Source organism: Arachis stenosperma, chromosome 6 (assembly GCF_014773155.1).
Source record: "Arachis stenosperma cultivar V10309 chromosome 6, arast.V10309.gnm1.PFL2, whole genome shotgun sequence".
Classification (NCBI taxonomy): Eukaryota; Viridiplantae; Streptophyta; class Magnoliopsida; order Fabales; family Fabaceae; genus Arachis; species Arachis stenosperma.
In genome coordinates this window covers 79611218-79683306 of record NC_080382.1, presented here as the reverse complement: position 1 = coordinate 79683306, position 72089 = coordinate 79611218, and the positions used below count along the sequence as shown (strand labels likewise).

The following is a 72089-nucleotide window of genomic DNA, read 5'->3' as shown; positions in this document are numbered from 1 at the left end:
CCAAAACATAAACTAAAATAAAAAAAGCAATAAAATCAATCCATACAAATAGACAGAGCTCCTAACCTTAACAATGAAGGATTAGTTGCTCATAGTTCAGAGAAGAAAACTAGGATTGTAAATTTGTATAGAATTCCCTAATGGAATCCCCCTAATGGAATCTGGTGGAACCTCCTTTTAGAAGAGAAGTCTCCCCTATTTATAACTAATCCTAATTAATTTAAAAACTAATTTTTAAAATTGAAATAATATCTTTTCCTATTTTAAAATCAAATTTGAATTTAAATAAGAATTAACTAACTACTCCGTGTCTTATAATGTGGGGACCACTTGGCTTCACTGGATCAACGCCTAACTTGGGTGCTAAAATGGGGCCCAGAAATCACCCCCAGCGGTTTCTACATTTTCTGCACGTGGCGCATATCACGCGTACACGTCAATCACATGTACACGTCGATAGTCTCTTCCGCAAGTCACACGGACGCGTCGGTCATGCGTCCGCGTCGCTGAGCAAATCTTTTGATTCTTGAGCTGCAGAAACTCCATCAAATCCAGTCGAATGCTACCTAAAATAAACAAAATTGCAAAAGACTCAAAGTAGCATCCATATTGGCTAAAAGATAATTAATTCTTTATTAAACTCAACAATTTAGATGCAAATTCACTAGGAAAAGATAGGAAAGATGCTCACGCGTCACAACACCAAACTTAAACTGTTGCTTGTCCTCAAGCAACCAAAACTAATATAAGCTTAGGATGTGAATTTGCATGAGAATGAGAGTTCGATTAAGCTCATGTCTCTTCTTATAGTGGGGTTTACAACTGCAATCCTGAATAGTTTTGGCATCTCACTCTCCTTTGAATCAGAAGAATGTTAATTTTATTCGGATTTAGAATCCGGATAATATTATGAATTCTCTGATCTTTTATATTTCAATTTAATCCTTGAACACAGCAAAATTTACTTTAATTTTTATTTATTTATTTATTTATTCATTTTTTTTCTTTGGTGCTTTACACCTTGAACCTAGCCGTGACTTTAAATGTTTTGTCTCAAGAGTTACTTGACACCGAAATACCTGACAAACCCCAATTTGATGGTTCATCTTGTATTGAATTTAGGGGATTTTATCACCTTTTACCCACATTTATTCAATGAAATAGCATGGTTTTGTATATTCTCCTTTAATTGTGCTTAAGAGTGAAAACATGCTTTTTAGGTCTTGAAATAGCTAAATCTAATTCTCCTTGATTCCATTAGATGCCTTGATATGTTTTTTAAGTGATTTAAGGTTTAGGAGGCAAAGATTGGATCAAGGGAATAAAGAAAGAAGCATGAAAAGTTGGAGAACTCATGAAGAAATGAAAGAACCAGAAAGCTGTCAAGCCGACCTCTTCGCACTTAAATGACCATAACGTGAGCTACAGAGGTCCAAATGATGCGGTTCTAGTTGGGTTAGAAAGCTAACATCCGGGGCTTCGAAACGATATAAGATTTGCCATAGTTGCTACACGTATGGTGGCGCGCACGCGCCGTTGCTGCCACCTAGTCCACTTAAAGCAAAACGTGGCCAGCGATTTCAGAAGCCTTGTGGGCCCAATCCAACTCATTTTTGATGCTATTTAAGCCAAGGATTGAAGGGGAATCAACATACTTTTCATACTTTTCACACTTTAGAACTTTTAACCATTAGTTTAGTTTAGTTTAGAAGTTAGTTTCTAGAGAGAGAAGCTCTCACTTCTCTCTAGAATTAGGATTAGGATTAGGATTAGTTCTTAGATCTAGGTTTTAATCTTTGCTTTCTTCTACTTCTACCTTTCAATTCTTTGTTGTTAGATTCATCTTCCTCTATTCTTTTGTTGTAATTTCCTTTATGTTGCTCTTATGCTTTGTTGTAGATCTACTATTGTTCCTTCCATTTTCTTTCAATTCAATAAGAGGTAATTCATAATAATTGTTCTTCTTTGCTTTTCCATTGTTAATCTCTTGCCTTTGTAGTTAGATCTCTCTTTAATTCTTGCAATTTATGTTGTTTACTTTTATTGCACTCTATGTGTTTGTTAAAATGTCTCTTTTAGTTTTAGTGTAGATTTTGTTCCTCTTGGCCTAGGTAGAGTAATTAGTGACACTTGAGTTATCTAATTCCTTTGTTGATTGGTAATTGGAGAGATTGCTAATTGGTTTGGAGTGCACTAAAGCTAGTCTTTCCTTGGGAGTTGGCTAGAACTTGTGGCTCAAGTCAATTCATCCAGTTGACTTTCCTTTCTTTAGTAAGGGTTAACTAAGTGGTAGCAATGAACAATTCTCATCACAATTGAGAAGGATAACTAGGATAGAACTTCTAATTTTCATACCTTGCCAAGAGCCTTTTATAGTTGTTAGTTTACTTTCTTGCCATTTACTTCCATGCCTCTTATCCAAAACCCCAAAACAACTCAAACCAATAACAAGACACTTTATTGTAATTCCTAGGGAGAACGACCCGAGGTTTGAATACTTCGGTTTATAAATTTTAGGGGTTTGTTTTAGTGACAAACAACTTTTTGTATGAAAGGATTAGTGATTGGTTTAGAAACTATACTTGCAACGAGAATTCATTTGTGAATTTCTAAACCGTCAAAAATCCATTCGTCAATACCACAAGCACTTAACTGGGGAACTCTCTTTGAGTTCTGATTTTTCTTTCAATTACTACCAGACAGTGGTGCTCAAAGCCTTTGGCATACTCTGTTAAACGCACTTGGTCTCGACTCTAAGTGTTCTGTCTCAAGGATTACTTGACACAATCACACCACAAGCATATGACTAGGGAAACAACTCTTTGAGCTTTTAATCATGTCCGACCTCCCTAGTCATTAATGTTCAGAGCCTTGGACCTTGCTTTTATTTTTTATTTTTTATTTCTTTTGCTGTTTCTTTTGCTTCAAGGATTAAATTTTTATTTATTTCAGAGAAGTCATAATAATTCTCTAAATTCATGTTCCTTATACATCAACATCCCTTTATTCAAATTCAAATATACACTATTCATATCATGCATTCAAAAATCACAGAAAATACCACCACTTTTAAGTAAATGAGACTATTTTTAAAATTAGACTCAATTTCTCATGCAATACATCACTTCTTTTTCTTTTCTTTTTAGATTCAACTTCAGTGAGTGGTACATGAAACATCTTTTCAGCATTAAAGCAATTTAAAAGAAAACTAATCTTAGGATTCTAACTAATAAAGGATCATGCAACAAACAAAACAAAATATCAGAAAACCGGAACATAACATAGAGAAAGAGGGGAGGAATAAAAGTGAAAGAAACTCAACCACCTTAGTTATCCTAGCGGTCGCTTTATTCTTCAGGTTGTGCTCCTCAGTGAAGATGATTCGCCTCCCTTTTGTGCCAGAAAACCAATAAGCGCAGCGTCAACACCAAACTTAAAGGTTTGCTTATTCTCAAGCAAAGAAGAACTGAAAATAGAAGAGAAAAATATTATGAGGACAAAATAAAAGGATAAAAGAATAAGAGAGAGTTAGGATTGGGAGAGAGAGAGAAAGAAAACTGGGCGGCGCAAGCGACACGTACGCATATGGCACGCGTACGCGTGGGTCGCGAATTCTTCATAATGACGCGTTAGCGTCAGGCACGCGTCCGCGTGCCCTGGATTTTGTGCGATTCGCGCGAAGCTAGTCGCGCGCCCGCGCGACTTTCTGTGTGCATGGCTTAGGAACCAATATTTCATACGACGCGTTCGCGTCATGCACGCGAACGCGTGGATGGCCATATGTGCAATTGACGCGGACGCATCAGTCACGTGTCCGCGTGGATGGCGAAAATCACAAACGACGCGAACGCGTGGGGTACGCGATCGCGTGGGCTTGTTTGTGCGAAAGGCTCCATTCTTACACCACTCCCGTGCAACTCTCTGTTCATTTTTATTTTTCACGCACACCCCTCTGACGCGTACGCGTCATCGATGCTTGCGCGTCGTGTGCACGTTTTTTTTTATAGATTGAGGTGTTCGGTTCCTATGATAAAAATAGCTGCATGATCAGAAAATTAGTAAGAACTCAATAAAACAAATGAGAAAATAACTAAGGATACGAAAAAGAACGATCATACCACGGTGGGTTGTCTCCTACCAAGCACTTTTAGTTAAAGTCCTTAAGTTGGACATGTGGTGAGCTCCTTGTCATGGTGGCTTGTGCTTGTTCTGATCCAGGAATCTCCACCAATATTTGTAATTCCAATGGTCACCGGGATCCCAAACTAGGCGCTTAACACCTTTGAGCAAGTTGAAGCAAGTGACAAGGCCCAATGGGTGTTGGTTGTGGGAATGAATTCCACGGTCCCAAATCTTGCTTTTACACCCGTCTTCTTGTGTATCACCATTGTTCTCGCCGGGTAGCAAGCGGTCGAAATTCTCACAGAGGCATTCAAACAACCTTCTAGATCCATTCAATTGAGCTCTACACCAATCATTGCACTTCAATTTGGAGCATGCAACCATATTGAACCTTGCTTGACAACTCTTGCCACTAACCATCTTCCTCTTACTCTTAATGCCACAAAGAGCTTTAAGTTGACCATCCGTCTCTAGTAGCCCATATTCAAGTGGGAAAGTAAAGGTTAAGGGTAGGAATTTTATCCACTTGAATGTTGTATTGGATGGTGATGGCTTTGGGAGAGGTCTTGCAAGCTCCACTTCCTTGTGTTCTTCTTTGAATTCTTCCACTTCTTTGTAAGCTTCCTCAATTTCAACATCTTCCTCTTGGTAGCTTTCTTCTAATTCAATCTCTTCTTCATTTCTTACCAAGGGCATGGGAGGTTGTGCATCTTCCTCCTTCGTGGGTGCATCTTCCTCTTTTGTTTTTGCATCTTCCTTTTCTTCCATGTGTGAGGATGGAAAGTTCTCTAGTTCATTGGAGTATAAACTCCTTTGATTGATTTCCTCACTTTCTTCCATAAGATCTTGCATTATATCTCTTGGGAAAGAATTTGCTTGCTCCTCTTCCTGTGACTTGATAATTGACTGCACATGTTTCTCTATATTTTTGACACTTGTCTTTATATCATGTAGGCATTCTTTCATGAGGAGCTCAAGATATGATGGTATTTTAGATGAATAAGGAGATGGTGGCTCTTGATATGCATAAGAAGGAGGTGAGGGTTCTTGATAAGTGTAAAAAGAGGATCGTTCTTGGTATGAATAGGGAGATGGTGGCTCTTGATATGGGTAGAAAGGTGGTGGTTCTTGGTACGGATATGAAGATGGTGGTTCTTGATATGAATATGGAGATGGTGGTTCTTGATAGTTGGAATATGGAGCATTGAAGTTTCTTTGGTTTTGACTTTGCCAACCAAAATTTGGATAGTTCCTCCATCCACCATAATATGAATCACTACTCGGATGTGAATAGTAACCCATGTGATCTCTTTCCATTATTTTTTTCTTAGCACAAAACACCAAAAAGGATTAAACGCACCATGTGATAAACAGGAAAGCAAAGAAGAAAGAATAGAATTCAAAGAATTAAAATAAAACTACTAGGAAACACCAAACTTAATTTCAGAAATTAAGAAAAATATTGGTACTATTTATTTATTAAATTTTTTTTATAAAATAAATCAAAATATTTTTTTCGCAAATTTAAATTTAATTAAAATAATTTTTTTAAATCAAGTAATAAAAGAAAAAAAATTTAAAACGAAACAGGGGAAGGGGGGAGTAAACAAAAAGGAAAAGTAAAGAGAAAAAAAAATATAACGTAAAGGACAAAAGGAAAAAAAATTAACGTAAAGAAAAAAAAGTATGATGAAAGAATGAATGTTAAAGGAGACGTGTTACTGAAAAAGTGCATATGTCTTTTGAATTTGTTGTTCATGAATGTTAAAATTGTTGGCTCTTGAAAGAATGATGAAAAAGGAGACGTGTTACTGAGATTTAAAAAAAATCATAAAAATGATTCTTGAAGCAAGAAAAAGCAGTGAATTCAAAAAAAAAAGAGCAAGCAGAAAAAAACCAATAGCCCTTTAAACCAAAAGGCAAGGATAATAAAAAGGATCCAAGGCTTTGAGCATCAGTGGATAGGAGGGCCTACAGGAATAGCATCCTGGCCTAAGCGGCTAAACCAAGCTGTCCCTAACCATGTGCTTGTGGCATGAAGGTGTCAAGTGAAAACTTGAGACTGAGCAGTTAAAGTCGTGATCCAAAGCAAAAAGAGTGTGCTTAAGAATCCTGGACACCTCTAATTGGAGACTCTAGCAAAGCTGCGTCACAATCTGAAAAGGTTCACCCAGTTATGTGTCTATGGCATGGATGTATCCGGTGGTAATACTGGAAAACAGAGTGCTTTGGGCCACGGCCAAGACTCATAAAGTAGCTATGTTCAAGAATCATCATACTTAACTAGGAGAATCAATAACACTATCCGGATTCTGAGTTCCTATAGAAGCCAATCATTCTAAATTTCAAAGGATAAAATGAGATGCCAAAACTGTTCAGAGGCAAAAAGCTAAAAGCCCCGCTCATCTAATTAATACTGATCTTTATAGATGTTTTTGGAATTCATTGTATATTCTCTTCTTTTTATTCTATTTATTTTCAGTTGCTTGGGGACAAGCAACAATTTAAGTTTGGTTTTGTGATGAGCGGATAATTTATACACTTTTTGGCATTGTTTTTAGTATGCTTTTAGTATGTTTTAGTTAGTTTTTATTATATTTTTATTAGTTTTATTTAAAATTCACTTTTCAGGACTTTACTATGAGTTTGTGTGTTTTTCTATGATTTCAGGTATTTTCTGGCTGAAATTGAGGGACCTGAGCAAAAATTTGATTCAGAGGCTGAAAAGGGCTGCAAATGCTGTTGGATTCTGACCTCCCTGCACTCGAAGTGGATTTTCTGGAGCTACAAAAGCCCAATTGGTACATTCTTAATTGCGTTGGAAAGTAGACATCCAGGGCTTTCCATCAATATTGAATAGTTTATGCTTTTTCTGAGATTTGATGGCCTAAACAGGCGTTCCAAGTCAGCTTCATAATTCCCAGCGTTAAACGCCTGAACTGGCACAAAAGTGGGAGTTAAACGCCCAAACTGGCACAAAAGCTGGCGTTTAACTCCAAGAAACGTTTCTACACATGGAAGCTTCAATGCTCAGCCCAAGCACACACCAAGTGGGCCCAGAAGTGGATTTTTACGTCATTTACTCATTTTTGTAAACCCTAAGCTACTAGTTCTCTATAAATAGGACCTTTTGCTATTGTATTTGGGGAATCTTTCAATCTTCGGATCATCTTTTGATCATGTTTTTATGATTGAACCCTCTTTGGGAGGCTGGCCATTCGGCCATGCCTAGACCTTGTTCTTATGTATTGTCAACGGTAGAGTTTCTACACACCATAGATTAAGGTGTGGAGCTTTGTTGTACCTCGAGTATTAATGCAATTAATATTGTTCTTCTATTCAATTTAGCTTATTCTTGTGGTAATATATCACTTGTTCCTCAACTTGATGAATGTGATGATCCGTGACACTCATCATCATTCTCACCTATGAACATGTGCCTGACAACCATCTCCGTTCTACCTTAGATTGAGTGAATATCTCTTGGATTCCTTAATCAGAATCTTCGTGGTATAAGCTAGAATCCATTGGCGGCCATTCTTGAGAATCCGGAAGGTCTAAACCTTGTCTGTGGTATTCTGAGTAGGATTCAGGGATTGAATGACTGTGACGAGCTTCAAACTCGCGATTGTGGGGCGTTAGTAACAGACGCAAAAGAATCGCTGGATTCTATTCTGACATGATCGAGAACCGACAGATGAATAGCCGTGCTGTGACAGAGCGCGTTGAACATTTTCACTGAGAGGACGGGATTGTAGCCATTGACAATGGTGATGGCCAACATACAGCTTGCCATGGAATGGAGTAAGAAGGATTGGATGAAGACAGTAGGAAAGCAGAGAGACGGAAGGGACAAAGCATCTCCATACGTTTATCTGAAATTCTCACCAATGAATTACATAAGTATCTCTATCTTTATTTTATGTTATATTTATCTTTTAATCATTAATCCTCCATAACCATTTGAATCCGCCTGACTGAGATTTACAAAATGACCATAGCTTGCTTCATACCAACAATCTCCGTGGGATCGACCCTTACTCGTGTAAGGTTTATTACTTGGACGACCCAGTGCACTTGCTGGTTAGTTGTGCGAAGTTGTGATAAAGAGTTGAGATTGCAATTGAGCGTACCATGTTGATGGCGCCATTGATGATCACAATTTCGTGCACCAAGTTTTTGGCGCCGTTGCCGGGGATTGTTTGAGTTTGAACAACTGACGGTTCATCTTGTTGCTTAGATTAGGTAATTTTATTTTATGTTTAAGCTTTTTACTTTTCAAAAATTTTTCAAAAATACAAAAAATTAGTTCTATTTTGTTCTTCAGGGTTTTTAAGAATGGATTCTAGAGTTTCATGATGATTTGTTGAAGTATGGCTGGCTGTGAAGCCATGTCTAATCTTTTGGACCGAGGTTTCAACTTATCATCACAAGAGCTTGTTGATTTCTATCAATTTTGCTGTTGTGAGCAATGATCTGCTAAAGCTTGGCTGGCCATTGGCCATGTCTAGTATTTTAGACCAGAGCTTTCACTAAAAGCTTGGCTGGCTGTGAAGCCATGTCTAATTCCTGGACCGGAGTCTTCGACTAGCATTGCAATGATTCGTGGAATTCTCGTTAAGAATTTTGAACCCTTGTTTTTCTTTTCCACTCAATTTTCGAAAAAGCACAAAAAAATTTATAAAATCTTAAAATCAAAAATATTTTTATGTTTCTTGTTTGAGTCTAGTGTCTAATTTTAAGTTTGGTGTCAATTGCATGTCTTTATTCTTCTAATTTTCGAAAATTACATGCATTATGTTCTTCATTGATCTTCAAGTTGTTCTTGATGATTTCCTCACTCTGATCTTTAAATTCTCTTGTCTTGAGTGTTTTGTTGTTTCTCATATGCATTCTCAATTTGTTAGTATCAATAATATACAAACTTCTAAGTTTGGTGTCTTGCATGCATTGTTTATTTGATCTTAGTGACATTTTGATTATTCCTTATCATTAAAAAATCAAAAAAAAATTTTAATTTATGTCTTTTCAAGTCAATAATACAGAGAATTAAAGATTCAGAACATGCAGCAGAAGAATTACACAAAAAAAGCTGGGCGTTCAAAACGCCCAGTGAAGAAGGAAAACTGGCGTTTAAATGCCAGCCAGGGTACCTGGTTGGGCATTTAACGCCCAAAAAGGTAGCATTTTGGGCGTTAAACGCCAGAATGGATACCATTCTGGGCGTTTAACGCCAGGATGATACAAGAGGGAATATTTTGTTTTTAATTCAAATTTTTTTTTTTCAAGTTTTCATAATTTTTCAAAATCAAATCTTTTTCAAACCATATCTTTTCAATCATATATTTTCAAAATCAATTTCTTTCCATTCTCAAAAATACTTGCCTACAATTAATGGTTTGATTCAACATTTCAAGTATGTTGCCTTTTCTGTTAAGAAAGGTTTAATGTTTGAATCATATCCTTTAAATTTCTTGATAGCCAAGTCATTAATTTTAAAAATCAAATCTTTTTAAATTGTTTCTCAATCATCTCTTTTCAATCATATCTTTTTAAAACCATAACTCTTCAACCATATCTTCTTAATCACATCTTTTTCCAAATAATTTTCAATCTTTTTTATTTCTAATTTCAAAATCTTTTTCAAAAATTACTTTATTTCTTTCCCAACTTTAATTTTCGAAAATCATTCTTCAAATTTTCAAAATTTCTTCAAAATCTTTTAATTTATTTTCGAAAATTCTTCCCCTCCTCTCACATCCTTCTATTTAAGGACTAACACTCCTCCACTATCAACAATTCGAACTCTATCTCTCTTGATAAGTTCGAATTCTTCTTCTTCTACCTCCTCCTTCTATCCTTCTTTTCCTCTGACATCTCAAGGAATCTTTATACTGTGACATAGAGGATTCCATATTTTCTTGTTCTCTTCTCTTTCATATGAGCAGGAGCAAAGACAAAAGCATTCTTGTTGAGGCTGACCCTGAACCTGAAAGGACCTTGAAGCGAAAGCTAAGAGAAGCTAAAGCACTACTCTCTGTATAAGACCTAACAGAAATCTTCAAACAAGAAAAAGACATGGCAGCCGAAAACAACAACAATGCCAACAATGCAAGGAAGGTGTTGGGTGACTTTACTGCACCTACTCCCGACTTCTATGGGAGAAGCATCTCTATCCCTGCCATTGAAGCAAACAACTTTGAGCTTAAGCCTCAATTAGTTTCTCTAATGCAACAGAATTGCAAGTTCCATGGACTTCTATTGGAAGATCCTCATCAGTTTTTAGCTGAATTCTTGCAAATCTGTGACACTGTCAAGACCAATGGGGTTGACCCTGAGGTCTACAGACTTATGCTATTCCCTTTTGCTGTAAGAGACAGAGCTAGGATATGGTTGGACTCACAACCTAAGGAAAGCCTGAACTCTTGGGAAAAGCTAGTCAATGCCTTCTTGGCAAAGTTCTTTCCACCTCAAAAATTGAGTAAGCTTAGAGTGGAAGTCCAAACCTTCAGACAAAAGGAAGGTGAATCCCTCTATAAAGCTTGGGAAAGATACAAACAATTGATCAGAAGGTTTCCTTTTGACATGCTTTCTGAATGGAGCATCATAGGTATCTTCTATGATGGTCTGTCCGAACTGTCCAAGATGTCATTGGACAGCTCTGCTGGAGGATCTTTTCATCTGAAGAAGACGCCTGCAGAAGCTCAAGAACTCATTGAAAAGGTTGCAAATAACCAATTCATGTACACTTCTGAAAGGAATCCTGTGAATAATGGGATGAATCAGAAGAAAGGAGTTCTTGAGATTGATACTCTGAATGCCATATTGGCTCAGAACAAAATATTGACTCAGCAAGTCAATATGATTTCTCAAAGTCTGTCTGGAATGCAAGCTGCACCAGGCAGTACTAAGGACGCTTCATCTGAAGAAGAAGCTTATGATCCTGAGAACCCATCAATGGAAGAGGTGAATTACATTCGAGAACCCTATGGAAACACCTATAATCCTTCATGGAGAAATCATCCAAATCTCTCATGGAAGGATCAACAGAGACCTCAACAAGGTTTCAACAACAATAATGGTGGAAGAAACAGGTTTAGCAATGGCAAGCCTTTTTCATCATCTTCTCAGCAACAGACAGAGAATTCTAAGCAGAGCCACTCTGACTTAGCAACCATGGTCTCTGATCTAATCAAAACCACTCAAAGTTTCATGACTGAAACAAGGTCCTCCATCAGAAACTTGGAGACACAAGTGGGTCAGCTGAGTAAGAAAGTTACTGAACTCCCTCCTAGTACTCTTCCAAGCAATACAGAAGAGAATCCAAAAGGAGAGTGTAAGGCCATCAACATGGCCGAATTTGGAGAAGAGGAAGAGGCAGTGATCGCCACTGAGGAAGACCTCAATGGACGTCCACTGGCCTCCAATGAGTTCCCTAATGAGGAACCATTGGAATCTGAGGCTCACACTGAGACCATAGAGATTTCATTGGATTACGTCTGCCATTCATGAGCTCTGATGAGTATTCTTCCTCTGAAGAGGATGAAGATGTCATTGAAGAGCAAGTTAATAAGTACCTTGGAGCAATCATGAAGCTAAATGACAAGTTATTTGGTAATGAGACATGGGAGGACGAACCCCCTTTACTCACCAAAGAACTGGATGACTTGACTAGGCAGAGATTACCTCAAAAGAGACATGACCCTGGGAAGTTCTCAACACCTTGTACATTAGGCACCATGACCTTCGAGAAGGCTCTATGTGACCTAGGGTCAAGCATTAACCTCATGCCTCTCTATGTAATGGAGAAGATAGGGATCTTTGAGGTACAAGCTGCAAGAATCTCACTAGAGATGGCAGACAATTCAAGAAAGCAAGCTTATGGACTTGTAGACGATGTTCTGGTAAAGGTTGAAGACCATTACATCCCTGCTGATTTCATAGTCCTAGAGACTGGGAAGTGCATGGATGAATCCATCATCCTTGGCAGACCCTTCCTAGCCACAGCAAAGGCTGTGATTGATGTTGACAAAGGAGAATTGATCGTTTAAGTGAATGAAGAATCCTTTATGTTTAAGGCTCAAGGATATCCCTCTGTAACCATGGAGAGGAAGCATGAAGAGCTTCTCTCAAAACAGAGTCAAACAGAGCCCCCACAGTCAAACTCTAAGTTTGGTGTTGGGAGGCCACAACCAAATTCTAAGTTTGGTGTTGAACCCCCACATTCAAACTCTAAGTTTGGTGTTGGGAGGTTCCAACATTACTCTGAACATCTGTGAGGCTCCATGAGGGCCCACTGTCAAGCTACTGACATTAAAGAAGTGCTTGTTGGGAAGCAACCCAATGTTATATTTATCTATTTTCCATTGTTATTTTATGTTTTCTATAGGTTGATGATCATGTGAAGTCACAAAAACAATTGAAAAAGCAAAAACAGAATGAAAAACAGAAAGAAAAATAGCACACCCTGGAGGAAAAGCTTGCTGGCGTTTAAACGCCAGTTAGGGCAGCAAATGGGCGTTTAACGCCCAGTCTGGCACCATTCTGGGCGTTTAACGCCAGAAAAGGGCACCAGACTGGCGTTTAACGCCAGAAAGGGGCACCAGACTGGCGTTTAACGCCAGAAAAGGGCAGCAGCCCGGCGTTTAACGCCAGGATTGGCAGAAAGAGCGTTTTACTCGCCACTTGGTACAGGGATGAGCTATCCTTGACACCTCAGGATTTGTGGACCCCACAGGATCCCCACCTACCCCACCACTCTCTCTCTTCTTCACCTATTCACCAATCACCTCAATACCTCTTCCCCAAAAAAACCCCTCACCTATCAAATCCCACCATTCTCTTCACCACTCACATCTATCCTTCATAAAACCCCACCTACCCCACCATCCAAATTCAAACCACTTTTCCTCCCAAACCCACCCATAATGGCCGAACCCTACCCCTCTCTCCACCCCTATATAAACCCTACTTCACTCCTTCATTTTCACACAACCTAAACACTACTTCTCCCCCTCAGCCGAACCACAAAAGCCCCCTCCATCTCCTCTATTTCCTCTTCTTCAACTCTTTTCTTTCCTCTTTTGCTTGAGGACGAGCAAACCTTCTAAGTTTGGTGTGGTAAAAGCGTTGTTTTTTGTTTTTTCATAACCATTTATGGCACCTAAAGCCGGAGAAACCTCTAGAAAGAGGAAAGGGAAGGCAAAAGCTTCCACCTCCGAGTCATGGGAGATGGAGAGATTCATCTCAAGGGTGCATCAAGACCACTTCTATGAAGTTATGGTCATGAAGAAGGTGATCCCCGAGGTCCCTTTCAAACTCAAAAAGAGTGAATATCCGGAGATCTGACATGAGATCCGAAGAAGAGGTTGGGAAGTTCTTACCAACCCCATTCAACAAGTTGGAATCTTAATTGTTCAAGAGTTCTATGCCAATGCATGGATCACCAAGAACCATGATCAAAGTGTGAAACCAGACCCAAAGAATTGGCTTACAATGGTTCGGGGGAAATGCTTAAATTTTAGTCTGGAAAATGTAAGGTTGGCATTCAACTTGCCCATGATGCAAGGAGATGAACACTCCTACACTAGAAGGGTCAACTTTGATCAAAGGTTTGACCAAGTCCTCATAGACATTTGTGAAGAGGGCGCTCAATGGAAGAGAGATTCAAGAGGGAAGCCGGTTCAACTGAGAAGGCATGACCTCAAGCCCGTGGCTAGGGGATGGTTGGAGTTTATCCAACGCTCAATTATTCCTACTAGCAACCGGTCCGAAGCTACTATAGACCGGGCTATCATGATTCATAACATCATGATTGGAGAGGAAGTATAAGTTCATGAGGTTATATCCCAAGAACTTTATAAGGTGGCGGGCAAGTCCTCTATCTTGGTGATGAGCGGATAATTTATACGCTTTTTGGCACTGTTTTTAGTATATTTTTAGTACATTTTAGTTAGTTTTTAGTATGTTTTTATTAGTTTTTATTTAAAATTCACTTTTCTGGGCTTTACTATGAGTTTGTGTGTTTTTTTGTGATTTCAGATAATTTCTGGTTGAATTTGAGGGACCTGAGCAAAAATCTGATTCAGAGGCTGAAAAAGGACTGCAGATGCTGTTGGATTCTGACCTCCCTGCACTCGAAGTAGATTTTCTGGAGCTACAGAAGCCCAATTGGTGCGATCTTAATTGAGTTGGAAAGTAGACATTCTGGGCTTTTCATCAATGTATAATAGTCCATACTTTGCCCGAGATTTGATGGCCCAAACCGGAGTTGCAAATCAGCTTCAGAATTCCCGGCGTTTAATGCCGGAACTGGCACAAAAATTGGAGTTAAACGCCCAAACTGGCACAAAAGCTGCCGTTTAACTCCATAAAAAGTCTTTACATATGAAAGCTTCAATGCTCAGCCCAAGCACACACCAAGTAGACCCCGGAAGTGGATTTTTACGTCATTTACTCATTTCTGTATATCCTAGGTTACTAGTTCACTATTAATAGGACCTTTTGACATTGTATCTTTACCTCATGACACTTTACACGTTTTTTTTTTTTTGTATCTTCTACGGCATGAGTCTCTAAACCCCATGGTTGGGGGTGAGGAGCTCTGCTGTGTCTTGATGGATTAAAGCAATTACTATTGTTTTTCATTCAATCACGCTTGCTTCTAATCTAAGATATCACTTGTTCCTAAACTTGATGAATGTGATGATCCGTGACACTCATCATCATTCTCACCTATGAACGTGTGCCTGAAAACCACCTCCGTTCTACCTTAGATTGAGTAGATATCTCTTGGATTCCTTAATCAGAATCTTCGTGGTATAAGCTAGAATTGATGGTGGCATTCAAGAGAATCTGGAAGGTCTAAACCTTGTCTGTGGTATTCTGAGTAGGATTCAAGGATTGAATGACTGTGACGAGCTTCAAACTCCTGAAGGCTGGGCATTAGTGACAGACGCAAAAGAATCACTGGATTTTATTCCAACCTGATTGAGAACCGACAGATGAATAGCCGTGCTGTGACAGAGCGCGTTGAACATTTTCACTGAGAGGATGGAAGGTAGCCATTGACAACGGTGAAACCTTACATACAGCTTGCCATGGAAGGAGCCTTGCGTGCTTGAAGAAGAAGACAGTAGGAAAGCAGAGATTCAGAAGATAGAGCATCTCCAAAACCTCAACATGTTCTCCATTACTGCAAAACAAGTATTTATTTCATGTTCTTCTACTTTTCACAATTAAACCTGAGAATTACTGATATCCTGACTAAAAGTTACAAGATAATCATAGCTTGCTTCAAATCGACAATCTCCGTGGGATCGACCCTTACTCACGTAAGGTATTACTTGGACAACACAGTACACTTGCTGGTTAGTTGTGCGGAATTGCAAAAGTGTGATTGCAATTTCGTGCACCACTTGGCAAGGTTTGCCTTCCCTCATCTCATTTGTCACCTCTGTAATTCAGTTGGAATTAACATAGAGGGAGACATCCTCATTGATGAGGACAAGCCCATCACTAAGAAGAGGATGGAGCAAACAAGAGATCCCACTCATGGACATGAGGAAATTCCTCATCATGAAATCCCTGAGATGCCTCAAGGGATGCACTTTCCTCCACAAAACTATTGGGAGCAAATCAACACCTCCCTAGGAGAATTGAGTTCCAACATGGGACAACTAAGGGTGGAGCACCAAGAACATTCCATCCTCCTCGATGAAATTAGAGAAGATCAAAGAATCATGAGAGAGGAGCAACAAAGGCAAGGAAGAGACATTGAAGAGCTCAAGCACTCCATAAGATCTTCAAGAGGAAGAACAAGCCGCCATCACTAAGGTGGACCCGTTCTTTAATCTCCTTGTTCTTTATTTTTCTGTTTTTCGAAAATTATGCTTTATGTTTTATTTATGCATGTTTGTGTCTTATGATCATTAGTGTCTTAGTGTCTATGCCTTAAAGTTATGAATGTCCTATGAATCCATCACCTTTCTTAAATGAAAAATGTTCTTAATTGAAAAAGAGAACAATTGCATGAATTTCGAATTTTATAACAGATTAATTATTTTGATGTGGTGGCAATACTTTTGATTTATGAATGTATGCTTGAACAGTGCATATGTCTTTTGAATTTGTTGTTCATGAATGTTAAAATTGTTGGCTCTTGAAAGAATGATGAAAAAGGAGACGTGTTACTGAGGATTTAAAAAAAATCATAAAAATGTTTCTTGAAGCAAGAAAAAGCAGTGAATTCAAAAAAAGAAAGAGCAAGCAGAAAAAAACCAATAGTCCTTTAAACCAAAAGGCAAGAATAATAAAAAGGATCCAAGGCTTTGAGCATCAGTGGATAGGAGGGCCTACAGGAATAACATCCTGGCCTAAGCGGCTAAACCAAGCTGTCCCTAACCATGTGCTTGTGGCGTGAAGGTGTCAAGTGAAAACTTGAGACTGAGCGGTTAAAGTCGTGATCCAAAGCAAAAAGAGTGTGCTTAAGAACCCTGGACACCTCTAATTGGGGACTCTAGCAAAGCTGAGTTACAATCTGAAAAGGTTCACCCAGTTATGTGTCTGTGGCATGGATGTATCCGGTGGTAATACTGGAAAACAGAGTGCTTTGGGCCACGACAAAGACTCATAAAGTAGCTGTGTTCAAGAATCATCATACTTAACTAGGAAAATCAATAACACTATCCGGATTCTGAGTTCCTATAGAAGCCAATCATTCTGAACTTCAAAGGATAAAGTGAGATGCCAAAACTGTTTAGAGGCAAAAAGCTAAAAGCCCCGCTCATCTAATTAATACTGATCTTCATAGATGTTTTTGGAATTCATTTTATATTCTCTTCTTTTTATCCTATTGATTTTCAGTTGCTTGGGGACAAGCAACAATTTAAGTTTGGTATTGTGATGAGCGGATAATTTATACGCTTTTTGGCATTGTTTTTAATATGCTTTTAGTATGTTTTAGTTAGTTTTTATTATATTTTTATTAGTTTTTATTTAAAATTCACTTTTCTGGACTTTACTATGAGTTTTTGTGTTTTTCTGTGATTTCAGATATTTTCTGGCTGAAATTGAGGGACCTGAGCAAAAATCTGATTCAGAGGCTGAAAAGGGCTGCAGATGATGTTGGATTCTGACCTCCCTGCACTCGAAGTGAATTTTCTGGAGCTACAGAAACCCAATTGGTGGGCTTTCAATTGCGTTGGAAAGTAGACATCCAGGGCTTTCCAGCAATATTTAATATTTCATACTTTGCCCGAGATTTGATGGCCCAAACAGGCGTTCTAAGTCAGCTTCAGAATTCCCAGCGTTAAACGACAGAACTGGCACAAAAGTGGGAGTTAAACGCCCAAACTAGCACAAAAGCTGGCGTTTAACTCCAAGAAAAGTTTCTACACATGGAAGCTTCAATGTTCAGCCCAAGCACACACCAAGTGGGCCTGGAAGTGGATTTTTACGTCATTTACTCATTTCTGTAAACCCTAGGCTACTAGTTCTCTATAAATAGGACCTTTTGCTATTGTATTTGGGGAATCTTTCAATCTTTGGATCATCTTTTGATCATGTTTTTATGATTGAACCCTCTTTGGGAGGCTGGCCATTCGGCCTTGTCTAGACCTTGTTCTTATGTATTTTCAACAGTAGAGTTTCTACACACCATAGATTAAGGTGTGGAGCTCTGCTGTACCTCGAGTATTAATGCAATTACTATTGTTCTTCTATTCAATTCAGCTTATTCTAGTTCTAAGATATCACTTGTTCCTCAACTTGATGAATGTGATGATCCGTGACACTCATCATCATTCTCACCTATGAACGTGTGCCTGACAACCACCTCCGTTCTACCTTAGATTGAGTGGATATCTCTTGGATTCCTTAATCAGAATCTTCGTGGTATAAGCTAGAATCCATTGGCGGCCATTCTTGAGAATTCGGAAGGTCTAAACCTTGTCTGTGGTATTCTGAGTAGGATTCAGGGATTGAATGACTGTGACGAGCTTTAAACTCGCGATTGTGGGGCATTAGTGACAGACGCAAAAGAATCACTGGATTCTATTCCGACATGATCGAGAACCGACAGATGAATAGCCGTGCTATGACAGAGCGCATTGAACATTTTCACTGAGAGGACGGGACTGTAGCCATTGACAATGGTGATGCCCAACATACAGCTTGCCATGGAAAGGAGTAAGAAGGATTGGATGAAGACAGTAGGAAAGCAGAGAGACGGAAGGGACAAAGCATCTCCATACGCTTATCTGAAATTCTCACCAATGAATTACATAAGTATCTCTATCTTTATTTTATGTTTTATTTATCTTTTAATCATTAATCCTCCATAACCATTTGAATCCGCCTGACTGAGATTTACAAGATGACCATAGCTTGCTTCATACCAACAATCTCCGTGGGATCGACCCTTACTCGCGTAAGGTTTATTATTTAGACGACCCAGTGCACTTGCTGGTTAGTTGTGCGAAGTTGTGATAAAGAGTTGAGATTGCAATTGAGCTTACCATGTTGATGGCGCCATTGATGATCACAATTTCGTGCACCACTAAGCAATCAAACAACTAATAGTTGTTAATCATAATCAATCCCCGGCAACGGTGCCAAAAACTTGGTGTGGTATTTTACAACCACACTACTAACCGGCAAGTGCACCGGGTCATACCAAGTAATACCTTTCGTGAATAAGGGTCGATCCCACGAGGATTGATGGATTAAGCAACAATAGTATTTGATAGGCTTAGTTAGGCAAGCAGAAATTGGTTTTGAGATGTTCAAAAGGTTTAAGTTTGAATTCAAAATATCAAAAGTATAGACACTTAAATAAATTGGGAATAAAATATTGAGAAAACAGTTAATGTTTCAGAGTTATCTATTTTTCCGAATTTACTTTTCTTAGTAGCTATTTTAATTATGTAGGATTTAATTTATGGCAAACTATATGTGACTAGACCCTAATTCCTTAGACCTTTCTAGTCTCCTCTAAAATTTATTAACTGCCAATTCCTTGGTCAATTAATTCCAATTAGAAGCTACATGATCAAATTTCAGTTTGCATGCCACAAAATTCTAATTACCCAAATAATAAGAGGATTATATGTCACGTATCCTGTTAAATCCAAATAATTAAAATTTAGGAGAATATGTTTTCAAGCTGTTGTTCAAGTAAAGAGCTTTTCCAAGTTTTACAGGAACTCAAATAGAAAGAGGGTCATACTTCCGTTCCACCCAAATTCATAAAATAAAGAGCGAAAACAATTCTTAAATATGAATCCAAAACATAAACTAAAATAGAAAAAGCAATAAAATTAATCCATACAAATAGACAGAGCTCCTAACCTTAACAATGAAGGATTAGTTGCTCATAGTTCAGAGAAGAAAACAAGGATTGTAAATTTGTATAGAATTACCTAATGGAATCCCCCTAATGGAATCTGGTGGAACCTCGTTTTAGAAGAGAAGTCTCCCCTATTTATAACTACTCCTAATTAATTTAAAAACTAATTTTTAAAATTAAAATAATATCTTTTCCTATTTTAAAATCAAATTTGAATTTAAATAAGAATTAACTAACTACTCCGTGTCTTGTAATGTGGGGACCACTTGGCTTCACTGGATCAACGCCTAATTTGGGTGCTAAAATGGGGCCCAGAAATCACCCTCCAGCGGTTTCTACGTTTTCTGCACGTGGCGCATGTCACGCGTACGTGTCAGTCACGCGTACGCGTTGATAATCTCTTCTGCAAGTCACGCGGACGCGTCGGTCATGCGTCCGCGTTGCTGAGCAAATCTTCAAATCACGCGTACGCGTCAGTCACGCGCACGCGTCGCCATGGAAAGCTCCAAATCACGTGTACGCGTCAGTCACGCGTACGCGTCGCTCCTCGCTGAAATCTCTTTTGATTCTTGAGCTGCAGAAACTCCACCAAATCCAGTCGAATGCTACCTAAAATAAACAAAATTGCAAAAGACTCAAAGTAGCATCCATATTGGCTAAAAGATAATTAATTCTTTATTAAACTCAACAATTTAGATGCAAATTCACTAGGAAAAGATAGGAAAGATGCTCACGCATCACTGCCCCTATGAAGCCTGAAACACTTAACACACAGATCAGGGCATCGAATGGTACAAAGGAAGATAAAAATATACAACTAAAAGGTCTTTAGGAAGCAAGTTATCAATTGTAGAATATTTTTAGGAAGGAATTGTAAATACATGCAAATTATATGAATAAGTGGGCAAAGACTTGATAAAACCACACAATTAAACACAATATGAATCACAAAATAGTAGTTTATCAAATGTGAATTAAAGATAATGCATGAGTATGTGAAAAAAAAGTGGGAATCATAGGTAGCTAGGTGGTGTATTAGAATTGTATAGGTTGTTATATGTGTTTGTTGGGAGCTTAGGTTAAACAAAGATAAAAATTTCAAGCTCACTTAGCCATATATATATCCTTACCTTTATTCTAGCCCTATTACAACCTATGAATAAGTCCTCATGATAAATGTATGCATGCATTGAATAATTGTTGATTGTTAGATGAAAAACAAATCTTGGAAAGCATGATTAGAGGAGAATTGAGTGAATCAACCCTATACACTTGAGCGACTAGAGCGGATACACTTTCGGTGAGAGTTCGAAGCTCAATTCCTTATTCCCGGCTTTCATGAGCTTTCTTCTTGCAAGTCTATTTGGACTTTATTTTGATATTTAAATTGGTGGAGTTCATGAATCATCATATTATCTTAGCCCTACTTGTTCATATGCGTTCTTGGAGATTGATTTACTTTTAACCAAGTAGGTGGAATCATTTTGCATTTAGTTGCATGCATGAAGATAGGTGCATATAGTTTAATTGCATTGAATAAATGTTCATACCCCATTTCTTGCCTTTCTTGGTTTATCATGAGGACATGCTTAGTTTAAGTGTGGGGAGGTTTGATAAACCCCAATTTTGTGGTTTATCTTGTGTTAAATTCAGGGAATTTTAACAACTTATCTCACATTTATTCAATGAAATAGCATGGTTTTGTGAATTTCTCCTAATTTGTGTTTAAAAGTGAAAACATGCTTTTTACGCCTTAAAATTGCTAAATTTAATTCACTTTAATTCCATTCGATGCCTTGATATGTTTGTTAAGTGATTTCAGGTTTAGAAGGCAAAGATTGGGTTGAAGAAATGAAGAAAAAGCATGCAAAAATGGAGAATTCATGAAGAAATGAGATTTTGATAATCTGTCTAGCGACGCGTGTACATGGCCCATGCATGTATGTGGCCCACACGTACGCGTGACCGACGCGTACACGTAATAAGAAAAGTTGCGAGTGACGCGTATGCATGACCCATGGTTACACGTGACAAGCGGCATATGACCTCATTAAAGGCAATACGTTGGGGGCAATTTCTGAGCTGAAGGAGGCCCAAATCCAACTCATTTCTGATGCTTTTGAACCCAAGAATTGTAAGGGAATGGGGGGTAGTCATAGTATAGTTTTCATCATGTTTTAGGTTAGAATTCTAGAGAGAAAAGCTCTCCCTTCTCTCTTGAATTCAGGGAAGTTTAGGTCAAATTTTCTTAGATCCAACTTTTAATTCTTATTTTTAGTTCAACTCTCTTCATATTTTATTATTCTATTGTCTTAATCCTCTTAGTTTCTCTTGTTAATTTCTTTATGTTGCCATTTTTACTTTTATGAACTTTTGTAGATTTTGATTCTCTTTTAATGCAATTTTATGTTTCCATGTGTTTTTATGTTTATCTTAGTTGCTATTCTTGATTTCTTGCTTTTGTTAGTTATAACTTTTATTAATTCTTACATTTTATGATGTTTACTTTTATTGCACTCTAGATGTTTGATAAAATCTTTCCACTAGTATTAGAGTAGTTTTCTATACTCTTGGCCTAGGCTAAGGGAATTGGGTGACCTTGAGTCATTGGGTCTAGTTGAATTGGTGATTTGAGAACCCTTAGTGGTCAATTTGATATCCATTAACACTAGCTTACTACTAAGTCCATTAGTAGCTAGGTTGGGACTTATGGTTTGATGTTGATCAAGCCTATTTGACTTACTTCAAGCATTGATGATTGAATTTTTGTGTGGTCTAGAATTTCACAATAAATTCTGGTTGCAAGTATAGTTTCTAAACCAACAATAATCCTTTCATACAAAAATTTGGTTGTCACAAGTAACAAACCCTTAAAAATATAAACCAAAGTATTCAAACCTCAGGTCGTCTCTCAAAGGAATTGCAAGGTAGTGTTCTTGTTATTGGTTATGAGTGGTATATTTTTGGGGTTTTGGATAAGAAACATAAAAAGTAAATGGCAATGAAAATCAAATGATAAAACGGTCTTGGCAAGGTTTGGTGGTCAATGATCTATATCCCTATCACTAATCACAACACGATAATTGCAAGGATCAATCCCATTAAATCATCATCTAACAAGTAAAGGAAGGTCAAATGAGCTATATCAATCCAAGTCCATAGGTCCTAACTATTCACTAATTGAATTAATGAGAGCTAGAGTCAATGGCTATCAATCATCAATCACTTGGACATTAGCAACTCAAGAATTCCTAAGTTACCATCTCAGCCAAGATCATTAAATTATACTCTAACATCCTTCCAAGAATTTCATCAAACACTTGGAAGGCATAAAAGGAAAGCATAGTAAATTGACAACAAGAAGGAATTCTAACAACAATTAATTGCAAAGAATCAACAACAACAATCAAGGAAAATACAATTAACATGAATTACCTCAAATTGCATTAAAAAAATAAGAAGAACAAGAGTAGATCAACTACAAAGTATAGAAACAAAATAGAGGAAATTGCAACAAGAGAATAAAAGAACAAGATGTAGCAACATAGAATTCAAAGGTAGAAGTAGATGAAAGCCAAGATTAAAGGCTAGATCTAAGAAATTCTAATCTAAACCTAATCCTAATTTTAGAGAGAAGAGAGAGCTTCTCTCTCTAGAAACTAACTCTAAAACTAGATCTAAAAATGTGTTATGTTCTAAGGTGAATTCTCCTTCAATCTTTGATCCCTTTAAGCATTTTGGCGCCAAAATTGGTTCAGATTGGCCCCCACAGCTTCTGTAAATTTGCTAGGCACGATCTCTCTTAAAAATCATGTGCCCGCACTGACGCGTACGCGTACAGCACGCGTACGCGTCCATGGGGTTTTTACAATCCACGCGTATGCGTCTAGTGCGCGTGCGCGTCCATGGACGTATCCCAAATCTTTGGCTTTTCATGATTTCTCCACTTTGCATGCTTTCTCTTCACTCTTTTGTCATTAAAACACATCATGGCATCTAGTGGAATCAAAGGAAAATTAAAATTATCAACTCAAGGGTCCAAAAGTATATTTTTCACATTTGAGCACAAATTAGGAGACAATTATGAAACTATGCTATTTATTGAATAAATGTGAAGAAAGGTTAACAAAATGCTCTAAATTCATTACAAGATAAACCCTCAAAATGGGGTTTATTAAGCATAGAAGTAGACTTGATGGGTTGGTCCCTCATAATTGTCAATATATGGTTTGTAGCCAAGGATGGTGATCTCAATTTCCATGCCTTAGCCAAGAGTTATTTTCCTTTCCTTTATTAGTTAATTGTCATTTACTTTTTTGTTATTTACTTTTCTTGTCAATTGCCAAATCAAACCCCCTTGTTCCTTCATAGCCAATAATAGAGCACTTCATTGCAATTTCTTGTGAGACAACCCGAAGTTTAAATACTTCGATTTATTTTTATTGGGGTTTGTACTTGTGACAACTATTATTAAACTTTGATGGAGAATTATTAGTTGGTTTGGAACTATGCTTACAACAAAGAAATTCTTTTTCTATTGAGAAATTCTAGACAAAAAATAATTCTCATATCAAACCCCTCTCAATTCGAGTCACATCAGAGTCATTCTCAAAGAAAAATTGGAACTGGTTCCTGGATTTTTCGACTACTCTAAATCCTTCTGATTTATTCCATATTGCATACCTACGAAAAAGATCCAATTTGAGAAAATCCTTCCAGACAGGGCTCCGTGTATAGGCTTGAATTCCTTCATAACCATCTTCATCCGCTAAAAAGATCAAATCATCCTCTTGATCACTGTCAATTATATGGGGGGTTTTGAGTATCTGATTTGTTACTCATGGTGTAGAAAAAACCAAATTGGTATTTGATGATTCCGAAGATAAAAGATATATGGAATGAGTAAATTATAAAACCGAGTGAATTAAAAGAGAAATCTAGCGTAGGGATGAATTCGGAGAGAAAATGAAATTAGGGAACCAAGTGGGGATCAAGGGATGGATTAGAAATTGAAAAGAAATTAAGAAAAGAAAGTAGAAGAAGATGAAAAAGACTTTGACGAAGAAAAGACAAAGAAAGGTGAAACCATGGAAGCGGCGCAGTAAAACCCTAGCAGAGCATGAACGAACCCAAGGGGCACTATATAATATTAAATTACAACTTAGCATAATATAAAAGTATAAATATATAGACCTAGATATAAAATACGGATTTTTTCCTGAAATAAAATAAAAAAATATTATTTCTCCAAACCCGATTTTTGAACTTTAATTTCCGGAATACGATTTCTTTTTTTTTGTTTGGATTCAGGCTAAATTCGCAGCACCCCTGGCGAACTCCATTATTTGAATAGAGTTCACCTGACCCACAAGAACTTTTATATTTTTATAGAGTTCGCCTTATCCCGGGCGAGCTTCACCGCATTTACGATGGAAAGAAAAGTTTGGAAGTTAACAATAGCAACCATTATCATCGTCTACAGAGTACATAACACAAGAATAAGTCGCATTTTTTTCGGAGATAATGATTTTTTTAATTTATAATAGAAAAAATCCTGGTTAAATATGGCTTATTCATGTGTACCTGTATATTTCTGGAGACGATGATAATGGTTGTCATTGGCGCCGACGATATTGAAGAAGTCATGTTTATTGTGTTTGTACTTTTGTGTACTCCTATAAACTGTTGGAGACGATGATAATGACTTAGAGAAATTTAAATTTCGTTCTCAATCAAGATATTAGAAAAAAATTGGATGAAGTTCGCTGCAAAGTGCGACGAACTCTATAAAATTATAGAAGTTCCCTCGGCGAACTCACCTAAACCAAAAAAACACATTCCAAAAATTAAAATTAAAATAATAGATTTGCGAAAATAATAATTTTTTTATTTTATTTCAAAAATAAAAAATCTATAGAATAGTACCCGTCAGGAACATCTCTAGTCCCCAAGAGCAATATTCCTCTTGCAAAATGCAAATGTTGGAGTATACAAGCCCCTCAAAAAATGCAGCGCAGTACACAATTACACTACAGTAATAAAACCTTGACTTGAAAGCAACAGCTGCTTAATTAGATTAATAATAACATTTGACGTTGATGAGCGCTTCAAGGAATGAGAAAAGCGAGCGAATAACGAAAATCCTCTCAGCCACATTATCAACTTCATCTGCAACAAAACTGCACTGTCAGTATTGATTTGGTATATATCCAAATCATATTATCACATGTGCCTCTTCCTTTATATTGTTTTTGCTTCTATTTCAGACGGGAGATGTTAGTGGATTGGATTCATCCAAAACAACACACATCTTCCAGAGAAAAAGGTGAAAAATATAATAAAAATAAAATAAAATGAAGAGTGATTTCTTTTTAAATACTTCCTAGTAAAATCTTTAAACGGACCAATCCTAAAATATTCGCAACAGGGACAAATGAAAATAATATTATATTCTAGGTTTTTCTAAGCTCATTATACGATTGTAGCTAGCAAATGTCTTCAAATGTCTTATATACTTATTGTATTTATTGAAGAAAAGATATTAACATTATTTAATTAGAAGATCTTAAGTATTCTAAAAGTAATGATGTTTTAGTGCTTTTAGCTGTTGATTTTTAGTATATATATATAAAATTGAAACACTAAAATTAGTAAAAATATTTTTAAAAAAAATTATGTTATTTTGTTAGCAAAAGCTACTCATAACTATTTACGGTTTGAGAAATCCTATGTAAATAGGATAATATAATGTGGGTATCGTAGGAAAAAGAAATAAAAAACAAAAATATTATGTATATATAAAAAAATAATTATAAAATTATGAGAATTTTTTTTAAAAGATATTAAAATAATATTTTTTTATTTATAAAAAATATACTTTTCTTCTTTATAATTTAAAAAAAATCTCTTCTTTAACTCATTTTAAAATTTTTGCGTTAACTAATGTCAATTTTACTCATTTTAAAAAAAAGTTACTTTTATAAAAATATTCTTTAATAAAAATTTTATTTTTTGTGATTAAATTTTGTATATCAAAATATCCTTTAACAAATCATTTTTCTAATAATAAAATTGTATTTTTACTAAAATATCTTTTAAATATTTTATAATGATTAAATTATTTTTTTATTAAGATACCATTCAATATTATTTTTCTAGTGATATTGTGATATCAATGCATATTATTTTAACAATAAATTAAAAAAAATTCCTATGAGACTAATAGCAAAATATAAAAAAATATTAAACCAAACTTGTAAAATCATGTTTAGTAATATGCATTAAAATTATGAGATTAATCATAAAACATACAAAAAAAATTATTGTTAAAGAATATTTTGGTAAAATGATAATTTAGTAACTAAAAAATTATTGAAGGATATCTTAATAAAAAATAATTTAATTATAAAAATTATTTTAAAAAATTTTTTGATAAAAATAAAATTTAGTTGCTAAAAAAAATATGTTAAAGAATATTTTGGTAAATAAAATTTAATTACAAAAAATTAAATTTTTTGGAAGTGGTATTTTAGTAAAAAAATAGATAAAATTGATAATAGTTAACACAAAAATTTAAAATGGGTTAAAGATAGAAGAAGTTTTTTAAAATTTATAAGGAAGAACCGAAGAAAAATATATATTTTATAAATAGAGAGGAGAAAAATGTTATTTTAGTATTTTGAAAAAAGTAGTAAAATTTTTTCTAAAATTAATTATTATATATTTATATATAAATATGTGTAGTTTAATATATATTAAATAGTTAATAGTTAATATGTGTATTTTATATTTTAATATATATTTTATGTTAATAGTTAATCTTAATGGTTGATTTTAGTATATATTAAATATAATTAAAAATATTAATATAATAAAAAATATATAATAATTATGTTATAGAATTTTTTTATAAATAAATAATTATTTTATTTAACAAAATATATAATTTATAGCATATTTATCAATTTATATCACATTGATTTATTTCATTTATAGTGTAAACGAAATTAATAAAATATATTAATAATTATTTCGTTTACACTGTAAACAAAAAATATATATTATTATTATTATTAAAAAAAGTAGTTATAAATGCATCTCATTTATACTATGAGATATATCTATTAAATTATTTATAAATATAAAATATATATTATAAATAAATATATTAATATATTTATTCACAAATATATAATAATTAATTTTTTAATATGTATATAATATTTTTGAATATACAATAATTATAAAATATTTTTTAGTTTCCAATTTTTTTATTTTAAATGACACTAGAAAACAAAATTTTTATTTTAAAAGAAGGGACACTTTAATATATAGATTGAAGTGATATAGAGAGAAAAAATAATTTTTTTATAGTTATTTTTTATTATTTTATTATTATTCAAAGTATAGATCCTACTTATTTCAATTTCTCTTTTATTTCATAAAAAGAAATCTGTAAACTTATATCTTTACTATATAATTTACCTTAAAAGAAATGGTGAATATTATGGTGCTTAAGTTATGATGCCTAACTTACTAAAAAAAGTAAAAAAATAATATTTAATAAATTTTAATTATTTTATTTTTATTTTATACATTTTATTTTTTACTTATAAAAGTAAGTTAGGTAATTTAGACACAACAATAAAAGACATCGTAGAATCTACCAAAAAAAATATCCTTTTATGCAAACAAGTGCTATTTCCAAAGCAAAGGCACAGAAGGAGAAGGACAAAGACTGCAGGGTTCTCTCTCTCTCTATCCATCAATCCAGTTGTTCTCATATTATTTTATTGTAAATATTTCTTTGTGAGGGCTTCTTCTTTTTCTCCTCACTGTCTTGTCTGACTGTCTTTTTCTCAAGTGCTCTCTAGGGCTTCCCCACTCCCTTCAAAACAAACTTTGCAGGCTTTGCTGTCAGAATCCTCTCACTCCCTCACTGCTATCTGCCAAACATTATAAAGGAACCCCACACACCTCACTGCTCACCCCTTTCTTTTTTTCTTTTTTTCTTCTTCATAAACTTGATCTTTACACATCCAACGTAATATAACATTACACTATACCTAACCAGAGTTAATTAAATTAAGCCCCCTCCACATAATCGACCAAACTTAAAAGCTCTGGTTTCTCTTTCTCTCTCCTCTCTATTTCTCTCTCTTCATGGACTTCCATTATCTGAAGCAATGGAGAAACCAGGATGAGTCAGAGGAACAACAACATTCTACAAAGATGCCAAAACTTCTCCCACCAGAATCCCATCAACAACAGCCACCATCACCTGCCTCTGCTCTCCCCTTGTTTGTACCTGAACCCAACAGCAAAGTCACCTGCACCCTGTCAGATTCAACACTTGCTCCTCATACTACTACTACTACCACCAAATTCCCCAGTAAGTATTTCTTCCTTTTTACAGTGTTTTCCTTTTTCCCTTCCTCCCTTATACTGAAAAAAAAAGTCAGAAAGTATGATTATATATTATCTTCTGGCCTTGAGTTGCTTACTTTTCGAGTTTGCTGTTGCAAGCTCCTCCGAGCTCTCACCTTTTTCTTCTTTTGGATTCACCCCTTCTCTCTCTCTCTCTGTGCCTTGTCTTTATCATCATCATCATAATCCATTCCATCATGTGTGTTACTGGTTATAGGAATGGGGAGTTACTTCAGCTTGTCACAGTGGCAGGAGCTTGAGTTGCAGGCTTTGATATTCAGGTACATGTTGGCCGGTGCTGCTGTTCCCCCTGAGCTCCTTCAACCAATCAAGAAAAGCCTCTTCCATTCTTCTCCCTATTTCCTTCACCACTCTCTCCAACACTATCAACCTGCAGCTCGTAAGTTCCTAATACTATTCATAACCTCTATTGCTAAAATTGCACCTTTTTTTGGTCTTTCCTGTTATTATTGAACACCCCCTAAGGAGATTTATCATCCGTATTTTCATGCAGCATCATCAGTAGCTAACCAAAGTTTACATTTTTGACATGCTTGTGGATTTTGGTACAAATCAAGAAAAAGGGTATATTGCGGACATGTTAAAGTTTGTGTTTTTGTTGGCTGCATGTGCAGTGTTGCAATCAGGGTACTGGGGAAGAGCATCAATGAATCCGGAGCCAGGGCGGTGCCGGAGGACTGACGGGAAGAAGTGGCGGTGCTCGAGGGACGTGGTGGCCGGTCAGAAGTACTGCGAGCGCCACATGCATAGAGGTCGAAACCGTTCAAGAAAGCCTGTGGAACTACCCACACCAACCACTGGTGGTGGAACTACTTTAGGCGTTGTTTCATCATCTTCTTGTATCTCTTCACCGCCTCTTGCCACTGCCTCATTGAAATCCCCCTTTGATCTCCTTCACCTTAATAATGAACGGTAATAATAATAACTATGATCTTCCACTATTTCTGTACTTAATGAGTTATTATTATTGGGTTTGAATGATGGTACTAGACTACTAGCTAGTAGTGTACTGTGCCGTGTGCATTAATTGAATGTTTTACTTTGAAATAATGATAATTAGTAGTAAGTACTATTATGTTCTAATAAAAGGCAATCAGTGTGGTGTACTATCAGAATAAAGAAAGTGCAATCAGTGAGTGAGGTTTTGCTTTGGGAAATGGTTACTAAAACTATTGCTTCTATGTGTGTTTGATGTGTAGCAATATGGTGGGACATACTTTTTGCTTCAACAATTTCTGTTTTTACATATTTTCCTTGTCTGTCGGTCTTGTTTCTTAAGATACATGGAAAGGTTTAAAGTGAAGTTTGGTTCTAGATTAAACAAGTAATCTAATATTAGAGATTGTTTCATTGTTTGTTTGGTTCCTTTGATTGATTGACTGATGCCTAACTGGTGGGATAGGGGGGCCCGCAAAATTATGTCTCTTTAAGTCTTACGTTTGTGGAAAAAGGAAAAAAAGCCTTAGATTGTGCCTAAATAATCCCCAACCTTTTCTTTTTAGACGAAATATAGAAATAATGTTGTGCTGGTGTTCCCAGAGCCACAATCTTGCGTTGTATGATGTGTGCCCTAGTTGATAATTTTGTTTTGGTTGTGTTGTTGGATGGGCCACTGTGTAGGTCCTCTGGGAGTGGAGGGACCAAGGAAGAAGAAAACAAGAGGGTGTTTGAAAATCAAGATAACCATCATCATGTGGGTGGGGATGGTGGCAGATCAGGTGGGCACATGCTGAGGCATTTCTTTGATGACTGGCCACGTTCACTGCATCAGGACCCTGAAAACGCTGAAAACAATGGTGGTGGTGGTGGGAGTGGGAGGATGAACTCGGCCACATCACTCTCAATTTCAATGCCTGGAAATAATGCTGCTTCTTCGGATGTATCACTAAAGTTGTCCACTGGGTATGGGGAGGATCCGTGTCCAAGAAATGGGAATGGGAATGCAGAGGCAGAGCAACTGCAGTTGAGTTGGGCCGGAGGCTGGAGTTCGGGGAATCAAGTGGCTTCAATGGGAGGACCACTTGCTGAGGCACTCAGATCATCCACTTCCACTTCATCTCCCACCAGTGTTCTGCATCACTTGCCTCGTGCTGCTGCCTCTCAGACCAGCTTCATTAGCACCTAGTTTTTAACTCAATTGGTGCTCCCATTTACTGTCTGGATCTTTTTTTTTTCTTTTTTTTTCTGCTTGTTTATTGGGTGGGATTTTACTTTCCACTTTTGTGGCCATTGTTGGACACTGGACATGCTTGTAACACTTTTGAGTCAATCCTATGGAATGCATCTGTTGTTTCTAAGAATAGGGGCATGAAACCTACGTGGAGGGAGTTCATATCCCATGCGACGTTTCCTCTATTCAAGCCACTATTTACGTATATTGAAGGTAAATCTACGAGGTATTAAATACGAAGAAATTCACAACTTTGGAACAAAAAAACCGATCGCCGGTTAAAATATTTAGAACGTGTAACTTTGCAAATCTAATTAGTGTGAAAATCCATTGTTGCCACTTGGCCAGGCAAGTCCACAAGAAGAAAATGAACGAGGTGAGCGTATTAGTTATTGTTATCTTCAAAAAGATGACACAACGAAATAAACAGTACTGCGACAGATAAGCAACTTTTCCTTGGTGAAAGAATATGATTTACCTTTGTTTGCACAAGCATAAAACTTTTTGCATTGAACCAATCAAATGTGAAACACTGCTTATTGCTACAACCAACAACTAAATGTGACGGAGACATTTACAAAAGCAAAAGCCTCTCGCAAAATTTTTCAGGGTAAGATCCCTCTGAACCTTTGCAATTAGGAATGATTGATTGGTGAATGCTGCTCGGGTACAGTGAGGGTCGTGGACAGATGTTTTGCTAATTCACATTCCTCAAATGTGATGCGATCCGTAGAGGTCAAACATAAAACCCTAAAAACATAAAACTCTGCGTGCTATACATAATTTTACCTAGCAAGACACAAGTACAAGATTTTCACGTTACTATGCTGCCTCGCTTAAGATTAAATAGCGGTTCACAATGAACGATATTCCGACTTTTTTACTTCAGCTTCTTAGCTTTTCAGCGTTACCGACAAATATATTTGTTGGCTAGTTTGACTTGGAGTTGTTATCGCAAACATGCCATGCAGCACTAGTCACATTTGTCCCAGAAAATAGTCATCAGGGTTCAACTTCTGCTTCAACTGGCTCTGGCTTTGACTCTGACTCTAGCACTTGCTTTGGCTCTGGCTCTAGCTCTGGTTCCATCACTAGCACTTCAACTGGTTTTAGGACTTCAACTGGTTTTAGCGTTGGCTCTGGTTCAGCTTCATCTGCGAGGGCATACACCACAGCTGTTCTAGAAGGTGCATACACGAGAAAAGATCGGGGTCGGTCGTCATACCATCCATCCTGTAAGGAATCAAGGAGTTGATGCCCACATGAATATTAAAATCCGTCAACAGAAACACAATTAGGACAAAACGGAAAACTTAGCGCTCCACACCCAAGCATGAGCACATAAAAGGAAGTTTTAGACAAGTCACGTACAGAGGTGAAGTACTCGGCTGTGGGATTGAGTCTGTTGAAGCCACCAAACAAGGGATCATCTGAATCCAAGACAATCTGAGAGCAAGAAAAAACACAATCCATTACACAACATGCTAAACTAATTCTGGAAACATAGTATTTGGCAGAATTTTGATGCCACTGACAACCAGTGCCTATAATATAGCCTTTCTTGAAATGGGAATGTGGTATATCAATCGATACAAGTGCAGAGTTTTTTCTAGCTATCAGAACAGATATCATATTGATGATACACGAGACAGAGAAAAAAGGAGCAGAAGGCTTTACTACTTCGTTGGGGACTTCTAGCTCAGTTATTGAATATTCACTAAAATTCACTCATACAAACTTCAATTATTTAAATTTGAGAGAACAAAAATGATTCATTTTTGTAGTAGAATAATATTAACATGCACTTCACCTTCACACTAATACAAAAGACTATAATTGATTCAATTGAGAGCATACTGTTAAGAAAGGAAATAGTTAATCACTAAACTGCTTTGCTGAATTCGTAAACTAACCAGACAATGATGAAAAGGAGTAATCGACGTTCCTCAGGTTTAAAAAACAGGTGGTAGCTTTGCATTGGTATACACGAGAATTTCATGTTCTAATGCTAGCAACATTGTCAATAGTTTCAAATTATAGGGGTCATATACAGCACCTTTCTCTCTTCCCTCTCTAAGCAAAGAAGAAAACATAATGCACTTTAGTGGAGGGCCGCTGCCGCCACAGCCTTGCAAGGCAGCAGAGGCCCTCCCCTGTTCCTTCATGTTGTTATATCTCTCCTTTTGTGGTGTTTCTTGTTTTTCCTTTGTGGATAGTTAGTCTATTTTATAGATCTTGGAGAGTGCATCAAGGGAAGATTTGATCAAAAAGTATGCTCAGATTTGCTCAAAAAGAAGGAAAAAATATTTTCTCTATGGCCATTTTTCTTTAAGCTTCAGGCCAGTAAAAATGAAAAAGGGCTAATAGGCCTGGAATCAGTATCGTTAATTGGCTATTCATTTTCTCTATAGAAATAAGGCCTCTTCAATCGATCTTCTATAGGGAGCAATCAAAAGGATTAAAGCAAAGAAGCAAGAAAAGAGATAAGCGTTAGAAGGAGGTAGAGATGCCAGTACCAGTTCATGCTTGTCAAATTTCTCGAGTGATAAAACACCCATAATCACAGGATCCTTTTTTACACATCCATCCCCTTTCCTCTTAATAGGAAGCATTGATGGAGGGGTTATTTCCCGGATTTTGTCGGTAAGACTAAGCTTTGAAAATATTTTACTATATTGTAGCAATTTCTGTGAAAGGGTGCCTTGGGACAATGGTTGAGTTGTCTCCGTATGACCTAAAAGTCACGAGTTCAAGCCACGAAAACAGCCATATATGTAATTAGCAGGTTAGGCTGCGTACATATACCCTTTTGGTGTGGCCCTTCCCTGAACCCTTATCGCGGGATGCTTGTGATGCTTGTTTACCGGGCTACCCTTTTTTTATTGTAGCACTTTCTGTGTAGATTTAGAAACTTAAAAAAGCCAAATTTGACTTTGTTTCCACTGTTTAAGATTCTTTGTAACTGAAATTGTACTTATTCTCGGGATTTAGTTCAACATAGAAAATGTCCAACTTTCTTCTTTAGATCTAAATCTATTGTAAATGATGTTTGACGTCTTTTACGAATGAAAACTTATTTCCTATCTATTAAAAAAAATGTTATCAACATTGTCTTGTCAGAGTAGCAGATCATACCTTGTATTTCCCTGGGTTTAAGCATCCAACTCTGTAATCTGAATAGCTGTTGTACCAATGAAAATTGAAGACAAATACAAGTTTGCCCCTTTCAAACACTATAACTTTGTCACCCTCATGTTTCCGAGAAATATATTGGTGTTCAGAAGTCATGAACTGCAAAGTTAAATATAGTTAACTTTCTATAACTGCTTCCCCTAAGGGGATCCAAATTAGATCAAATGCCATAGTACTCTATAAAGAACACAAAAAGAGAGCATAAACATTCTGGTAGAACCTGTATCAGAAGAATTAAAAATAAAGAATGGCTCACACATTTGTTTTAAATATTGTTGCCATAGTCAAAACCAACTTCCCACAAGGTAACTCCATTGATGAGAAATAATGCAATTAAATCCCAGAAAGTCAGGAAAAAATGAACACTTACACCAAACCTTTCTTCCAGATGCTGCATAGCCTGATCAAATTCTTGCATCCCCCTATATCTAAGATAGTCTGCATCCCCCTGATTAAACAAGGGTATAAAGATAATTTTGTTAATCTTATGAACTATTTTCTTTGAATCCCCCACAAGGATAGACAGTGAGAATGTGCACAAGTAATGCGCGTAATGTGGATAAAAATAACCAGGAACTTACCAAGTCAAATCTACGCCTACATTTATCATAACTGTAATTATTCCCGGGAATTACTGCACCAGTAGGAAGATGTTGATCACCCCTTGGAAAATCAATCCACTCTGAACAGAAACAACAAAGTGCAAACCCCTTTTCTTGTCAACATTAAATGCAACTGCTGCTCAAATTATTTTTAAATCCTTACATTAATAATGACAAAAAGCAATTCCCATATGCTTACCAGGATGGCCAAATTCATTCCCCATAAAATTCAAATACCCTTCCCCACCAAGACCCATTGTGATAAGCCTAATCATCTTGTGTAGTGCTATACCACGATCTACGAGAGGAGTAGATGGTCTATCTAAGGCCATGAAGTCATACATATCCTGAAGCAACCAAACAAAATATCATGAAAAAAGTAGCTAAAACACAGCAATGTATAAAACAAGGGTCCTTAATGATTTGACAAGAGAATTGAAGGATGCCATATTAGATTCCTATAAGCTACAAGAATTGTCCCCAATATCAGGAGTGTAATGCAAATGCAGATGATAGATTTCCACATGATTTATATTCATCCACCAATTATTCGTTTATGTATAGCAGCTACAAATAAAAAGAACTCCCAATGCAGTATATCCACAGTCAACACTCAACTGGATGAAACTCCATTTTTTTATCTTTTCAAAGCAACCAGTTCTTCAGAATAAACATTTTCAAGTAATTGAGAGAGACAGTATATGGAAGAGCTAAACACCTTGTCCATCAACCAAAATGCAATTGTCTTGTCCCCAACCAAAGCTTGGTCATGACTTTCAGCATATGCTACACATTTTTCTAGCCACCTTCTGTTTGTGAGAGTGTGAACTATATCACCCATTTCCCAGTCTTCATCTTTCTTCCTACATGAAAGAGGACATGGCTGAAGTCAGACATAGTTTTTTTTTTCCCAACCTTGTAACAAACCATAAGATGACGATGGCCTATAGAGGTGGAATGATAAAAGAGACACAATTTGACACGGGAAGTGTGCATTTTCCACATGCAAAGTCTCCGCTTACACTCTAAGGAGCTTAGTAATATTGTAAGTGAATGACTGGCATTAACTTCAAACATAATCACCCCAGTTATGTTCGATTACTCCTTACAAGTAGAAAGTATCAGCAATTAATTATGTGACTTAAGAATTCTCCAAAGTACTAACACATTCCATGCATTTGCTGATAACTTAACCTGTGTCATATTTGAGTTGCTTGTACTATGGAACTTCAGATTGATACTCTTTTCTTTTATAGCCATTCCAATTGGGATTTAACCTAAAAGGTTATTTCGTAATCCAAATACAATACTAAACAAAGGATTAAATAATCCTGGTCTTATTTTTCCAGCCGTTCTTATGTTATTTTTATCATTTTACAGCACCAAGCCATGTCTCTTTCAGTTTCACGCAAATTCATCATATACTTTATATGTAAGCATAAATATCCACAATCAACACTACTTAAGAAGGAAATTTAACATGTCGGGTTCCAGATTAAAATAAGGTTACTTGAGAATCTCAATCCACTTGTCTGCAATGGCCATGTGCAGGCGGTAGTCAAAGCCAACCCCACCATCTTGTGTAGGAAGGCAAAATGTTGGCATTCCACTGACCTGTAAATGAAAAGATAATTGTAATGTTAACTGCAGTTTTCATCGAGTCAAGTAGATGATTCAGCCACATAATTTTTTCCAGTTATTTTTTACTGCCGTTGGGTTACTTACATGTTTACCATTGACAAATAATCAAGTTTTGAGCAGTGACAAATGCTAAACTCAAATCACATTTCAAGCAGGGTATAACAGAAGTAACATAGTTGCTAAGCTGTTAACAAAATTTTAAACATACGAAAGGTTAGCATACATCTTCACCAATAGTAACAGCCTCAGGAAAGAGCCCATGAATGACATCATTAACCAGCATCAGGTAAACCACAGCATCAACATCAGTTGCAAAACCGAAGTACTCATTGTAATTTCCAGTAAAACCAACCTGCATCATGGAAAACATGTTATTTTGTAACATATGCTGAAGAACATGGAATGCTTTTTCTTTAAATATCAACCTCCTATCTATTAGTTGTTTAATACACAGTTCCCTTTGTATATCTTGTACTTATTTTCTTTCTTTTACTTGTTTCATATCATATATAACCAGAAGCCAGTACTATCCAATGATTGATTCCAGATCATTTCTTCTACTATTGAACTGAACTGAACAATGAGAGATAACTATATATTCTACTTTCAGTTGGGCCCTGTCATTTTGATTCTCCCAACAAGGAAATTTAACACTATATTATTGAAATTCTAAGCATATTGTAAATATTCCATCCAATAATGAAGTAAAAAAAATTATGATCACAATTATTTCCAAGCCAAGAAAGAAATTCAATAGCAAGACGAGGCTAAGACATTCTTCTCAACATAGGCAGTGTAGCATAAGCATACAAGCTAATGAAAACAATAAAGGTCTCCAGTTATCCGCATTGTGGAGAAAATAGTCAGAAGCCATTATATTTTGAATTTCATTCACATGGTGGTCTAATTATCCTTCATGATAATAGTCTATAAGTACAACCAGAGACAAATTAACTTAAAATATTGAGACAAAGACAAATCACAAAAAAATCAAGTATCACATACCCCCAATCCATGATGAGTATACATCATTGATGTGACACCATCAAATCGAAACCCATCAAACTTATATTCTTCCAGCCACCATCTTGCATTTGAAAGCAGATACCTTAGAACCTATATTAAGAATTAAAAATATGGCATTACTCTGCAAGGGTAAATAATAAGGAAAAATGTTGACAAAAATGTTAATGAATTCTGTGCAGACAGCACTTACCTCCCAGCTTCCATAGTTAAAAAGACGAGAATCCCACATCCAATGATAACCTCGTGACCCACCATGGAAGTAATGAGTATCAGTTCCATCAAACATGTTCAGCCCATCCAGTGTATTATTTGATGCATGACTGCATTCACAATATGTTGGTTGTATTAGCAGCAATTTTAAAAATATGGCACAACAAGATCATGAATGTAACAAAATCCATATAATGGTAACTTGAAGAAAAGGATGAAAGACAAGATTCGTAGATATTGATCAAAACAGAATATTAACACCATTTACCTATGTACAATATCCATCAGAACAAGCAGGCCTAATTCATGGGCTTTGTCTATGAGAGACTTGAGATCATCCGGAGTTCCAAACCGGCTGCTAGGTGCAAAGAAATTTGTAACATGGTACCTGATTCATGCATAACAGCTTTTTAACTATCAGGTCATCAATTTTTAGGAGGAACACAATAAGAGACAAAATAAAAAAATATATAGCAAAAATGGATGTTATTCTTTGAATCACAAGCCGAGAGCAATTTGGGATAGGGAGAAGGGGAAAAAGTTGGCAACATCAGATTGCACAAGAATTACCCAAAGCTAGCATAATAAGAATGCTCTTGAATAGCCATAATCTGGACAGCATTATAGCCAAGCCTTTTAATGCGAGGTAGCACTTCATCTCTAAAGTTGACATACGTATTGATTTTTGGTTCCTGCACCTCAAAGTCGATAAGTTAGTTGTAAAGAACAATTGAAACTCTACCGATGCACTTGAATTTTGATAGATTTAGTCTGACATTATGCAAAACATTCAGGTATGCAAATAAGATTGACAGCAATTATCTGAAAAAAGACCAATGCAATAAAAAATCATCTAATGAGTTTTCATTTTGAAAATAACCAAAAAGGGTAAAGCCCACTGCTTGTTATAATATGCTTTCTCTTAGCAGTTACCAAAGAATTGGCTTACTAAAATTGTTTTTGTTAATTTGCTAACGATAAGATTATTTAACTTCACGTAAAAAATACATGAAAGAATTGTGGAGCAAGTATCAATTTGAACTTTGACATATTTTAGATACTCTTCTTTGATAGTCTTGCAACATGGATCCTCAAAATGTCATGAGGTCAGTCCAGTACTCCAGTCACAGTTGCCTCAGTTTAATAAAACTTGGTTGTGGATGGTGTCTAAAAATTAGACTTCCTTTACTCATTCCTTAAGAAAAGTGTAAAAATGCTCACCGGACTACTCATTCCAACATGTGATTCATATATTCTAAGTGATTTTGGTCTCTTTGGCTGTGGATATTTGAAGACATATTTTTCCTGCATAGAAAAGAAAACCAAAACAAATTTAAAACAGGAATGCATGACTGAGAAATCAAACATTATTAGTTCAACAAACTTTTTTCAAAGTAGGTTATCATATACATAAGTCAATGATTACTAACACCTGTATGGATAGCTAAACATACTGTTATCACTAAATGATTATTTTCTTTTCATTTACTTAAGAGTCTATTACCATAGACTAATTTTCATGACACATTTGACAAACATGGTTAAACTGAACATTGCAGTCTTGTCTACCATTCTTTTTTTAAGGCACAAGAATATGGCATTATACTTTAAGCAAAGTACATCTCAGGCGTTTGGAGAAGGGGGCATGTGAAATCTTTGGCATATAACAATAAGAAAACATCAAGACAGAGTGGCAGATCAGCAGTGGCATGCAATACTACAAACTTGTCTACCTCTTTGCATATCATATTATATTACATTATATTATAAAAGTAATAAAATTTTCCTTGAAGACACGATCATATATCACCCAAGCGAGGGAGAAAATACAATTCCATTCTGTAACAAATGCTAGAATGGAAAGGGGAAGAGAAACTACATTTTTCATTTCGGTTGGCATAAATGAAAGAGACATTGAAACCTACCTCTTCTGGTGGATCATAGTATATACCATTATATGGAATTTCACCAGGAGCCTGTACAGAGAACTTTATCCAAGCAGGGATTGAATCTTTGATTCCAGACGGAGTTTCCATGCGGATCTACAAATGTGTTATAGAGATAGTTAGTTCACAGAATAAACCCACAGCCATAGTTCAAGCCATCTATCAATGTTTTTCATATATGGTAGATTGGTACCCCACTTTTTATACAAGTTTTATAAGACGGATAAAGTTGGGTATTACATTAGTCAAGGATAAGATATCCCCAAAAGAAATAATTAATATTAAAATCAAAGGAATGGAGAAAGATGCCAAAGTTAGCCAAGTCACCAATCTTCATTATAACCTGTCATTTGATTAAATGCAGTTAGTGAAATGCCTACTTATATGCTGACAAGGAGTTGGATGCCATACTTTCTCTAAAGTCATTAAGATGATGCTAGCAAAAATAAATAATAAAGCTTCTTCGGAACAAGACAAAGAAAGATCGTTTCCACAAAGCTTATTATGCTACACTGTATACTGCACTGGAAAGGTAAAAAAAGCTTTCAACGAGGAAGGTTCTTGAAGCATCATCAATGAACTTGTAAAATTGGTCTAATCTCAGGTAGATAGGGGATTTCCTAAAGATAGCATCCCTAATTTACGGATAAGAAATGCAGAAATACCTCAAATTTATTTATTTATCTTATTTTTTATTTTGTTTATTTATTTATTTTAAGAAAAGAAACTAAATATCACTACAGAAAAGATAAGAATATATGTACATCAGTAAGATCAATACGGTAATCTCCTGCAGTTATTAATTATTTAATTATTTATTTTTGTCACACAATTTCGAGCATACATAATTGCATAGGCCAGATTGTCAACATTGAAACAAACTCAACAACACATCACGATGTCTGAGCAGTTAAGTACTGCAGAGACACTAGCACCATCGCATGAATCACTAAAATTTCTTTTGCAAGCTTTTCAATAATAGGGGATAAAATTTCATACATCCTTCAATAGTTGCTTCATTGCTTTTGTTATAACAGAATTCTCATTCTTACATGCAAGGGTTTTGTCTAATCACTTGCATTAATTTGCAAGAAAAAAGATATATAAAGTATAAACATAAAAGTAAAAATTATGTTTAACTATATTTCATATATTGGAATATTAATTGTTGCTAATTGGGATTCAAGATTCATTGCCTACACAATTACTCAATTTGCCAACATTAAAAGAATGACAATTGCAGGCCTAGGCCTGTTTGAAAGTAATAAAGCCATTTGTTGATAGTGAATAAAGTAAAGATCACAATCAATTATTATATTAATATATGGAGTTTATAAACATTAACAACCATATATAACTAGCCATACAATGTTAAGGAGAAAAACTACCTTGACTCGAGAACCATGAGGAATTGGCAGTGAACCATCCACATTGTTTGGCAAGAAGATCTCCCATACACCAAACTCATTCTGTATGTATATATATATATATATATATATATATATATATATATATATATATATATTGGAACAAAAAAAGGCATGAACATTTAGAAAGGAAGAAATTAAAGAAAATACCAAACAACTCATACAAGGAATGAATAGGAAAAAGGTACATCAGATAGCGAGGAGGCATATACACTAGATTCTACATCAAATGTCAGAAAAATATTTGGAAGATAAAAATCCTCAAGTTGGTAAATCTGTGCTACACTAGTTAGTTAGTCATTACTTTATTCATGACAGAAGCATCCTAAATTGCGTGTATAAACTTCAAAGGATGATTACAGATAACATACCCGAGTCATTACATCTGCGTTTGGATTCCAGTTGTTGAAATCTCCAATTAATGCTGCTGACTGAAAAGCATCCAATAATATCCATAATTATTTGCAGTGGAAATAAAATACCAACTATATATAGAATTGATATGATTTTCTTGATAGTTTAAAGATACCACATCAGCAAAATCCAAAACTAGATTATCTACAAATATTATTTGAAGATATATAATGTATAGAGTAGGAAATAGGAAGGACATGAGGAAAAAGATATCACTGCTTCAAAATTTGTGTTAATGCTTCCTAAGGTAGATCTTGAAATTGATCTATAGAATGCTTTTAACATTTCTTTTCTACCAAATGAATGCAATCATAGGTTCAGTAAATTTGAGATTACTATCATAATTATATTGACAATAAGTCAGCAACCATAAGTATAGTCAACTCTATAACTCTAGTATAAGTATTGCCTATTGTGCAATCATGGTATAAATGACAAAGGAATATTATTGGGTCCACTGAAAACCCACAACAGTATTGAAAGCCGTTGCAATTAACTTATTGGGTCCACTAAAAACCCACAACAGTATTTCGACTAAAATGTATAGTAAATCAGAAAGTTGTTTTATGATATGAAACTCTGGTGGCTCTGGACTCCCTTCAAAGCTTATGCTTAAAAAGAATACAATTACAGAAGATTTTGATTCATAGAAGAACTAATCTTGATTCAAAAAATTAAGATAAAGAAAATACCGTTGCTCCAGGTGCCCACTCTCTGTAAGTAATGCCTGTAGCACTGCAAACAAAGTTTATAGTTATTAAATTTTGGCTAATATTTACCGCTAAATTATCTTGTATTACCTCTAAACTCTAAAGTACATTGTGGACTCAGACACTCAGTCATCTAATTAAGAACCATCTCTGATATATATATATATATATAATCTACATTGTAACCTGTGTCATTGTGTGTCCATGTTAAGTTAAATTTAGTTCTTGGAACTCTATATGTTCCTCATTTTGACCATTCTTGCCCCTATTCCTCTATAAGAAGTTCAGCACAAGGTGATCTGTGCATTATTGGGATCTTCTTGAATAAAGGCATGTGTTAGATATAATCAAATGCTAGAAGCATGACCATGAAACAAGAATTTCATTGTTAAAAAATTTGGAAATTTGGAGTTTGGTAGTTCAAGTCTTGGGAATTTCTCGTATCATTAGTTAGAGCAAAAATTCAATACTTTTATTCCCTATAAAGGTTTTACTTTTGTTGCCCCTTGCAAGATTTCTTGTTTGAGTAACACATTCAGTCAATCACCATATACAATGGAATGCAAGGCACAAAATGACATGATGTATATAATAGAACATATGCTTGGTAATTGTTTTTAAAAAGAATGGAATGGCAACATAAGAACTACTGGAACCCTCTTTGTATTCACTTTTCACTCCCCCCAAATTGAAGAGTGAAGAAGGGATTTTACTTTTTAAACGATCAGAGGTCTTTCCCTTCATTACATAATCAAACAACAAAGTTTTCACATGCATTCTTGTATTCCATTGTTAGCTTTTGTTATTATTCCATTATTGGTGATTGCTTTTCAATTATCTTTGAAGCTAAATTCCCAAACATACCCTTAATGTGCCATCAGTAATTCATGGGGGGAAGTTGTTTGATGTGAGCAGCATTGACCTCTAAAAACAAGTGCAATGTAATACCTGCGGGTGAAGCCAAATTTTTCATAACCACGAGAAAATGCATCCAGACCACCTTCATTCTTGTTAATTTCTTCACGCAATCTCTTATATTGTCCATAACTGTGATTTGAGACATAAGTATTTCAAAAAAAATAATAATTAATGTTCCCATTTAGTTACAGTATCTAGTATTCAGAGGTACAAAAATTAAAACATGCACAGTTTAGGAACCAAAAACAGCATATCAAACCATATGTTAATCATCTTCCTGAGTATAAGCAGAAATGAAAGATAAAGTATTTGAATAATTTAGTAATGGCAGTAAGAAAAATATCTATAATACCAAATGTAAAAGAACTTTTCATCTACCAATATCCAAGCCTAGATAAATTACTTTGAGCCACGTCGCCTATCCTAGTTCTAATTTCTTCATTACAATACCAATCTAGTTTAATAAAATAAAAGGGTCAAACCAGATCAGTTGACGTAACAAAATATTTTCAAAGGAAATTCCAACACAAAGGAGATAATCGTTTTTGTTAAAGGGTAAACACTAGAGGCCAAAGCCCAAAAAATGCTGCCTATTTATCCATCATATTCTTTTGAATCACAAGTTCATACAGTCAATAATTACTTCAAACTATTTCTCTTTCAATTTCGATGTGCATCAATTGCAATAGCTCATACAACAATTACAATAAAGACTTATCCCACTTGGAAACTGGTAGAATCAGCTAGACATATCAATAAACTAATAAATTTTAAGAAACGCATGTAACCAAAACAAAATTGTGTAATGCAAAAACAGTCAGTGATTCATGATCTGGAACCAATTTCAAAGCATGAAACCGTAGTAAGATCTCTTTGACATGTCACACATGGAATTGCAACAGGAGATACTAGCCAATGAATTTAAAAGATTTGGGGACTTCATAGTGTTGTACATCTCACCCTCCTAGCTAGCCACCCTCATACATTGTAATTTTTTTTTTTCACATAATAACATGAAACATGAAAATGAAATTATCAATAAAAGGTCAATTTAGCCTCATTATGAAAACATTACACATCTGCAATCCCTACTCCATTTAAAACATCAGGTTCTTGTTTGACTTATAAGAATATTGGTCAAGAAGTTAGCTTACCGGAAGTCAAGATGAGCACGGTGAGCTTGCAAAGATGGATCAATCTCATATATTTTATGACCAGTGCCAGGTGGGGCAATGATCTTTGGTCTAGCTTCCTCACTTTCGACCTTCACTTTCTTGTTTATAGATACTGATGTATTCTCAGCTTGAGTATTGGTGTCAACATCCACATGTGATGACAAAACATGACCTTGCCCATCCTTGTCATCTTTGTCAGTGCTAACTGCTTCATAATCAATTTTCTCACCTTTCATGGTAAACTCTTGTATTTTCTGAAAATGCACAACAATGTAAAGAAAAGTATCATTTCCAAGAAAGCCAATTTATAGATAAATAATAACGAACAACCAGAAATTGTCAATCCATAACCAAAAAGCAGCATTCGTACTAGGCATGCTGCATATTGAAATACAATACAAAGAATATATGCCTACATTCAAAGGCTAAGAATATTACAAATGACTTCCGTATAACAGTAATAACATCTCCAAAGGGCTCCAGAGCAAATTTTCTTTCAAATGATTAACAATGATGTGCATACAAATAATTACCACCCTATTATTCAAGAATAAAGACAAATTTCAATGTTGCTCCACCTTAAACTCAGTTCATCTATTCCATTAATCCAAAAAATCATCATGCCTATTCTGTTATTAGTTCCATTTAACATCCTCAAAAACATGAAAAGCATACAAGAATCTGGATCATAAAAATACTTTCTACCTTCACTTCTGTTTTGTATATGTTCACAGTTTAGTAAGTAGATAGTTAACTTTGATAACAGTATATTATTCAGAAACTCCACTTACATTTTTACTAGACACAGCAAGAAAAGTGAACAGCAGTTATATTCCTCTTTTTTCCATATATAACAATGAAGTTTATCCATTCTCTTCCACCTCCAGATTTTTCTCATAGTTAAAATCAACAAATGACGAGTACAGTGAAACTCAACCAAATGTAACACTTTTGGCCTAAAAAAGAAGCACACATTTCATAGATACTCCAAGTACACATGACAACAAAACCACAGGTGCCGTATTCAGAGAGCCACATAACAAGAAATATGCAAAATCAATTGTGATTTGTGAAAATATAGTCCACATGGCAAAAAAAACAAAAAGCACCTGCGGATCCTCTGAAGTTATATCAGGAGCTTCAACTTCATCAGTCGTGGTTGAAGAGTTATCATGACCTTGAGGAATAAGTACTTTATCAGATTCAGCAACCGTGGAAGATGACAAGTCAGAATCATGGGAACATTTTACAGCGAGACTTTTCCCTGAAAAAGCGAATGTACATCAATGAGGTGTGTTCATGCCTGTCAAGTATTCCTGGTTCTGCATGCCAGCTAGAAACTTTACATTCATCCCATGAAAAAGATATTATTACAAGGTTGTGTTTTCTCGGTTCAATGTTAATATGTTGATGTATAAGTAAACTCATAAATCATTGAATATTGATAGCCATTTTTACAAATCAACTGATGCTAGTTTCACATTGTTATAATGATTCGTTCAATCATTACCACTCTAATTACATACTATTGCCCTATACCAAATGTTCCAAACCGAAAATCAGGAATACGAATTGGGTCAAGCATCAGGAGATTATCTAATTCGGTTAATGAGACAAAGGAAGAATTTGATGGCCTTTCTTGGGCCCATCTGGTAGAGGCAAGCGGAAAATACCCCAAGATCAGTCATGGGACCTCCGTGGGAACTATTCTCTCTTATCTGGATGGGTCTAAAAGGTGATTTGATCCTTCAAAAGTACCCCATACAGCATCTTGGAGAGTGATACCACTGTCCTTGTGGACACTCTGCTACCATGTCAAACAGCTCATCTGCCTCCTAAGGAACCAACCCAGACACACCAATTGCGGAATCATTCCCCGATAGCCCAAAAGTGTAAAAGAACAAAAGCTCTTCAGCCCGTATGACATGAACTTGTCCCTTCTACAAAAGCACTAGCAACACACTTTATGTCCTCACTAAAGTTACCAACCAAGAATATCTTGATATTGTTTGTGTCCCTAAATACACACTGCGCACAGTTAAGATTCAATTCATATTCTCAACAAACAATGAAGAGTAAGGTAGCATTAAAGCAGGATTTGGTTACAACTTTTACACATTTTTCTAAAACAAAAATATGCAGAATAAATTATTGGCAATACAGGTTTACAAGCCGAACTTGTTGCAAAAGAAATATAGAAAATCCAATTACTTTCCCCAACATTGAAGCTGCAACTGAAAGAAACAAAAGATATCTACAGTGAACCTAAAAGAACGCTATTATTATTAACAACTGATTATTTTATATTCCATCACTCTTGTTCAAAAACTGCTGGATTTCACAGATACGTTAATTTAACACGGAAATACATACAAAAATTATCCAACCAGTCACACAAACACAATTATTCGATCCAGACTCCAGAGTCCACAACATTTAGTATTCTATTTCGTAACAGATGCATCTTGCATGCAACCGCACAAAACAGAGCAACGCAAAAGTCGGTCTCCACTCAGCCAAAGCAAACGATGTCATCTTATGATCTAAATTTGGTGCTTCACTCGTTTACCGTTTCCTATTCATCAACCGAACAGTTTTTCATTGATTCACAGCGTAACTACCGGGGAAAAAAAGAAGAAGAAGAAAGAACTCACTAATCAAAGTTCAAAAATAGCAAGCACTCCTGACACAACTGACAACTCCACAAACAAACAAAAAAACGGAACCATCATAAGAATGAGAGAAAGCTTATTTACGAGAGAAGGAGTTCCTGTTCAGGAGAAATGAGAACGAAGCGCTCCTTCGATCGTGGAAGCTCAGCTGCGACGATTTCTGCAACGAAGGAACCGAGGGGAACTGAATCCCCGAGACGGTGTAAACCATTTTCCTCGATCACTAGGGTTCAGATTAGGATTCAGAAAACAGAGTGCGCGTGTTATTGAGTGGAAGAAGAAACGGAAAGAGATCCAGAATCGAGAGCTGTGAATTTTTGTACTACTTTATAAGGCGAGAGAAGCGTGACACTGACCACTGGGTTTGGGTTTGGGTTTGGGTTTGGGTGTGAGATTTTCTCTGTTGAAGCACTAAATGGAGTTTATTAAGTTTAATTAATAATAGGGAGATGGATTTGTACGGTGAAGAAGTGGCACTATCTAGAAGGCAGGTAGCGATGAAACTGAAAGAAGTGATGGACTGTTACGTGTGCTGCGTTTGCGAGTGCAGTCAAGTGTTGCATGATGATTGGGATTATGGGGCCCACTGGGCTTATTGTTGCTTGCAATTTCTGATCGTCCATTCTCTCCTTAAACAAGTAAACATGGACCAGCTTCGGATATGAATTGATAAGCCATGAACGTCGCATATCATTTCTCTTCTCTTTTATTCTTTTATTATTTTATTTTAGACTCTGTTTTGTTGTGTGTAAAAAGAAAAAGCAACACGGGAAAGGTTCCTTTTGAGGTGAGTATATGCCCCTACTTCCCCTTTTGGAAAGAAATGCTGAAATGGAATGGAATTAGTGATAATATTTAATATTTAAATTAGAAGCAAAGATTCTAACCTGTTATTAAAATATAGTTGTAATATTAATACTATTAGTGCTTAATCAAAATAGTAATAATAATTATGTTATTGTAGTATCAAATGATTATTTATATACCAAAGCAGACGCAATAAGCATAAAATAATCTCGATGTAGGCCCATGATTTCTGCTCATTAAAACAAATATATCTGGTACATTTTCAAAAGTTTCTTCACTCGCAATTATAAAGGTTTGGGAGGTTTGTTTTGTAATAAAAAAATTGTGATAGAGAAATAAAAGATAAATAAGAAAATAAGGATTCAATCTGAATAAAAAAGATACATTGAAATTGAAATAAAAATAAAAAGATAAATTAAAATTGAGTACAATGAGAATTACTCTACTTTTTATCCAATTTCTCGACGCAACAAGAAAGAGACTCCTCAACCTAACTTGTCAACGCCATAGTTTAAAAATTGAATCGAAAAGACTCCTCAACCTTCTATCCAATTTCCCGATGTAACAAAAGAGGGACTCCTTAACCTCAATTGTCCACACCATGGTTTCATCACAAAACCAAAAAAAGGTTTTCAAACTTCTAAATCATTCTATTCTACGACTACAATAGTTAAAGAGGTATTTATAACCTCTTATTAGGTTAAAACAAAGAAAAACCCTAAAACTCATAAACATAAGGTCCAATCTAGTAATTAAATAAACAAAATCAAAATACATTAAATTAAAATATTCTAAAAATGTAAACTAATATCTTCTAAATAACACTTGAACTCTTCATGTCACGAACATTTGAAGCACGTATCATTCTCCTCCTCTTCAAAAAAGATTCGTCCTCGAATCTTGTAGGTGGAAAAATATAATATATGAAAAGAACAATAATTACAAAAAAGATATTTTTTCTTCCTTTTTTTGTTTTTTTTTTTCACTTTATGCATCTTTTTTTTTTAAACAATAATAAAACGCAAACAAAAACAAGAACACAAAAACAAAAAGAAAGATGCGATAGACACTAGACTTTTTTTTTATGATAAAAGATGAACAAATATAGATTAATAAGAATTAATCTAATACCTGAGTTCTGATACCAAATGATAAAGAAAAAAAGATAAACAAGAAAATAAGGATTCAAACTAAATAAAAAGGATACATTGAAATTGAAATAAAAATAAAAATGATAAATTGAAATTGAGTACAAAGAAAATCAATCTACTTTCTACCCAATTTCTTGACGCAACAAGAAAGGAACTCCTCAACCTAACTTGCCAACGCCATAGTTTGGAAATTGAATCGAAGGGACTCCTCAACCTTCTATCTAATTTCCCGATGCAACAAAAGAGGGACTTCTCAACCTCAATTGTCCACACCATGGTTTCATCACGAAACCAAAAAAAGGTTTTTAAACCTCTAAATCATTCTATTCTACTACTAAAATAGCTAAGGAGGTATTTATAACCTCTTATTAGGTTAAAATAAAGAAAATTCTAAAGCCCATAAACATAAGGCCCAATCTAGTAATTAAATAAACAAAATCAAAATACATCAAATTAAATTAAAATATTCTAAGAATATAAACTAATAATATCTTCTAAATAACACTTGAACTCTTCATATCACGATCATTTGAAGCACGTATCATTAATGATAAAGAAATAAAAGATAACAAGAAAATAAGGATTCAAAGTGAATAAAAAAGATACATTGAAATTTAAATTTAAAAAAAAATAAAAAAGATAAATTGAAATTGAGAACAAAGAGAATTATTCTACTTTCTACCCAATTTCTTGACGCAACAAGAAAGGGACTCCTCAACCTAACTTGTCAAAGAGACTCCTCAACCTTCTACTTGTAAGGTCCCACATCGGTTGGGGAGGAGAATGAAGCATGCCTTATAAGGGTGTGGATACCTCTCCCTAGCATGACGCATTTGATGAGTGAGTGTGGGGAGTTTCGGCTATCATCCCTATTGTCAAAGGCAAAACTGTGAGGCATTATATGCCAAAGCGGACAATATCATGCTAGCGGGTGGTCTGGGCTATTACAGATAGTATTAGAGTCGAAGTCCGGATCGATGTGCCAGCGAGGGTGCTGGGCTCCCTTAGGAGGTGGATTGTAAGGTCCTACATCGGTTGGGGAGGGAAACGAAGCATGCCTTATAAGGGTGTGGATACCATTTTCTAGAATGACGCATTTTGATGAGTGAGTGTGGGGGGTTTCGGCTATTATCCCTATCGTCAAAGGCAAAACCGTGAGCCCTTGTGTGCCAAAGCAGACAATATCGTACTAGCGGGTGGTCTGGACTGTTACACTACCCAATTCCCCGATGCAACAAGAGAGGGACTCCTCAACCTCAATTGTCCACACCATGGTTTCATCACGAAATCAAAAAAAGGTTTTCAAACCTCTAAATCATTCTATTCTACGACTACAATAGCTAAGGAGGTATTTATAACCTCTTATTAGATTAAAATAAAGAAAATCTTAAAGCCCATAAACATAAGGCCCAATCTAGTAATTAAATGAACAATATCAAAATACATCAAATTAAATTAAAATATTCTAAAAATATAAATTAATAATATCTTCTAAATAACACTTGAACTCATCATATCACGATCATTTGAAGCACGTATCATTAATGATAAAGAAATAAAAGATAACAAGAAGATAAGGATTCAAACTGAATAAAAAAGATACATTGAAATTTAAATTAAAAAAAAATAAAAAAGATAGATTGAAATTGAGTACAAAGAGAATTATTCTACTTTCTACCCAATTTCTTGACGCAACAAGAAAGGGACTCCTCAACCTAACTTGTCAATGCCATAGTTTGGGAATTAAATCGAAGAGACTCCTCAACCTTCTACTTGTAAGGTCCCACATCGGTTGGGGAGGAGAATGAAGCATGCCTTATAAGGGTGTGGATACATCTCCCTAGCATGACGCGTTTGATGAGTGAGTGTGGTGGCTTCGGCTATCATCCCTATTGTCAAAGGCAAAACTGTGAGGCCTTGTATGCCAAAGCAGACAATATCGTGCTAGCGGGTGATCTGGGTTATTACAGATGGTATCAGAGTCGGAGTCCGGATCGATGTGCCAGCGAGGGCACTGGGCTCCCTTAGGAGGTGGATTGTAAGGTCCCACATCGGTTGGAAAGAGGAATGAAGCATGCCTTATAAGGGTGTGGATACCTGATGAGCGGATAATTTATACGCTTTTTGGCATTATTTTTAGGTAGTTTTTAGTATGATCTAGTTACTTTTAGGGATGTTTTCATTAGTTTTTATGTTAAATTCACATTTCTGGACTTTACTATGAGTTTGTTTGTTTTTCTGTGATTTCAGGTAATTTCTGGCTGAAATTGAGGGACCTGAGCAAAACTCTGAAAAGGAGGCAAACGAAGGACTGCTGATGCTGTTGGAATCTGACCTCCCTGCACTCGAAATGGATTTTCTGGAGCTACAAAACTCCAAATGGTGCGCTCTCAACGGCGTTGGAAAGTAGACATCCAGCGCTTTTCAGCAATATATAATAGTCCATACTTTATTCATGAATTGATGACGTAAACTGGCGCTCAACGCCAGTTCCATGTTGTTGTCTGGAGTCAAACGCCAGAAACACGTCACGACCCGGAGTTGAACGCCCAAAACACGTTACAACTTGGCATTCAACTCCAAGAGAAGCCTTAGCTCGTGGATAGATCAAGCTCAGCCCAAACATACACCAAGTGGGCCCCGGAAGTGGATTTATGCATCAATTACTTACTCATGTAAACCCTAGTAGCTAGTTTATTATAAATAGGACTTTTTACTAGTGTATTAGACATCTTGGGACGTTTAGTTCTCAGATCATGGGGGCTGGCCATTCGGCCATGCCTGAACCTTTTACTTATGTATTTTCAACGGTGGAGTTTCTACACACCATAGATTAAGGGTGTGGAGCTCTGCTGTACCTCAAGTTTCAATACAATTACTACTGTTTTCTATTCAATTCTCTTTATTCCTATTCTAAGATATTCGTTGCACTTCAACTTGATGAATGTGATGATCTGTGACACTCATCATCATTCTCACCTATGAACGCGCGTGACTGACAACCACTTCCGTTCTACCTTAGGCCGGGCGCATATCTCTTGGATTCCTTAAACAGAATCTTCGTGGTATAAGCTAGAATTGATGGCGGCATTCATGGGAATCCGGAAAGTCTAACCTTGTCTGTGGTATTCCGAGTAGGATTCCGGGATTGAATGACTGTGACGAGCTTCAAACTCCTGAAGGCTGGGCGTTAGTGACAGACGCAAAAGAATCAAGGGATTCTATTCCAACCTGATTGGGAACCGACAGATGATTAGCCGTGCTGTGACAGAGCATTTGGACCATTTTCACTGAGAGAATGGGATGTAGCCGTTGACAACGGTGATGCCCTACATACAGCTTGCCATGGAAAGGAGTAAGAAGAATTGGATGAAAGCAGCAGGAAAGCAGAGATTCAAAAGAAATACAGCATCTCCATACGCCTATCTGAAATTCCCACCATGGAGTTACATGAGTAACTTTATCTTTATTTTATTTTTATTTACACATATTTGATTTTCCAAATTCCATAATTTTATTCGCCTGACTGAGATTTACAAGATGACCATAGCTTGCTTCATACCAACAATCTCTGTGGGATCGACCCTTACTCACGTAAGGTTTATTACTTGGACAACCCAGTACACTTGTTGCTTAGTTGAACGGAGTTGTGTCCACACATAGCAAAGAGCCATAATAATGATTCCATACAATAACAAAGAGTACTACATTGATGTGATCACAATTTCGTCCACCAAGTTTTTGGCGCCATTGCCGGGGATTGTTCGAGTTTGGTGACAAACCCCAATTTGACGGTTTATCTTGTATTGAATTTAGGGAATTTTATCACCTTTTACCCAGATTTATTCAATGAAATAGCATGGTTTTGTATATTCTCCTTTAATTGTGCTTAAGAGTGAAAACATGCTTTTTAGGTCTTAAAATAGATAAATATAATTTACCTTGATTCCATTAGATGCCTTGATATGTTTGTTAAGTGATTTCAGATTTAGGAGGCACAGATTGGATTAAAGGAATGAAGAAAAAGCATGTAAAGTTGGAGAACTCATGAAGAAATGAAAGAACCGGAAAGCTGTCAAGCCGACCTCTTTGCACTTAAACGACCATAACTTGAGCTACAAAGGTCCAAATGATGCGGTTCCAGTTGGGTTGGAAAGCTAACATCCAGGGCTTCGAAATGATATAAATTTTGCCATATGTTGCTTCGCGTTCAGGGGCGCGCACGCGCACAACCGATTCTGTCCGTGGCCCACTTTAATGAAATCGTCCCCAGCGGTTTTAGGAGCCTTGTGGGCCCAATCCAACTCATTTCTGATGCTATTTAAGTCAAGTATTGAAGGGGAATCAATATACTTTTAGATATTTTTGATCATTAGCTTAGTTTTAGGAGTTAGAGTTAGTTTAGAGAGAGAAGCTCTCACTTCTCTCTAGGATTAGGAATTAGGGTTAGATTAGGATCTCATAATTCTAGGTTTAATTCAAGTCTCCTTCTACTTCTACCTTCAAGTGGTGATTGCTACACTTTGGTTCTTCTTTCTATCCCTATCCTCTTGTTGTAATTTCTCTTATTTTGTTTCTAGGTTTTGTAATTGAGATATTCTTGTTCTTTTGTTTTCTTTTAATAATGCAATTTGAGATAATTCATGTGACTGTGATGTTGTTGACTGTTGTTTTGTTAATTCTTTGTAATTGTTGGTTGTTGATTCCTTTTATTCTTACAAATAAAAATGCTTTCTTTCATTACCCTCCAAGTGTTTGATGAAATGCTTGAGAGGATGTTAGAGTAGGATTTTATGTTCTTGGCTTGAGAAGGTAACTTAGGATTTCTTGAGTCACTAGTGTCCAATTGATTGCTAGTTGATAGCCATTAACTCTAGCCTTCATTAAATCCAATTAGTGGAAAGCTAGGACTTATGGACTAGGATTGATATAACTCACTTGACTTTCCTTTGTTAATTGATTTAAGGATGACTAAGTGGGATTAATCCTTGCAACTACCATACTTGTGGCTAGTGATAATGATGAAGACCCTTGACAACCAAATCTTGCCAAGACCATTTTGTTAATAAAGTTTTCTTACCATTTACTATTCATGTTTCTCATCTAAAACCCCAAATATAACTCACAACCAATAACAAAACACTTTATTGTAAATCCTAGGGAGAACGACCCGAGGTCTAAATACTTCGGTTTATAAATTTTAGGGGTTTGTACTAGTGACAAACAACTTTTTGTATGAAAGGATTATTGCTTGGTTTAGAAACTATACTTCGACGAGATTTTATTTGAGAAATTCTAAACCGTCAAAAATCCAATCATCATTTGGACAACTGACGGTTCATCTTGTTGCTGAGATTAGGTAATTTTCTTTTCAAAAACTTTTCAAAAATCTTTTTCAAAATTTTTCTTTTCTTTTTCGTTTTTTTTTTCAAAAATATTTTCGAAAAAAAATTTAATAAAAATAAAAAAAATTAGAAAATCATAAAAACCAAAAATATTTTGTGTTTCTTGTTTGAGTCCTGAGTCAATTTTTTAAGTTTGGTGTCAATTGCATGCTTTAAAAATTTTTTTCTTGCATTTTTCGAAAATTTCATGCATTCATAGTGTTCTTCATGATCTTCAAGATATTCTTGGTAAATCCTCTTGTTTGATCTTGATGATTTCTTGTTTTGTGTTGTTTGTTGTTTTTCATATGCATTTTTCGTTTGTTAGAGTCCATGCATTAAGGATTTCTAAGTGTAGTGTCTTGCATATTTTCTTTGCATAAAAAATTTTTCAAAAATATGTTCTTGATGTTCATCATGATCTTCAAGGTGTTCTTGGTGTTCATCTTGACATTCATAGTGTTCTTGCATGCATCATGTGTTTTGATCCAAAATTTTTTATGTTTTGGGTCATAATTGTGTTTTTCTCTCTCATCATTAAAAATTCAAAAAATAAAAAAAATATTTCCTTTATTTCTCTCATAATTTTCGAAAATTTGAGTTGACTTAGTCAAAAATTTTCAAAATTAGTTGTTTCTTACAAGTCAAGTCAAATTTTCAAAAATTTTAAAATCTTATCTTTTCAAAATCTTTTTCAAAAATCATATCTTTTCAATTTTATCTTTGTTTTTCGAAAATTTTCAAAAATCTTTTTCAAAATATTTTCAAAATCTTTTTCTTATCTTTATATCAAATTTTCGAAAACTCACTAACAATTAATGTGATTGATTCAAAAATTTGAAGTTTGTTACTTTCTTGTTAAGAAATGTTCAATCTTTAAGTTCTAGAATCTTATCTTGTAGTTTCTTGTTAGTGAAGTAAGTAATTTTAAATTTAAAAATTAAATCTTTTTATCTTTTATCATATCTCTTTCAAAATTTTATCTTTTTCAAAATTTGATTTCAAAATATCTTATCTAACTTCTTATCTTCTAATCTTTTCAAATTTGATTTTAATATCTTTTTCAACTAACTATTTGACTTTTTGTTTGTTTCTTATCTTTTTCAAAACCACCTAACTACTTTTCCCTCTTCAATTTTCGAAAATACCTCTCTCTTTTTCAAAAATTCTTTTTAATTGTTTTAAATTTTAATTTTAATCATATCTTATCTTTAATTTTCAAAATTACTAACTCCTTTTCAAAAATTAATTTTCAAATTCTCCCACTCTTTTCTTATTCTATTTAATTATTTATTTACTAACATTTCTCTTCACCTCTCTTCATCTAAAAATCCGAACCCATTCTTCTTCACTCTTCTCCCCTTTCTTCTACTAACATAAAGGAATCTCTATACTGTGACATAGAGGATTCCTCTTCTTTTCTTGTTTTCTTCTCTTTCATATGAGCAGGAACAAGGAAAAAGGCACTCTTGTTGAAATTGATCCTGAACCTGAAAGGACTCTGAAGAGGAAACTAAGAGAAGCTAAATTACAACAATCTAAAGGTAACCTTTCAGAAATTTTCGAACAAGAGAAGGAGATGGCAGCCGAACCCAACAACAATAATGCAAGGAGAATGCTTGGTGACTTCACAAAACCAACGTCCAAATTTGATGGAAGAAGCATCTCCATTCCTGCCATTGGAACCAACAATTTTGAGCTTAAACCTCAACTAGTTGCTTTAATGCAACAGAACTGCAAGTTTTACGGACTTCCATCTGAAGATCCTTACCAGTTTTTAACTGAGTTCTTGCAGATTTGTGAGACTGTTAAGACAAATGGAGTAGATCTTGAAGTCTACAGACTCATGCTTTTCCCTTTTGCTGTAAGAGACAGAGCTAGAATATGGTTGGATTCACAACCTAAAGATAGCCTGGACTCCTGGGATAAGCTGGTCACGGCCTTCTTGGATAAATTCTTTCTTCCTCAAAAGCTGAGCAGGCTTTGAGTGAATGTTTAGACCTTCAAACAAAAAGATGGTGAATCCCTCTATGAAGCTTGGGAAAGATACAAGCAGTTGACCAAAAGGTGTCCATCTGACATGTTTTCAGAATGGACCATATTAGATATATTCTGTTATGATCTATCTGAGTTTTCGAAAATGTCATTGGACCATTCTGCAGGTGGATCCATTCACCTAAAGAAAACACCTGCAGAAGCTCAAGAACTCATTGACATGGTTGCAAATAACCAATTCATGTACACTTCTGAGAGGAATTCCGTGAATAATGGGACGCCTCAGAGGAAGGGAGTTCTTGAAATTGATGCTCTGAATGCCATATTGGCTCAGAACAAAGTGTTGACTCAGCAAGTCAACATGATCTCTCAAAGTCTGAATGGATGGCAAAATGCATCCAACAGTACTAAAGAGGCAGCTTCTGAAGAAGCTTATGATCTTGAGAACCCTGCAATAGCAGAGGTAAATTATGTGGGTGAATCTTATGGAAACACCTATAACTCATCATGGAGAAATCACCCAAATTTCTCATGGAAGGATCAACAAAAGCCTCAACAAGGCTTTAATAATGGTGGAAGAAATAGGCTCAGTAATAACAAGCCTTTTCCATCATCTTCTCAGTAACAGACAGAGAATTCTGAACAAAGCTCCTCTAATCTAGCAAATTTAGTCTCTGATCTGTCAAAAGCCACTTTCAGTTTCATGAGTGAAACAAGATCCTCCATCAGAAATCTGGAGGCACAAGTGGGCCAGCTGAGTAAGAAAGTCATTGAAACTCCTCCCAATATTCTCCCAAGCAATGCAGAAAAGAATCCAAAAGGAGAGTGCCAGGCCATTGATGTGATCAATATAGCCGAATGCACAAGGGAGGAGAAGGACGAAAATCCTAGGGAGGAAGGACCTCCTGGGACGTCTCTCAAGTAAGAGGGAGTTTCCTAGTAAGGATCCAAAGGAATCTGAGGCTCATATAGAGACCATAGAGATTCCATTAAATCTCCTTCTGCCATTCATGAGCTCTGAAGACTATTCTTCCTCTGATGAGGATGAAGATGTGACTGGAGAGCAAGTTGCTCAATATTTAGGAGCTATCATGAAGCTGAATGCCAAGTTGTTTGGTAATGAGACTTGGGAAAGTGAACCTCCCTTGCTCATTAGTGAACTAGATACCTGTATTCAGCAAATTTTACCTCAAAAGAGACAAGATCCTGGCAAGTTCTTAATACCTTGTACCATAGGCACCATGACCTTTGAAAAAGCTCTATGTGATCTGGGGTCAGGGATAAATCTTATGCCACTCTCTGTAATGGAGAAGTTGGGGATCATTGAGGTACAACCTGCCTTGTTCTCATTACAATTAGCAGACAAGTCATTAAGATAAGCTTATGGAGTAGTAGAGGACGTGTTAGTAAAGGTTGAAGGCCTTTACATCCCTGTTGATTTCATAATCTTAGACACTAGGAAGGAAGAGGATGAGTGCATCATCCTTGGAAGACCTTTCCTAGCCACAGCAGGAGCTGTGATAGATGTCAACAGAGGTGAATTAGTCCTTCAATTGAATGGAGACTACCTTGTGTTTAAGACACATGGCCATCCCTCTGTGACAAAGGAGAGTAAGCATGAAGAGCTTCTCTCAGTACAGAGTCAAGAAGAGACCCCACAGTCAAACTCTAAGTTTGGTGTTGGGAGGCCACAACCAAACTCTAAGTTTGGTGTTAAGACCCCATATCCAAACTCTAAGTTTGGTGTTGGGACTATACAACATTGACCTGATCACCTTTGTGGCTCCATGAGAGCCCACTGTCAAGCTAATGACATTAAAAGAGCGCTTGTTGGGAGACAACCCAATTTTTTATTTATCTAATTTTTATTTTATTTTATTGTTATTTTGTGTTTTATTAGGTACATGATCATGTGGAGTCACGAAAAAAATATAAAAATTAAAAACGGAATCAAAAACAGCAGAAGAAAAATCACACCCTGGAGGGAGGACATACTGGCGTTCAACGCCAGTAAGGAGCATCTGGCTGGCGTTCAACGCCAGAACAGAGCATGAATCTGGCGCTGAATGCCAGAAACAAGCAACATTCTGGTGTTTGAACGCCAGGAATGTGCCTTGAGGAAAGCTGGCGCTGAACGCCAGTAACAAGCATGGAACTGGCGTTCAACGCCAGAAACATGCTACACATGGGCGTTGAACGCCCAGAGTGTGCATCATCTCGGCGTTTAAACGCCAGAATAGTGTGCAAAGGCATTCTACATGCCTAATTGGTGCAGGGATGTAAATCCTTGACACCTCAGGATCTGTGGACCCCACAGGATCATCTCAGGATCTGTGGACCCCATAGGATCATCTCAGGATCTGTGGACCCCACAGGATCCCCACCTAACATATTCCCACCTTACCTCCTAATCCTATAACACCTTTCCCCATATCACACTTCCCAACAATTTCAATCTCTCTTCCCAATTATCCCCTTCACCACTCACATCCATCCACTCTTCTCCATAAACCTCACCTACCTTCAAAATTCAAAAACACTTTCTCACCCAAACCCACCCTAAATGGCCAAATCCATCTCCCCTCACTCTCCTCCATATTTTCTTCTTCTTCTTCTTCTCTTCTTTCTTCTCTTGTTCGAGGGCGAGCAATATTTTAAGTTTGGTGTGGTCAAAGCATAATCTTTTTTGTTTTCCATTACCATCAATGGCACCTAAGGCCAAAGAATCCTCTAGAAAAGGAAAAGGGAAGACAAAAGCTTCCACCTCCGAGTCATGGGAGATGGAAAGATTCATCTCCAAAAGCCATCAAGACCACTTCTATGATGTTGTGGCAAAGAAGAAGGTGATCCCGGAGGTCCCTTTCAAGCTCAAGAAAAATGAGTATCCGGAGATCCGACATGAAATCCGAAGAAGAGGTTGGGAAGTCCTAACCAACCCCATGCAACAAGTCGGAATCTTAATGGTTCAAGAATTCTATGCTAATGCATGGATCACTAAGAACCATGATCAAAGTATGAACCCGAGTCCAAAGAATTATCTCACAATGGTTCGGGGGAAATACTTAGATTTTAGTCCAGAAAATGTGAGGTTGGCGTTCCACTTGCCCATGATGCAAGGAGATGAACGCCCCTACACTAGAAGGGTCAACTTTAATCAAAGGTTGGACCAAGTTCTCATGGACATATGTGTGGAAGGAGCTCAATGGAAAAGAGACTCCAAAGGCAAACCAGTTCAACTGAGAAGACTGGACCTCAAGCCTGTGGCTAGAGGATGGTTGGAGTTCATTCAACGCTCCATCATTCCCACTAGCAATTGATCTGAAGTTACTGTGGATCGGGCCATCATGATTCATAGCATCATGATTGGAGAGGAAGTAGAAGTTCATGAAGTCATCTCCAATGAAATCTACAAAATAGCCAAAAAGCCCTCCACCATGGCAAGGCTAGCTTTTCCTCACCTTATTTGCCATCTATGTTACTCAGCTGGAGTTATCATATAAGGAGACATCCTCATTGAAGAGGATAAACCCATCACCAAGAAAAGGATGGAGCAAGCAAGAGAGACCCTCCACGGATCTCAAGAGATGCATGAGGAAGCTCATCATCAAGAAATCCCTGAGATGCCTCAAGGGATGCACTTTCCTCCTAACAACTATTGGGAACAACTCAACACTTCCTTAGAAGATTTGAGCTACAATGTGGAACAATTAAGGGTGGAACATCATGAGCACTCCATCATTCTCCATGAAATAAGAGAAGATCAAAGAGCATTGAGGGAGGAGCAACAAAGGCAAGGAAGGGACATAGAAGAGCTTAAGGACATTGTTGGTCCTTCAATAAGAAGACGCCACTAAGGTGGATTCATTCTTTATTCTTATTTCTTTCTGCTTTTCGGTTTTTATGTTATGTTTATCTATGTTTTGTGTCTTTACTTCATGATCATTAGTGTTTAGTAACTATGTCTTAAAGTTATGAATAATTCCATTAATCCTTCACCTTTCTTAAATGAAAAATGTTTTTAATTCAAAAGAACAAGAAGTACATGAATTTCGAATTTATCCTTGAATTTAGTTTAATTATATTGATGTGGTGACAATACTTTTTGTTTTCTGAATGAATGCTTGAACAGTGCATAATTTTGATCTTGTTGTTTATGAATGTTAAAATTGTTGGCTCTTGAAAGAATGATGAACAAAGAGAAATGTTATTGATGATCTGAAAAATCATAAAATTGATTCTTGAAGCAAGAAAAAGCAGTGAAAAAGCAAAGGCTTGCAAAAAAAAAAGCAAGCAGAAAAAGCCAATAGCCCTTAAAACCAAAAGGCAAGGGTAAAAAGGATCCAAGGCTTTGAGCATCAGTGGATAGAAGGGCCCAAGGAAATAAAATCCAGGCCTAAGCGGCTAAATCAAGCTGTCCCTAACCATGTGCTTGTGGCATGTAGGTCCAAGTGAAAAGCTTGAGACTGCGTGGTTAAAGTCGTGATCCAAAACAAAAAGAGTGTGCTTAAGAGCTCTGGACACCTCTAACTGGGGACTCTAGCAACGCTGAGTCACAATCTGAAAAGGTTCACCCAGTCATGTGTCTATGGCATTTATGTATCCGGTGGTAATACTGAAAAAAAAATGCTTAGGGCCACGGCCAAGACTCATAAGTAGCTGTGTTCAAGAATCAACATACTTAACTAGGAAAGTCAATAACACTATCCGAAATTCTAACTTCCTAGAGAAGCCAATCATTCTGAACTTCAAAGGAAAAAGTGAGATGCCAAAACTGTTCAGAAGCAAAAAGCTACAAGTCCCGCTCATCTAATTAGAATTAATATTCATTGATATTTTGGAATTTATAGTATATTCTCTTCTTTTTATCCTATTTGATTTTCAGTTGCTTGGGGACAAGCAACAATTTAAGTTTGGTGTTGTGATGAGCGGATAATTTATACGCTTTTTGGCATTGTTTTTAGGTAGTTTTTAGTATGATCTAGTTACTTTTAGGGATGTTTTCATTAGTTTTTATGTTAAATTCACATTTCTGGACTTTACTATTAGTTTGGGTGTTTTTCTGTGATTTCAGGTAATTTCTGGCTGAAATTGAGGGACCTGAGCAAAACTCTGAAAAGGAGGCAAACGAAGGACTGCTGTTGCTGTTGGAATCTGGCCTACCTGCACTCGAAATGGATTTTCTGGAGCTACAGAACTCCAAATGGTGCGTGACAAACCCCAATTTGACGGTTTGTTTTGTATTGAATTTAGAGTATTTTGATAACCTTTTGTCACAATTAGCCTAGGAATTAGCATGGTTTTGTTATCTCTCCCATATTTGTGCTTAAGTGTAAAAACATGCTTTTTTTAAGCCTTATTTTGATGAATTCTAGCTTCCCTTTGATTCCATAAGATGTCTTGATGTGTTTGCTAGTAATTCCAGGATTGAAATAGACTGGGCATGGATCAAAGGAAGCAAGGAAGAAAGCATGCAAGTAGAGAGAAGCACAAAAAGCCAAAGAATTGATCTAGGCCATGTACGCGCACGCGCACAAGGCGCTCGCGCGCACATTGCGATACAGGCCAAGGACGCGCACGCGTACCGTGCGCGCACGCGTCGATGACGGCACATGACCTCACTAATGCAACACGTGCCTGGCAATTTGAGAGGGTTTCTGAACCCATTTTGGCGCCAATTGCTAAGGGAAAGGAATAAATGGATGAAGGATTAAGGGGAAGACATCACTTTAGTCAATAATCAACCATTAGTTCATACACATTCATTAGGATTAGTTTAGAGTTAGTTTCTAGAGAGAGAAGCTCTCACTTCTCTCTAGAATTAGGATTAGGTTTAGTTCTTAGATCTAGGTTTTAATCTTTGCTTTCTTCTACTTCTATCCTCTTAATTCCTTGTTGTCACATTCATCTTCCTTTATTCTTTTGTTGTAATTTCCTTTATGTTGTTCTTAGACTTTGTTGTAGATCCACTTTTGTTCCTTCCTTTCTCTTTCAATTCAATAAAGGTAAATCATAATAATTGTGTTCCTTTTGATTTGTGTTGTTAATTCCTTTCAATAATTGTTGTTTGATTTTGCTCTTGTTGTTGATTTACTATGTTTTCCTTTTATGCCTACCAAGTGTTTGATAAAATGCTTGGTTGGATTTTAGTGTAGGTTTTGTTCCTCTTGGCCTAGGTAGAGTAATTAGTGACTCTTGAGTTATCTAATTCCTTTGTTGGTTGATAATTAGAAGTTGCTAATTGATTCGAATGCCTCTAAAGCTAGTCTTCCCTTAAGGAGTTGATTAGGACTTGAGGAATCAAATTGATTCATCCACTTGACTTTCCTCCATGGTTAGAGGTTAACTAAGTGGGAGCAATATACAATTCTCATCACAATTGAGAAGGATAACTAGGATAGGATTTCTAGTTCTCATATCTTTCCAAGAGCTTTGTTAGTTGTTAGTTTATTTTCATCGTCATTTACTTTCATGCCTCTTATCCAAAACCCCAAAATAACTCATAACCAATAACAAGACACTTTATTGTAATTCCTAGGGAGAACGACCTGAGGTCCAATACTTCGGTTTATAAATTTTAGGGGTTTGTACTAGTGACAAACAACTTTTTGTATGAAAGGATTATTGTTTGGTTTAGAAACTATACTTTACAATGAGATTTTATTTGAGAAATTCTAAACCGTCAAAAATCTAATCATCAAAATGGCGCCGTTGCCAGGGACTTGCAATGGTGTTGTGTTATTGGTTATTGTATATATGTGAATATTGTTAATATGTTTGCTTTTTGCTTCTTTGTTAGTTTTTAGTTTGTCCTCTTTATTTGTTACTATTTTTTTGTTTTTGCCCTCTCTTGCTATCATGAATTCTCATTTTGGCTATGAGTGTGATTACAACTATGTTGTAGGTGATGAGAGCTTCAATGAGGAAGTGTATCAAGGATGGGACAATCAAAGGTGGAAGGAGCCATATGCATATGATCAATCCTCATGGCAACAACCCCCACCAATGCACTATGAAGAAGAGCCATTCTATGATGCATATCAATCCAATGGCTATGGTGAATCACCTTGTGACTTTCAAGAACCATCACCATATGCTTATGAACCATACCTACAACATAACCCTCAACCATACTCACAAGCCCTTCCACACCAAGCACCTTCCTATGACCCATACCCATCATACAACCAACCATCCATACCATATTTTCATGACAATTATGAGCAAGAACCCTTAGAACCACCACAACCCTATCAAGATTACTCCCAAAAACCACCTCAATACACACAACCTCCACAACCTTACCAAGAAGAACCACCTTCCTACTATGAACCCTCTCTCCAAAATGATGAACCTTCTTACCCACCACAAGCCCCAATAGACGATCCTCTCACTTTGTTACTTCAAGGACAAGAAGCCATGAAGCGGGATACACTTGAGTTTGTGACCAATTTGACCAAGGTGGTGCATACTCTAGCCCACCAATGTTTGAAGACTCAAGGTAATTCCGTAACCACATGTAAAAGGTCAAAAGAAGAGCAAAGTATGAAGGAGAAATTGGAAAATTCGGTGGAAAATGAGGAATCAAATTTTGTGTTGGAACAATTGGAGGAGCCTATGATCATTGAAGAAAAGGAAGAAGTGGTTGAAGATTTAGGAGATGTTGAAAGTCCATGGGAATGTAGCATCATGGAGCACTCTTCCAAGAAGCTTGAAATTAATGTTGAGGAGGGTGCGCAACCTCAAAGGCATATCATCGTTGGAGACTTGGAAGAGGCTTATCAAAAGATGGATCCAATCATGGATGAATTTCTCTCTATAATGGAATCCTCTCCCATTGGACACGAAGTTGAAATTGTAAAAGAGTGTGCACAACCTCTCAAGGAAAGCGAAAATGGCATGGTGTATATCGAAATTGAAGAATATGAAGAGGTTGATCAAAAGATGAACTCATTCATCAATGAATTTCTATCCAAAATTGAATCACCTCTCATTAGACAAGATAAAGTTCTTGAAGATAACACCAAGCCACGTAACAAAGGGGATGAGGTTGAAATTGAAGAAGATTGTGAAGAGGTGAAAATAACTAAAGAAGAGCACAAGGAGGTGGACCTTGCATCGTCTAAGTGTGGGGAGACCTCCCTTCTCAAGTTACCATCCAATGCAACATTTAAGTGGGTAAAAATTTCTATCCCTAAGCTTCACTTTCTCACTTGAATATGGTTTAATTGAAAATGATGGTCAACTTAGAGCTCTTTGTGGAACTAAAAGCGCGAATGAGTTGTGTAGTGGTTGCAAGTTAGGAATTAGGCTCATCAAGGTGAAAGCTTTAAGGTATAGGAGCGATGATTGGAGCAATGCCACTTTGCAAGGGTATCGAGGGAAGGCTTGGTGTGCTAAAGAGAATTCTATATGTCAACCACCCGGAAGAAAAAAGTATGAAGATCAAATTGAAGACGGGTGTGAAGATAAGATATGGGATCCCGGTTCGCTATGTGAAGACCAACTAGGGAAACTCATATCTTGGGTAGAACTTTGCCCGAACTTGATGAAAAGGGTTGGAAATTCTGTCAACCAATTGAGAAGCAAAGATCCTCGGAGATTCAAGGATGAGTACAAAATAAGCCACCATGACAGCAAGCATCTCAAAATGTCCAACTTAAGGACTTAAACTAAAAGTGCTAGGTGGGAGACACCCCACCATGGTAAACTCTTTCCACTCTCTTTTAAGATTTGCTTAATAAATGATTGGAGTTGCCATTGTAGGTAGATGTTTCATACAAATTTGTTTGTACAACTTAATTGTTAGTTTAGTCACATGTATGTTGTGTTTAGTAGTAGATGAATAACATCAAATTGCATTTTTGTGAATTGTGTGATGGTTGATTGAATAAGGAGTTGTGAACAGTATGGGGAGCAAAATCTTTCTGAAAAAAAGGGGTGGACGCGCGCGCATAAAGTACGTGCACGCGTCCTTATGCGGATGCAACATCGCCCACGCATCCGAGAGTTGGGCCTCTCTTGGGCAAACATTATGCCCTGAGCCCAACCTGATCCACGCTGACGCGCACTACGTGCGTGCGCGCCAATTATGCGAACATGGAGGTTTGCGCGGACGCGAACTTGCCGCGTGCGCGCTCATCTTGTCACAAATCGTCAATTCACGCGGACGCGCACTTGCCGCGCGCGCATCCTTTTGTGCTGCCACCACTCTAGGCTTCTGACCCGAGAGTTGGGCGTGCCTCAAGCCCGCTCTAAGCCTCAGGCCCAATCTCGTGTACGCGTGCGCGCGCTGTACGCGCACGCGCCTTGGCCTAACCTGCCAACCCACGCTAAAGCGCACTGCACGCTCGCGCATGACTCTCCATTTTCCCCAATGCACGCGGACGCGTACCTGCCGCGTGCGCGCAGATCTGGTAGCACAACACCCAGGTCATTTTCCAGAGCGTTAGGCCTGACTTGGGCCAACTTTAAGCCCCTGGCCCAACTCAAAGTACGCATGCGCGCACTGTACGCGCACGCGTCCTTACCTACTTTACTCATCCACGCTTGAGCGCGCTGTACGCGCACGCGTAGGTCCCAAGTTTTCTCAAACGGACGCGGACGCGCAAAGTGCGCGCGCACGTCTATTCAAAAAGTAGGATAACCCTAGCACGCGAAGCACACTGCGCAGTCGCGCACCCCTTTCCCCAACCTCCTTTTTCTTCTTCCTCTTCTCTTTGCCATAACCGCCGGTAGCCACTATCACCGCGGCCGCCCCTTCTCTCACCATCAACCTTCCTCGTTCTCCCTCTCTCGCCCACTCACCCTGCTCTCTGCCCTTCTTCCGACATAATAGCCGCGGCGGCAGCGTCGTAGCCGCCTCTGCTCCGCCGCCGTCCCACCTTCACCACCGGCAACGTTCTCCTCCCCCATCTCACACTCTCCCATCACATTCCGTCTATCACACTGCCAGCTTCCCGTCCCTCAGTCTTTCCCGTCGCCGCCCACCGCTGCTCCGCCGTGCTCACCACCCTCTGCGGCGGTGATCTCCCCTGCCCTACTTTCCGCCTCCATCTCTCTTTCTTCTCTGCTCCCAGGTTCCTGCTCCATTTCTGTTATTTTTTTCTGTTTTTCCTTTTTTTTATTGTCATTCATGTTAGTTACTGTAATTACATATTAGTTAGTTTGAATTCAAATTTTGTATGTTAGGGTAGATAGATATACTTGCTGTTAGGTAGCTAGGGCTGGATAGAGGATTCTAGGCCTGATAAGTGCTCCGTTCGTGCATAATTTGCTGTCTGCTTATTTGGATGTTGTATGCTGATTTTAGACTGTTTTATGCACTTCTTGTTGCCTGAATGCTATACCATTGCTGCTGTGCCTAATCGATGTTGTTTTCTATGCTGTCTGTGCTATATTGCTATCCGGGAACGTCCAATTTTAAGCATATTTTAGTCTTTATTTCATATTTGGGCAAATTTCTGTTTCATTTTGACTTCCCGGATTTGCATCAATCATTGTGAACATGAACCAAAATTTCTCTTTTAATTGGGCCTAAATATCATCATACCACTAAGCCACTTTCCTAACTCACTAATTTCCTTAACCATTTAACTTTTCCTCACTTTTAACCATCTTTAACCATTCTTTCTAAAGTGTGATGATGTTATTGCCTTTTGAATATAAGTTGTTGATTTTAATGAAAGATTGCATTTTTGGTTTACTTGTTCACCTTTGCATATTCTTTGCAACATCATGAGTGTTTTTGCCAATTGTATCCTGAACATGCCTTTTTGTTACATGCTAAGTGTTTTATCGCTTATATTCAATCATATTTTTCAGGATGTCGGATAAAGGCAAAGCCATAACCAATGCCACCTCCTCTAAGAAGAGAAAACACTCTACCCCCTCCATTCCTTCCATCTACAAGCACTATGCTAAGAATCCATTAAATGATGAAGAAAAAGAGAATCAGCAGTTACCTTCTACCGATCCATCCAAATTTCCCAATCTCTACTGTGAGCTTCGATTTTCTAGATATCGAACAACAAAGCTGAATACTGAGCGGAAATTTCTCCTACCTAATGATGTGAGACGGTCCATTACCGATCGAATCCTTGAGTTGGGTATCGACTTTGTTGACCGAGATTTGAGAGATATAAATATATCTTGGGTGAAGGAATTTTACTGCAACTTCTTCCGTTCGACTTTGGATTCGGTTCAGGTGCGGGGTAGAGAGATTATGATCACTGAGACTGCTATTAGGGAGGCATTACAGTGTCGACACATTCCGGATGACCTGTGTGCCCATCAGCAGGCCGAGTTGGCCATCCATACCATGACTTTTGATTATGAGGCGCTTAGGCGCGTGATTGGGTTACCAGACGCTAGTTGGGTCATGGATGCGACGAACACCAAGCCTAAGGGGATGTTGTTTGCTCATTTGACTAGGGAGACCAGGACCTGGTAGATGATCTTTGCTCACTATGTCCTGCCTACCACCCACTTCTCTGAGATCCCCATGGAGATGCTTCTGCTGATCGGGTGTGTTATGGAGGGGAAGGATGTCTCCTTTCCTCGCCTTATCCGACAGTGCATGTGGCGGGCGCATATTCGTGGCCTACTCCCTTTTCCTACCTTGGTCACGAGTATGGCGGCCCTAGCTGAGGTCCCATGGTTAGATGATGATGTGCGGCCACCACCACCTGATGCAGATGACAGAGAGATTACCATTCCCTGGGGTGGTTGGGTGCATGAGAGGCCCCCTGCTAGATGTCGCTCTAGGGCCAGGGCAGTAGTGGGGAAACCTTCACCATCAGCCCCTACAGCAGCCCCATCCTCTTCTACGGCAGCAGCCCCATCTTCATCTACAGATCCTCCTGCAGCACCTGAGCCGACCTATCTCCTGGTCCAGCGTCTTTTCCGATTTTTAGAGCGCGAGAGACGCCATGTCAGACGCCGATTAGATCGGATGGACCAGGCACTTATTTCTTTGGGTGCTGAGCTACCTCCGCTTCCCGACTCTCCGGCCTCCGATGAGCAGGATCATCAGGAGGAGGGTGCGGAGGCACCAGTTCAGCAGGATGCCCCTGACACTACAGAGCCACCACAGACTCATGAGGAGCCGGTCCCACAGCCACAGCCAGAGCCTATCGTTGTACCTCCCACTGATCCTCCAGTTTAGCATCGAGGACGATGCTTGGTTTTAAGTGTGGGGAGGGCACCGGTAGCATTATTTGGGAACAGTGAACTTTTCGGCCTAGTTAACTTATTTTGCACATCTTTGTATATATTTTGATGCATTTCTAGTTTGCTTTGGATACTTTTATTGCTTATTTTGGATTTTAGATATTTTGATGCTTTTGGATATTTTTAGATGTTTTGGATGATAGATTCCGTACTTTTAGTTGGATTTTTCTTTATACATTTTTGTTTATCTTTATTTTTAGTTTGTGGTTGTGATTAGAAATCATACTTTGAATTGCAAATACTTAGTCACCCTTTTTGCATAAGAAATTGGTTTTAAGTGAAAAAGGAAAGGGTGAACTAAGAAAATTTTTTTTTGAATTTTTCAATCACAACAATGCTTAGTCAAATATCAAAATTTTCCAAGGAATTTTAAATATAGGGCATTGACCCAATTGATTGAAAGAAAATTTTTGGTGAAACTTGCTTGAATTCCATACTTTGTGAAGCATGTATTGAATTGAGAACACAAGCTTGTGAGACTTGAGCCTATTGATGTGGTTACATTTTATAACCACTTATTTTCCATTCTTGTGTGAAATTGCTCTCTTTCTATGATTGCGATCCTTGATTTGCTTGATTCTATATATCCATTTATTTCTTGTATTTATGCATTTATATGATTGAGGCCATTATTTCATTAGCCCACTTACCCAAATAGCCAAGCTTTTATTCTCCATTGTTAGCCAATTTTGAGCCTATGCTTAACCAGCTTGTTCTTATTTTAGCACACTACAAGCCCAAGGCGGAAAAACCAATGAAAAGTCCTTGTTTGGATCTTTGATTAGCCTAGGCTAGTGAGAGTGTTTATTATTCAAGTTGGTGAGGCTTGGGAACATTGAATGGGATAAAAGGGGTAGTACACTTTCATGTTTAGGAATTGGGTACATATTCATGTATCGATTAAATGTAGAGACCTTATGCATTGATGTTCTTGTATTTAGTTTGAAAGAAGAAAAAGAAAAAAAAATATATAAAGAAAAGAAAAAAAATGAAAACAAAAAAAAGAGAAAAAAATGATGATGAAAAAGAAAAAAATATATAATAAAGAGGGGACAAAATGCCCCAAAGTGAGTTCAATAAAAGGGAATCAATGCATAAGTGTTGTGAATCAAATAAGAATGCATGAGTATGTGAGAAAAAGTGAAGAATGGGTAGTTAGAATAGTTTGAACTTGTATAGGTCATTATATAGTTAGGTGGGGAAGTCTATGCTAATCAAAGATTCAAATTCTAGTCCACTTAACCATAAATGATCCTACCTTGACCCTAACCCCATTACAACCTAAATGAAAGACCTCATGATGAATGTATGCATGCATTGAATAAGTGTTGATTGTTAGAAGAAAATCAAATTTTGGAAAGCTTGAATAGAAGAGAATTGAGTGAATTAACCCTTAAACACTTGAGTGAATAGAGCGGATATACATCCGGTGAGGGTTCAAAAGTTCAATTACATGTATTCACTCATGTTATCTATATTCTTGCAAGTTTGAACTCTTTATGACAATTCAATACAATTGTGGTTTGGACTTAGTTCCTATATGCCTAGCTCTTGGGCTTACGCATGTCTCTTGGGAATTGATTTGTTTGAACTAAGCATTTCCAATTGCTTTAGGTAGTTGCATTTAGATAGGACTCATATAGTTTAGTTGCATTCAATAAATGTCATAACCCTTAGTTCCTTCTTAATTTAGCATGAGGACATGCTAAGGCTTAAGTGTGGGGAGGTTGACAAACCCCAATTTGACGGTTTGTTTTGTATTGAATTTAGAGTATTTTGATAACCTTTTGTCACAATTAGCCTAGGAATTAGCATGGTTTTGTTATCTCTCCCATATTTGTGCTTAAGTGTAAAAACATGCTTTTTTTAAGCCTTATTTTGATGAATTCTAGCTTCCCTTTGATTCCATAAGATGCCTTGATGTATTTGCTAGTAATTCCAGGATTGAAATAGGCTGGGCATGGATCAAAGGAAGCAAGGAAGAAAGCATGCAAGTGGAGAGAAGCACAAAAAAGCCAAAGAATTGATCTAGGCCATGCACGCGCATGCGCACAAGGCGCTCGCGCGCACATTGCGATACAGGCCAAGGACGCGCACGCGTACCGTGCGCACACGCATCGATGACGGCAGATGACCTCACTAATGCAACACGTGCCTGGCGATTTGAGAGGGTTTCTGAACCCATTTTGGCGCCAATTGCTAAGGGAAAGGAATACAAGGATGAAGGATTAAGGGGAAGACATCACTTTAGTCAATAATCAACCATTAGTTCATACACATTCATTAGGATTAGTTTAGAGTTAGTTTCTAGAGAGAGAAGCTCTCACTTCTCTCTAGAATTAGGATTAGGTTTAGTTCTTAGATCTAGGTTTTAATCTTTGCTTTCTTCTACTTCTATCCTCTTAATTCCTTGTTGTCACATTCATCTTCTTTTATTCTTTTGTTGTAATTTCCTTTATGTTGTTCTTAGACTTTGTTGTAGATCCACTTTTGTTCCTTCCTTTCTCTTTCAATTCAATAAAGGTAAATCATAATAATTGTGTTCCTTTTGTTTTTGTGTTGTTAATTCCTTTCAATAATTGTTGTTTGATTTTGCTCTTGTTGTTGATTTACTATGTTTTCCTTTTATGCCTACCAAGTGTTTGATAAAATGCTTGGTTGGATTTTAGTGTAGGTTTTGTTCCTCTTGGCCTAGGTAGAGTAATTAGTGACTCTTGAGTTATCTAATTCCTTTGTTGGTTGATAATTAGAAGTTGCTAATTGATTCGAATGCCTCTAAAGCTAGTCTTCCCTTAAGGAGTTGATTAGGACTTGAGGAATCAAATTGATTCATCCACTTGACTTTCCTCCATGGTTAGAGGTTAACTAAGTGGGAGCAATATACCATTCTCATCACAATTGATAAGGATAACTAGGATAGGATTTCTAGTTCTCATATCTTGCCAAGAGCTTTGTTAGTTGTTAGTTTATTTTCATCGTCATTTACTTTCATGCCTCTTATCCAAAACCCCAAAATAACTCATAACCAATAACAAGACACTTTATTATAATTCCTAGGGAGAACGACCCGAGGTCCAATACTTCGGTTTATAAATTTTAGGGGTTTGTACTAGTGACAAACAACTTTTTGTATGAAAGGATTATTGTTTGGTTTAGAAACTATACTTTACAACGAGATTTTATTTGAGAAATTCTAAACCGTCAAAAATCTAATCAGCAGTGCGCTCTCAACGGCGTTGGAAAGTAGACATCCAGAGCTTTCCAGCAATATATAATAGTCTATACTTTATTCGGGAATTGATGACGTAAATTGGCGCTCAACGCCAGTTCCATGTTGTTGTCTGGAGTCAAACGCCAGAAACACGTCACGACCCGGAGTTGAACGTCCAAAACACGTTACAACTTGGCGTTCAACTCCAAGAGAAGCCTCAGCTCGTGGATAGATCAAGCTCATCCCAAACATACACCAAGTGGGCCTCGGAAGTGGATTTATGCATCAATTACTT

The 72089-nt window shown here is 36.8% G+C and overlaps 2 protein-coding genes across 2 annotated transcripts; one reads left to right on the top strand and one right to left on the bottom strand.

The window, feature by feature from the left end:
- The first annotated feature begins 28578 nt into the window (after window positions 1-28578).
- LOC130936146 (growth-regulating factor 3) lies at window positions 28579-31303 on the top strand. Its single transcript, XM_057866154.1, has 4 exons — window positions 28579-28859; window positions 29112-29294; window positions 29530-29827; window positions 30536-31303. Exons 1-4 carry the CDS (start codon window positions 28631-28633, stop codon window positions 31038-31040), a joined length of 1215 nt encoding a protein of 404 aa, XP_057722137.1. The 5' UTR covers window positions 28579-28630; the 3' UTR covers window positions 31041-31303.
- Window positions 31304-31594: 291 nt separating this feature from the next.
- On the bottom strand, window positions 31595-47455 carry LOC130936145 (1,4-alpha-glucan-branching enzyme 1, chloroplastic/amyloplastic-like). The gene is made up of 22 exons (XM_057866153.1): window positions 47103-47455; window positions 45456-45610; window positions 44326-44600; window positions 43202-43300; window positions 42236-42278; window positions 41501-41560; window positions 41091-41171; window positions 39682-39798; window positions 38978-39061; window positions 38327-38448; window positions 38025-38144; window positions 37737-37866; window positions 37526-37636; window positions 36744-36872; window positions 36390-36493; window positions 35598-35742; window positions 35079-35226; window positions 34859-34959; window positions 34648-34725; window positions 34221-34376; window positions 32457-32531; window positions 31595-32318 (listed from the first exon to the last, which is right to left on the bottom strand). The coding sequence occupies exons 1-22, from the start codon at window positions 47227-47229 to the stop codon at window positions 32088-32090; spliced, it is 2691 nt and encodes an 896-aa protein (XP_057722136.1). The 5' UTR covers window positions 47230-47455; the 3' UTR covers window positions 31595-32087.
- Between the last annotated feature and the right edge of the window lie 24634 nt (window positions 47456-72089).

Excerpts from the sequence above, each read along its gene's own strand:
- LOC130936146 (XM_057866154.1), top strand. The coding sequence starts at position 28,631 with ATGGACTTCCATTATCTGAAGCAATGGAGAAACCAGGATGAGTCAGAG. Across the intron at positions 28,860-29,111 it reads TACTACCACCAAATTCCCCA|GAATGGGGAGTTACTTCAGC; the intron begins GTAAGTATTTCT and ends TACTGGTTATAG. Across the intron at positions 29,828-30,535 it reads CTTCACCTTAATAATGAACG|GTCCTCTGGGAGTGGAGGGA; the intron begins GTAATAATAATA and ends GCCACTGTGTAG.
- LOC130936145 (XM_057866153.1), bottom strand. The coding sequence starts at position 47,229 with ATGGTTTACACCGTCTCGGGGATTCAGTTCCCCTCGGTTCCTTCGTTG. Across the intron at positions 39,799-41,090 it reads CTCATGGTTCTCGAGTCAAG|ATCCGCATGGAAACTCCGTC; the intron begins GTAGTTTTTCTC and ends ACACATTTGTAG. Across the intron at positions 38,145-38,326 it reads TCTTATTATGCTAGCTTTGG|GTACCATGTTACAAATTTCT; the intron begins GTAATTCTTGTG and ends TGCATGAATCAG.